Here is a 72,089-nt window from a genome sequence, read left to right as displayed (position 1 = left end):
TACAGCTCCAGGCCCACCATCAGAATAGGCCCACAGCCTTATGATGCGTGTGTGCGCTGCTGTTGAAAGGAATGTTTCATTCCGTCTGCAGCAGCCAGTTGGCCGACCACGCCCCCCCACCCCCTCGGCCGTGCATATAAACCCCCCCGCGCACGGCTTTGACAATGGACCTCCGTTGAATAAACATAATGGAGCGCTGTGAAGGGCTGGGCTTCTAATGCCCTCCCAGCCCTAGTAACAGCTATTTGGCAGCGGTGGAGCCTCCGCGTCATGTGACGTCACTGTGCATGACGTCACATAGATGCCGCCCACCGCTGCCACTGCACCGCGTCCTCCCACAGCCCGTCCTAGGCTGTGCACCGACCACCACCTCCGTCACATTCTCACAGCTCCTCCGTTTAAGCTGGTGACTCTGAGACTGCAGCAGCACTGGGTGTGATCTTTTAAGTCCCCCAAAAGGTGAGCTGCTTTTCAGTCCTTATGGCCAGGCTGCTGCTGTGTAGTAGTATATGTATTGATATGTATGCATATCAATTATATACATAATTAAAATATTATATATAAAAAAATATATGTTTATAAATATATTTAATGTGTGTGTATATATTGTAAATAAAAAGGCCATGTATGCAAATTGTGCATTTGTGTGTGTATATATATATACACACACAAACACTGTGTATATATTATAAACATATACACTATATATGTATTTATACTGTGTGTCTGTGTGTATATATATATATATATATATATTTATATACACTGAGCCGGGAGCCCGACACCCGGCTTACCGATTTAAGGTAAGCTGGGCACAGAGAGCTGGGGGCGGGGAGGGTTAGGTTTAGGGTTCTCGGGGGGACTTACGGTTTGGCACCCCCCTGGGAGGTTAGGTTTAGGCTAGTGGAAGGGGGGGTTAGGGTTAGGCACCCCCCTGGGGGATTTAGGTTTAGGCGGCGGGGAAGGGGGGGGTTAGGTTTAGGCACTTAGAGTGGGGAAAGGTGTTAGGCACTTGGGGGGGAGGTTAGGGTTAGTTACCCCTAATGGAGGGTTAGGGGGTAAAATTAGGTTAGGAAATGCTTACCTAGGACGATCAGGATTTTCACCCCTGCCGGGCTCACGCTGTCATATGTATTCCAGTGTGTGTATATATATATATATATATATATATATATATATGTATGTGTATATGTATATATATATATATGTATGTATGTGTATGTATATATATATATTATATATATATATAATTATATATATATATTATATCTATATATATATTATATCTATCTATATACACATACTGGAGTGCTGTCCTTTTTGTGCATGTGATTTAAGGGGTCATCTTGTGGGCTACCAGGATTTGCACCCGGGCCATATGGCTAATTCTTCATAGGAGTGCCGGCCAACAGTGTTTGTTTTATATATATATATATATATATATATATAGGACATGCAAATGGATGGGCACTCTCAATGCAAAAAATATTAATTTTTTATTTAGCTCACATGTTCAAAAGTCAATAGTCGATGTTTCGGTCCAGCAGGACCTTTGTCAAGACACAAGGCATCCAAACAGCACAACCACCACAGAAGTTGTTTGGATGACTTGTGTCTTGACAAAGGTCCTGCTGGAGCGAAACGTGGACTATTGACTTTTGAACATGTGAGCTAAATAAAAAATTTCTATTTTCATGTTCAACGCTTGGAGTTGATGTAATCTCCAATCGCCACTGAAGCCGGCCAAACAGCAAGCATGCGGCGCGCTCCAGGTCATCATGACCCAGATTGTGCCATTTACACTGCAGGGTTTCACGGGTCATTCCCGTGTAAAACCCTGCAAGTTTACCTGGGTTGGATTACCGGGTCACTCCACCCAGGAATCCAACCCTGTCCCCTTTTCACCAAGGAGCTACCCTGGTTAACCCTGCAATAACTCGGGTTTTAGCTCTGGTCTAAAAGGGGTATTAGTAACGCTATTGTCAGTATATATATATGTGTGGGTGTGCAATAATAAAAAAATAAATAAAGGTAGTGTATGCTTCATATAATCAAAGAGTGGAGGGAGATGAAGATGGTTTAATGTAGGTGGGTAGCTATGCACCATAGTGCTAGCCACACCTCATGACACAGACCACACCCCCACATCACTGGTCACACCCCCTGCATAGTACACAAAAGGCCCTTCATAGATTTCAGCTCCAGGCCCATGAGGACCTTATTCTGGCACTGCCAGCTGGCATGCATCGCAGATCCAACGACGTCACCACTGTGTCGTCAGCAGTTGCCACGGTAACCAGGGATGCTGTCTTGGGCTCCGGAACTGACTGAAAAAGCACCAAAGTGAATTGTAGAGGCATAACAGAAATGAGACTGAAAAGAATCACTGAAAAGAAAGGAAACTCAGGGAAAAAAAGACAAAAATTATAAACTAAAACAAGCAGTGTAAGAAATACAGAAGAGAGAAAAATACATGCAGCGATACAAAAAGAATATCAAGTAAAAAAATAAGTGATAGTATCAAACTGCAAATTCTCATATTGAAAGTATGGATAAATCCATAAGGGATATACAAAAAAAAAATATATGAAAAAAACAAGAAATAGAGATGTCAGCTAACACCTTAGAAAGAAAAAAGAAAAGAAAAGTACAGGTGAAAATATATATAAAAAAGTTGTCAAGATGAGGCAGAAAAAGATAAAAATACAAAATTTAAATAGAAAAATGCTATGCAGAAAAATACTGAGCGTTCCAATTAAGGATATTGCAGAAGTGTATTCAGGTCTGATAAGTATACTTAAAGAGCATTCCAATTAATCTTCTCATTCAGGCCATTTGGCTGCAAAGTGTCCAGTTTGTAAATCCATCGCGATTACAACTTTAAAAGGGCCGCATGTTTATCACCCCCTCTTGGCATCGAATGAAGGTGGTCAATTATTTGGTAGCGTAGTGTTGTCAAAGGATGGTTATGTTGTCGATAGTGTCTAGCCACACGTTGGTCAAATGTCGCTGCCAGCTAAGACTTTGGATATGGCAGAGCGGTGTAACGTCATTCTCTCCTTGAACATTCTGCTTGTCATCGCAACGTAAAATATGCCACATGGGCAAGTGATACAATAAACTACAAATTTCGAAGAGCAGTTCAAAACTTGCCATATCTCATAACTAACATCTTTACGTGGATGCTTGAAAGTTGCTCCCCAGTTATAAGGTAGCTGCAAGTAGTACAGGAAGGGCAGCGGTAGCAGCCAGGTTTCTTAATTTGCCCAAAGAGACCCACTTTAGGTTTATAATCAGTAATGTCAGCTCTGACAAGGTGGTCACGTAAGTTCCTCCCCCTTTTGTAACAAGTCATTGTTTTAGTGTGTCTAAGATCAGGCAAGCCAGGGTCTGTAGTAATAATGGGCCACAAGGCCTTGCTAGCTCGGGGAATAATCGGGCTTGCTGTGGAAAATCTGGTGGACCAAATGAACCTATTGTCATCAGGCTGCAATTTCCTTGGTTGAAGTAAAGATGATCTAGTGGCTGCAAGAACTCTTTCTTAAGTAGCAGTAAGATGTGGCCAACTGTAGCTGCATTCTTTACATTTGTTGACCACAATGTCCAGTGCGTCTGGTAGGTGATTGATATTGCTGGTAATGCGCGACACCCTCAGCATCTGTGAATAAGGTAGTCCAGTTTTTAACGCCTTCGGGTGGTGGCTGTTAGCCTCTAGCAGGGTATTCCTGTCTGTAGGTTTATAGAATACAGAGGTGAATAAGTTCCCTTCTTGAAGATGGACTCTAACATCCAAAAAGGCGATGGAATCCCGACTAGTTAGATATGTAAATTTGATGGGAGACGGTAGTTGGTTTATCTGTTCCATCATTTCACCAAATAATTTTTCACCCCCGCTCCACAGCATGAAACAGTTGTCAATGTTGCGGATGTACCAGACAATGTATTTACTAAAATTAGTATTAGTAAAGAAAAATTCTTGCTCTTGCTTGAACATAAAAATGTTCGCATAGGCTGGGGCAACACTACTGCCCATGGTGCATCCTGCTGTTTGGAGATAATAATCCCCATCAAATAAGAAACAGTTGCGTGTCAGTACTACATGCAAAAGTTGTAAAAATAATTCTTTGTCAAAGGAGAATGTTTCCTGTAGATTGTAAATGAACTGTTGCATGGTATTCAAGCCTTCTGTATGTGGGATGGAAGTGTACAATGAACTAACAATCATGGTACAAAGGAGAATGTTGTCATCTAAATTGGTAAACTGCGACAAGAAATTGAGAAATGCTATGGTATCCTTGCGGTAAGTGTGTTGTGCTGTAACATGTGGTTGTAAAAGTGCATCCAAAAGCTCTGCTACTAGTTGGAATATGCCTCCCCTGGCTGAGACAATAGGTGTCCCAGGGGGGTTACTGAGATCTTTGTTATAGTTATAAGACTCACAGTCAAGAGCGGAAGTGTGGTCATACAGGACCGAGTAAAATATAAAGCAGAAATTATACGCAAACTTTGAGCTGTTGACACCTATCAAAATGTAATGCTGATCCTACAGTGCGTTTCTATAAGGAAGTGCAAGAAATATTACATGCAGCCGTAAATAATTCTTTGATTGATTCTAAAACCAGCAAAGCCCTACTACCCCAGTTTCCTATAGTACCGGTGTTATACACCGTACCAAAAATCCACAAAGATCTCAGTAACCCCCCTGGGACACCTATTGTCTCAGCCAGGGGAGGCCTATTCCAGCCAGTAGCAGAGGTTTTGGATGCACTTTTACAACCGCATGTTACAGCCCAAAACCCTTACATCAAGGATACCATTTCATTTCTCAGTTTCTTGTCGCAGTTTACCGAATTAGATGACAACATTCTCCTTTGTACCATGGATGTTACACTTCCATCCCACATACAGAAGGCTTGAATACCATGCAACAGTTCATTTACACTCTACAGGAAACATTCTCCTTTGACAAATAATTATTTTTACAACTATTGCGTTTAGTACTGACACGCAACTATTTCTTATTTGATGGGTATTATTATCTACAAATAGCAAGATGCGCCATGGGCAGTAGTGTAGTCCCAGCCTAGGCCAAAATTTTTATGTTCAAGCAAGAGCAAGAATTTTTCTTTACTAATACTAATTTTAGTAAATACATTGTCTGGTACATCCGCAACATTGACAACTGTTTCATGCTGTGGAGTGGGAATGAAAAATTATTTGGTGAAATGATGGAACAGATAAACCAACTACCGTCTCCCATCAAATTTACATATCTAACTAGTCGGTATTCCATCGCCTTTTTGGATGTTAGAGTCCATCTTCGAGAAGGGAAGTTATTCACCTCTGTATTCTATAAACTGTCCAAGCTGGTTTAGTGGCTGAGACAGAATCAGTGTAAAATTAGCTTGGAGCGACGCCATCTTGCGAATGGCAACCAGAATCCATCTTAAAAATAAGAATCTGCAAGACGCCATTTTGCGACTGATCTCCCAGCGCCATTTTAAGTTACAACTCACGAGCTAAGTACAGATGGCAATGTTTTTGGTACTGGGGACAACCTTGCATAGAAAAAATACCAAAACAACTAGAAAAACAGCTTCCTGAGAAAAGTAATTAGAAAAGACAATACACCAGGAACTGTTGTTTTTTTTGCATGTAAATGGAGAGACCCCACATGTGGACAGGCGTAGCTGTGGCAATTGTAATATGGCCCAGACACTTGAATTTGACTGAATGAACAATGGTAAGAAATCTGCATGAAAAGAACTGTTTAAACTCACTGTCAGACAATATGGCACCAGCAATTGGCTGGGGGTCTCCACCCTGTTTGAGAGTGAATCTCATTACTAATAACACATTGCATTGCAGTTTAAAAATGTTAGTAAGGGATGATATATATGTGTATATATATATATATATATATTGTGATAGGATCACTGGTAAAGTGGTCTGTGGCAGGTACATTTGTCCCAGATTCCTGTCTTTTGTGTTTTAAACCCCCAGGAGAAAGTCTGCAGTGTAGCAGGCTTGAGTTTCGGCTTTTTGAAAAGCCGGTTTGGGACCTGGGGGTTGTGGGTGAGAGGAGAGGGAGGGCTCCACCCACGGCCACTCCAGGTTTTGGTTCTCGTAGCCTGGTAACAGGATTGTTAGTTTTCCACCTGAGAGTGGCCAATATAAGCCTAGTTTGTTTAGGGCTGATTGTCTCACCTGGGAGAGCAGGCAGGGAGTTTGCACAGAGACACTTGGAAACCTAACCATGAGTGTTGTGCTGTGCTTTTGTTGCTGGCGAGGGCATTAGGCCCTGCCAGGTTCTGGTAGTGAGGGAACTACCTGTGAAGTTAGTGCCCCGACAGGGCTAGGATTTATATTTATGTTTTCTTTATGTTTCTGACATTGTACAATAAAGACTGGCGCCGACCAGCTTGTACTTGCATCCAGACTGGTGTGCTGCTTCCCTGCTGCTGTGTGTGTGTGTGTGTGTGTAAGGAAGGAGTCCTCTACCCAGGAGAGGGACCCCTAACCTAACTGTGTCACAATATGGTGGAGAATGCGGGCACCCACACACACTGAAGTTGCAGCAAGAGGAGTCCCATAGAGGAGGCGTCAGCCAATGCTCAGAGAGGCAAGGTTCAGCTTCCAACCTACACCCCGGGATAAAATGGAGGACATTATTAAAGCCTTGCTCCAAGCTACAGCAGCTCAGCAGGAGACAAACAAACTTCAGCAGGAATCTGCCAGGGCTCAGCAGGAAGCTACAGCAGCTCAGCAGGAATCTACCAGGGCTCAGCAGGAATCCACCAGGGTGCAACTGTTGGCCTTGGAGACAGCCCAGAGGCAACAACAGGTCGCCATTGAGGAAACCCGCCAGGCCATAAGAGAGGTGGTACAGCACCTGGTCGCCCGGCCCAGAGATGTTAATACTGGTCCTCCCACCACCACTCACTCCATACGAGCCAGTCACTTCCTCCAAAAGATGACTTCGGGCGACGATGTGGAGGCCTATCTCGCCGCATTTGAAAGAACGGTCGAAAGGGAGAGTTGGCCCAAGGAGCAGTGGGCAAGTCTGGTGGCACCTTTTTTGTCTGGGGAGCCACAAAAAGCATATTTTGACTTATGCCTGGCTGATGCCAAGGACTATAAAAAACTAAAACAGGAGATCCTAACTCGCTTGGGAGTCACCACCTTTGTTCGTGTCCAACGGGTCCACCGCTGGGAGTTCCATAAGGACAAGCCTCCACGTTCACAGATGCATGACCTCGTCCATCTGTCCTCAAAATGGCTACAGCCCGAGACGCTGACGGGACCACAGATCGTGGAAAGGGTCGTGATGGACCGGTACCTGAGATCATTACCTGTGACTCTGCGCAAGTGGGTGAGCCATGCAGACCCTAAGTCCGCGGACCAGTTGGTCGAGCTGATGGAGAGGTACGTGGCGGCTGAGGAGCTGATGAGTATGCCCCCCCGAGCTCCGATGGCGCACCGGCGAACTCCCAGAGACACTGGTAAGACTGTTCCAGGGGAGAAGGGTGCTGGGCAGTGGAATGTACCTAAGACTGAGGGTGTAGAACCTGGAGACAGGCCTGCCAGGCCGGGAAGGTTCTTGCCCCGTAAACGACTAGACATTAATATGACTCAGTGTTTCCGATGTGGTGGCTTCGGCCATATTGCCGCTAATTGTGCACTTACAACTGAACCTATGCAATGTGATACTGCTCATGTCTACCGCAGGGGGTCTTTTTTTGCACAGATAGCCTGTACGGCTGACCGGCAGGCTGAGACTGATAAAGCACATGTGTGTACTCACTGTAGATGGCAACCGAGTAGAGGCACTGTTAGACTCTGGTAGCTTGGTGACACTTATAAAAGCTGAGCTGGTGAACCCCTTGAGGCATACAGGGAAAATTGTTGGTGTGACCTGCATACATGGGGATACTCGATATTATGTTACGGCCGAGGTGAACATCGAGACAGCATGTGGCTCTGCTATAGTTTCTGTGGGATTGGTGCATGGTCTGGTGTACGATGCAATATTGGGGAGAGACTTTGCTTACTTCTGGAAGTTGTGGGAAAGCCGTTTTGTTCCAGAGGTGAACAACCCCAATCCATTTGAGAAGGTTGTCGATGTAGTGGAGGAGGGAGTTTCTTCTGAGTCAGAGTTATTCCCTTTTTCTACTATGGTTGGCGAACTAGAGAATGCGGAACGTGACTGTGGCCCGCCAACTGATGTGCCTCCCATTGAGGTAGGAAGTGTTGTTGGGCCAGGTGATCATCTGCCTGATTTAGAGGTCAGAAGAGAGGTCTTTGCCGTCGAGCAGTTGAATGACCCTACTTTGGTAAAAGCCAGGGAGAATGTAAAAGTAGTTGATGGTAAACCCGTAGACCCTGATAGTCCTTTGTCCTATCCCCACATGGCAATGTGTCAGGATTTGTTATATCAGGTGACTAAGAAGGGGGAAGATGTTGTGGAACAACTAATAGTTCCCAAAGATTACAGAAGAACAGTGTTGGATCTGGCCCATGGTCATATAACGGCAGGCCATCTAGGGGTAGAGAAAACCACTGAGCGAATAATGCAGAGGTTTTTCTAGCCCGGGCTTCATAAAGAGGTATCTGACTTTTGCGCATCCTGCCCTGAGTGTCAGTATCATGCTCCCAGGCCACATTTTAAGGGTCCACTAGTTCCATTGCCTATCATAGAGGTGCCGTTTGAAAGAATAGCAATGGATTTGGTTGGACCCTTAATGAAGTCTGCCAGGGGACACCAGTATATTCTGGTCATAATGGATTACGCTACCAGGTACCCGGAAGCGATCCCGTTGCGCAATACGTCAACCAAGACCATTGCCAGAGAGCTAGTTCATGTCTTTAGCAGGCTGGGTATACCTAAGGAGATACTAACTGACCAGGGTACACCGTTTATGTCCAAAGTCATGAAAGAGTTATGCCGCCTGTTCAAAATCGAACAGTTAAGAACTTCGGTTTATCACCCCCAAACCGATGGGCTGGTCGAGAGGTTTAACAAGACGTTAAAACACATGCTTAGGAAAGTGGTCGACAAGGATGGTAGGGATTGGGACTACTTATTGCCATATTTATTGTTGGCCATAAGAGAAGTTCCCCAGTCCTCCACCGGGTTTTCACCCTTCGACTTGTTGTATGGGAGACACCTAAGGGGGTTACTAGACATTGCCAAAGAGACATGGGAGGGGCAGTCTAGTCCTTACAAAATGGTGATTGAGTATGTTTCTCAAATGCAGGAGAGAATTGCTGCGGTAGTGCCGATAGTGAGAGAGCACCTGGAACAGGCTCAACAGGCACAGCAGAGGGTATACAACCGCAATGCTCGGTTACGCAGCTTTGCTCCTGGGGACAGAGTGTTAGTATTGGTTCCCACTGTGGAAAATAAACTTTTGGCTAAATGGCAAGGGCCCTTTGAAATCTTAGAAAGAGTGGGGCAGGTCAATTACAAAGTTTACCAGCCGGGGAAAAGAAAGCCGGAACAGATATACCATATACATCTGTTAAAGCCCTGGAAAGATAGAACGGTACTGTCGGCCGTCCGAGACCCTCCAGTAAGTCCAGGGCCCTTAGTTCCCGAAGTGACAGTGGCAAAAACCCTGTCGGCAATTCAACAACAAGAGGTCAAGGAGTTTCTGATTAGAAATAGGGTGCTGTTCTCGGACGTACCTGGGAAAACCTCGGTCATTAAACATGACATCATCACTGACCCAGGGGTTAAAGTTAATCTAAAGCCCTATAGGTTACCAGAAGCACAAAGAGAATCGGTGTCGAAAGAAATTAAAAATATGCTAGAGTTAGGGGTTATTGAAGAATTACATAGTGAATGGTCAAGTCCCATTGTGTTGATTCCAAAGCCCGACGGGAGTGTGCGTTTCTGCAATGACTTCCGAAAGTTGAACAGTGTTTCAAAATTCGATGCCTACCCGATGCCAAGAGTGGATGAACTGATTGAGAGACTAGGGACGGCCAGGTATTTAACCACTCTTGACCTAACCAAAGGGTATTGGCAAGTACCGTTAACCGAGAGCGCCAAACAAAAAACAGCTTTTTCAGTGCCAGAGGGCTTGTTTCAGTACAAGATGTTGCCCTTCGGGCTACATGGGGCACCTGCTACCTTCCAAAGAATGATGGACAGGGTTCTAAGGCCCCATAGACGGTAAGCGGCTGCTTATCTGGATGACGTGGTCATTCATAGTCCTGATTGGCAGTCTCACTTACCCAGGGTGCAAGCAGTGTTGGACTCCATCTATAAGGCAGGTTTGACAGCCAACCCAAAAAAGTGTTGTCTAGGCATGGAGGAAGTAAAATATCTGGGATACACCATTGGCAGAGGCCTGATAAAGCCTCAGCTCAATAAAGTTGATGCCATACAAAACTGGCCACGGCCTCTGAATAAGAAGCAGGTGAGAGCCTTCTTGGGAATTACGGGGTACTACAGGAGGTTTATACCCAACTTTGCCACCATGGCAGTCCCACTGACTGACCTGACCAAAGGCAAACAAAAAGTCATTGTAGAATGGAGTCCCGAGGCAGAGAAAGCTTTTCAGGAGTTGAAAGTAGCGTTGTGTTCCCAACCAGTCCTGATGACTCCTAATTTTGAAAGGGAATTCATAGTACAAACCGATGCATCAGAAGTAGGTATAGGAGCGGTCCTGTCCCAGAACAAGGAGGGTGAGGAACACCCTATTTTCTATCTTAGCAGAAAGTTGAATGTACATGAGAGAAACTATGCCACAGTGGAGAAGGAGGCGTTGGCCATAAAGTGGGCGTTAGAGGCTCTCAGGTACTACTTGGTCGGAAGAAAGTTCAAATTGATCACTGACCATGCCCCTCTGAAGTGGATGTCTGAAAATAAGGACAGTAATGCGAGAATTACAAGATGGTTCTTGGCGTTACAAACTTTTACATTTTCAGTGGAACACAGGCCAGGAAGCCAGCTGGCCAATGCTGACACGTTGTCACGCGTTCATTGTTTGGGGGCTTCAGTTGTTCCGCCCCACAGGTCGAAACAAAGGGGGGGGATATGTGATAGGATCACTGGTAAAGTGGTCTGTGGCAGGTACATTTGTCCCAGATTCCTGTCTTTTGTGTTTTAAACCCCCAGGAGAAAGTCTGCAGTGTAGCAGGCTTGAGTTTCGGCTTTTTGAAAAGCCGGTTTGGGACCTGGGGGTTGTGGGTGAGAGGAGAGGGAGGGCTCCACCCACGGCCACTCCAGGTTTTGGTTCTCGTAGCCTGGTAACAGGATTGTTAGTTTTCCACCTGAGAGTGGCCAATATAAGCCTAGTTTGTTTAGGGCTGATTGTCTCACCTGGGAGAGCAGGCAGGGAGTTTGCACAGAGACACTTGGAAACCTAACCATGAGTGTTGTGCTGTGCTTTTGTTGCTGGCGAGGGCATTAGGCCCTGCCAGGTTCTGGTAGTGAGGGAACTACCTGTGAAGTTAGTGCCCCGACAGGGCTAGGATTTATATTTATGTTTTCTTTATGTTTCTGACATTGTACAATAAAGACTGGCGCCGACCAGCTTGTACTTGCATCCAGACTGGTGTGCTGCTTCCCTGCTGCTGTGTGTGTGTGTGTGTGTGTGTAAGGAAGGAGTCCTCTACCCAGGAGAGGGACCCCTAACCTAACTGTGTCACAATATGGTGGAGAATGCGGGCACCCACACACACTGAAGTTGCAGCAAGAGGAGTCCCATAGAGGAGGCGTCAGCCAATGCTCAGAGAGGCAAGGTTCAGCTTCCAACCTACACCCCGGGATAAAATGGAGGACATTATTAAAGCCTTGCTCCAAGCTACAGCAGCTCAGCAGGAGACAAACAAACTTCAGCAGGAATCTGCCAGGGCTCAGCAGGAAGCTACAGCAGCTCAGCAGGAATCTACCAGGGCTCAGCAGGAATCCACCAGGGTGCAACTGTTGGCCTTGGAGACAGCCCAGAGGCAACAACAGGTCGCCATTGAGGAAACCCGCCAGGCCATAAGAGAGGTGGTACAGCACCTGGTCGCCCGTCCCAGAGATGTTAATACTGGTCCTCCCACCACCACTCACTCCGTACGAGCCAGTCACTTCCTCCAAAAGATGACTTCGGGCGATGATGTGGAGGCCTATCTCGCCGCATTTGAAAGAACGGCCGAAAGGGAGAGTTGGCCCAAGGAGCAGTGGGCAAGTCTGGTGGCACCTTTTTTGTCTGGGGAGCCACAAAAAGCATATTTTGACTTATGCCTGGCTGATGCCAAGGACTATAAAAAACTAAAACAGGAGATCCTAACTCGCTTGGGAGTCACCACCTTTGTTCGTGTCCAACGGGTCCACCGCTGGGAGTTCCATAAGGACAAGCCTCCACGTTCACAGATGCATGACCTCGTCCATCTGTCCTCAAAATGGCTACAGCCCGAGACGCTGACGGGACCACAGATCGTGGAAAGGGTCGTGATGGACCGGTACCTGAGATCATTACCTGTGACTCTGCGCAAGTGGGTGAGCCATGCAGACCCTAAGTCCGCGGACCAGTTGGTCGAGCTGGTGGAGAGGTACGTGGCGGCTGAGGAGCTGATGAGTATGCCCCCCCGAGCTCCGATGGCGCACCGGCGAACTCCCAGAGACACTGGTAAGACTGTTCCAGGGGAGAAGGGTGCTGGGCGGTGGAATGTACCTAAGACTGAGGGTGTAGAACCTGGAGACAGGCCTGCCAGGCCGGGAAGGTTCTTGCCCCGTAAACGACTAGACATTAATATGACTCAGTGTTTCCGATGTGGTGGCTTCGGCCATATTGCCGCTAATTGTGCACTTACAACTGAACCTATGCAATGTGATACTGCTCATGTCTACCGCAGGGGGTCTTTTTTTGCACAGATGGCTGACCGGCAGGCTGAGACTGATAAAGCACATGTGTGTACTCACTGTAGATGGCAACCGAGTAGAGGCACTGTTAGACTCTGGTAGCTTGGTGACACTTATAAAAGCTGAGCTGGTGAACCCCTTGAGGCATACAGGGAAAATTGTTGGTGTGACCTGCATACATGGGGATACTCGATATTATGTTACGGCCGAGGTGAACATCGAGACAGCATGTGGCTCTGCTATAGTTTCTGTGGGATTGGTGCATGGTCTGGTGTACGATGCAATATTGGGGAGAGACTTTGCTTACTTCTGGAAGTTGTGGGAAAGCCGTTTTGTTCCAGAGGTGAACAACCCCAATCCATTTGAGAAGGTTGTCGATGTAGTGGAGGAGGGAGTTTCTTCTGAGTCAGAGTTATTCCCTTTTTCTACTATGGTTGGCGAACTAGAGAATGCGGAACGTGACGGTGGCCCGCCAACTGATGTGCCTCCCATTGAGGTAGGAAGTGTTGTTGGGCCAGGTGATCATCTGCCTGATTTAGAGGTCAGAAGAGAGGTCTTTGCCGTCGAGCAGTTGAATGACCCTACTTTGGTAAAAGCCAGGGAGAATGTAAAAGTAGTTGATGGTAAACCCGTAGACCCTGATAGTCCTTTGTCCTATCCCCACATGGCAATGTGTCAGGATTTGTTATATCAGGTGACTAAGAAGGGGGAAGATGTTGTGGAACAACTAATAGTTCCCAAAGATTACAGAAGAACAGTGTTGGATCTGGCCCATGGTCATATAACGGCAGGCCATCTAGGGGTAGAGAAAACCACTGAGCGAATAATGCAGAGGTTTTTCTAGCCCGGGCTTCATAAAGAGGTATCTGACTTTTGCGCATCCTGCCCTGAGTGTCAGTATCATGCTCCCAGGCCACATTTTAAGGGTCCACTAGTTCCATTGCCTATCATAGAGGTGCCGTTTGAAAGAATAGCAATGGATTTGGTTGGACCCTTAATGAAGTCTGCCAGGGGACACCAGTATATTCTGGTCATAATGGATTACGCTACCAGGTACCCGGAAGCGATCCCGTTGCGCAATACGTCAACCAAGACCATTGCCAGAGAGCTAGTTCATGTCTTTAGCAGGCTGGGTATACCTAAGGAGATACTAACTGACCAGGGTACACCGTTTATGTCCAAAGTCATGAAAGAGTTATGCCGCCTGTTCAAAATCGAACAGTTAAGAACTTCGGTTTATCACCCCCAAACTGATGGGCTGGTCGAGAGGTTTAACAAGACGTTAAAACACATGCTTAGGAAAGTGGTCGACAAGGATGGTAGGGATTGGGACTACTTATTGCCATATTTATTGTTGGCCATAAGAGAAGTTCCCCAGTCCTCCACCGGGTTTTCACCCTTCGACTTGTTGTATGGGAGACACCTAAGGGGGTTACTAGACATTGCCAAAGAGACATGGGAGGGGCAGTCTAGTCCTTACAAAATGGTGATTGAGTATGTTTCTCAAATGCAGGAGAGAATTGCTGCGGTAGTGCCGATAGTGAGAGAGCACCTGGAACAGGCTCAACAGGCACAGCAGAGGGTATACAACCGCAATGCTCGGTTACGCAGCTTTGCTCCTGGGGACAGAGTGTTAGTATTGGTTCCCACTGTGGAAAATAAACTTTTGGCTAAATGGCAAGGGCCCTTTGAAATCTTAGAAAGAGTGGGGCAGGTCAATTACAAAGTTTACCAGCCGGGGAAAAGAAAGCCGGAACAGATATACCATATACATCTGTTAAAGCCCTGGAAAGATAGAACGGTACTGTCGGCCGTCCGAGACCCTCCAGTAAGTCCAGGGCCCTTAGTTCCCGAAGTGACAGTGGCAAAAACCCTGTCGGCAATTCAACAACAAGAGGTCAAGGAGTTTCTGATTAGAAATAGGGTGCTGTTCTCGGACGTACCTGGGAAAACCTCGGTCATTAAACATGACATCATCACTGACCCAGGGGTTAAAGTTAATCTAAAGCCCTATAGGTTACCAGAAGCACAAAGAGAATCGGTGTCGAAAGAAATTAAAAATATGCTAGAGTTAGGGGTTATTGAAGAATTACATAGTGAATGGTCAAGTCCCATTGTGTTGATTCCAAAGCCCGACGGGAGTGTGCGTTTCTGCAATGACTTCCGAAAGTTGAACAGTGTTTCAAAATTCGATGCCTACCCGATGCCAAGAGTGGATGAACTGATTGAGAGACTAGGGACGGCCAGGTATTTAACCACTCTTGACCTAACCAAAGGGTATTGGCAAGTACCGTTAACCGAGAGCGCCAAACAAAAAACAGCTTTTTCAGTGCCAGAGGGCTTGTTTCAGTACAAGATGTTGCCCTTCGGGCTACATGGGGCACCTGCTACCTTCCAAAGAATGATGGACAGGGTTCTAAGGCCCCATAGACGGTAAGCGGCTGCTTATCTGGATGACGTGGTCATTCATAGTCCTGATTGGCAGTCTCACTTACCCAGGGTGCAAGCAGTGTTGGACTCCATCTATAAGGCAGGTTTGACAGCCAACCCAAAAAAGTGTTGTCTAGGCATGGAGGAAGTAAAATATCTGGGATACACCATTGGCAGAGGCCTGATAAAGCCTCAGCTCAATAAAGTTGATGCCATACAAAACTGGCCACGGCCTCTGAATAAGAAGCAGGTGAGAGCCTTCTTGGGAATTACGGGGTACTACAGGAGGTTTATACCCAACTTTGCCACCATGGCAGTCCCACTGACTGACCTGACCAAAGGCAAACAAAAAGTCATTGTAGAATGGAGTCCCGAGGCAGAGAAAGCTTTTCAGGAGTTGAAAGTAGCGTTGTGTTCCCAACCAGTCCTGATGACTCCTAATTTTGAAAGGGAATTCATAGTACAAACCGATGCATCAGAAGTAGGTATAGGAGCGGTCCTGTCCCAGAACAAGGAGGGTGAGGAACACCCTATTTTCTATCTTAGCAGAAAGTTGAATGTACATGAGAGAAACTATGCCACAGTGGAGAAGGAGGCGTTGGCCATAAAGTGGGCGTTAGAGGCTCTCAGGTACTACTTGGTCGGAAGAAAGTTCAAATTGATCACTGACCATGCCCCTCTGAAGTGGATGTCTGAAAATAAGGACAGTAATGCGAGAATTACAAGATGGTTCTTGGCGTTACAAACTTTTACATTTTCAGTGGAACACAGGCCAGGAAGCCAGCTGGCCAATGCTGACACGTTGTCACGCGTTCATTGTTTGGGGGCTTCAGTTGTTCCGCCCCACAGGTCGAAACAAAGGGGGGGGATATGTGATAGGATCACTGGTAAAGTGGTCTGTGGCAGGTACATTTGTCCCAGATTCCTGTCTTTTGTGTTTTAAACCCCCAGGAGAAAGTCTGCAGTGTAGCAGGCTTGAGTTTCGGCTTTTTGAAAAGCCGGTTTGGCACCTGGGGGTTGTGGGTGAGAGGAGAGGGAGGGCTCCACCCACGGTCACTCCAGGTTTTGGTTCTCGCAGCCTGGTAACAGGATTGTTCGTTTTCCACCTGAGAGTGGCCAATATAAGCCTAGTTTGTTTAGGGCTGATTGTCTCACCTGGGAGAGCAGGCAGGGAGTTTGCTCAGAGACACTTGGAAACCTAACCGTGAGTGTTGTGCTGTGCTTTTGTTGCTGGCGAGTGCATTAGGCCCTGCCAGGTTCTGGTAGTGAGGGAACTACCTGTGAAGTTAGTGCCCCGACAGGGCTAGGATTTATATTTATGTTTTCTTTATGTTTCTGACATTGTACAATAAAGACTGGCGCCGACCAGCTTGTACTTGCATCCAGACTGGTGTGCTGCTACCCTGCTGCTGTGTGTGTGTGTAAGGAAGGAGTCCTCTACCCAGGAGAGGGACCCCCTAACCTAACTGTGTCACAATATATTAAATCCATCATAAATAGACTCACATGCATAAACACCGCACATTACGTACAGTTGCGCTGTTAACATAACGCACGCTGTTTATTAGCTTAGTGCGCACGCATCTGCCCCAAGTTATCTAGCGTCTTTTCTCAAACCCCGAATACTTACACATTGCACATTCACATAAAAGGTTCCATAGCTTTAAAGCATAAGATTCAAGTTTTATTCATTTATTACAAATGCTGTGAAATAAAGGCTATTTGGTGTCTAAGGTTTAATACGTGATAAGTAAGCCGTGTTTGGTATTGTACTGATCTACTCTTTCTCAACAGCTTTCCGGTATCATCGGTGTGAACATCGCAACATGCATTCTCAACTTATGGACCGTAGAGAGTTAAAACACCAAAATGTACTTTGTAAAATTAACAGCCCAGATTTGCTTGCAGGGGGAAAACAGAGACAAAGGCTGTTGGAGGCTGGTCTGTGTCCATTTGAATCAACCTGTTAAATATCCTGTAACAGATGCACCCGCACTGGGAACCAATGAAACCATGTAAAACTTCTCTATTGTATTGTCTAGTTCTGTAAGGGTATATATATGTGTGTTCTGACCCCAATCTGGAGTCTTCATGCTGATGCTGTTGATGGAGGTTTCTTATGGATGCCGGTAACTGGTCCCAGTGCGTGTGCGTATGTATAACTGTATCTTGGGTCTGTATAATTTCTTTGTAAATTGTACTTAGATCACAGCGTGTAACTAATTGTACTTTACTTGAATAATACTTTGTGCTTTGGAAATACATGTTCAAGGTCTGAAGGCATTTATTTACTGTATGACTGCGTACGCAAATAGCGTCAAAACCTAGAAGGTAAAGGCAGGATTTATAAGGTATAGGCAGGTTTTAGAAGGTATAGGCAGGAGCGTATAGAGGTTTAAATTCAGTATCCTTAAAACCTACAGACAGGAATACCCTGCTAGAGGCTAACAGCCACCACCCGAAAGCGTTGAAAACTGGACTACCTTATTCACAGATGCTGAGGGTGGTGCACATTATCAGCGATATCAATCACCTACCAGAATCCATTGACTTTGTGGTCAACAAATTTAAAGAATTCGGCTACAGTTTCCACATCTTACCGCTACTAAAGAAAACGTTCTTGCAGCCACTAGATCATCTTTACTTCAACCAAGGAAATTGCAGCCTGATGACAATAGGTTCATTTGGTCCACCAGATTTTCCACAGCAAGCCCGATTATTCCCCGAGCTAGCAAGGCCTTGTGGCCCATTATTACTACAGACCCTAGCTTGCCTGATCTTAGACACACTAAAACAATGACTTGTTACAAACGGGGGAGAAACTTACGTGACCACTTTGTCAGAGCTGACATTACTGATTATAAACCTAAAGTGGGTCTTTTTGGGCAAATTAAGAAACCTGGCTGCTACCGCTGCCCTTCCTGTACTACTTGCAACTACCTTATCACTGGGGAGCAACTTTCAAGCATCCACGTAAAGATGTTAGTTATGAGATACGGCAAGTTTTGAACTGCTCTTCGAAATTTGTAGTTTATTATATCACTTGCCCATGTGGCATATTTTACGTTGCGATGACAAGCAGAATGTTCAAGGAGAGAATGGCGTTACACCGCTCTGCCATATCCAAAGCCCTAGCTGGCAGCGACATTGCCCAACCTGTGGCTAGACACTATCGACAACATAACCATCCTTTGACAACACTATGCTACCAAATAATTGACCACCTTCATTCGATGCCAAGAGGGGGTGATAAACATGCAGCCCTTTTAAAGGTGGATTCACAATGGATTTATAAACTGGACACTTTGCAGCCAAACGGCTTGAATGAGACGATTAATTGGAATGCTCTTTAAGCATACTTATCAGACCTGAATAATACACTTCTGCAGTATCCTTAATTGGAACGCTCAGTATTTTTCTGCAAAACACTTGAATTTTGTATTTTTATCTTTTTCAGCCTCATCTTGACAAAATTTTTTATATATATTTTTACATGTACTTTTCTTTTCTTTTTTCTTTCTTAGGTGTTAGCTGACATCTCTGTTTCTTGGTTTTTCATATATTTTTTTCAGCCTGTTTTACATTTATGTTATATCCCTGATGGATTTATCCATACTGTCAATGAGAATTTGTAGTTTTGATACTATCACTTATTTATTACTTGATATTCTTTTTGTGTTGCTGCATGTATTTTTCTCTCTTCTGTATTTCTTACACTGCTTCTTTTAGTCCATCATTATGGATTTTTTTCTGTTTCCTTTCTTTTCAGCGATTCTTTTCAGTCTCATTTCTGTTATGCCTCTACAATTCACTTTGGCGTTTTTTCAGTCAGTGCCGGAGCCCGAGACAGCGTCCTTGGTTACCGTGGCAAACGCTGACGACACAGTGGTGACGTCGTTAGATCTTCAATGCTTGCCAGCTGGATGCCTCCCCTCGTCTTCCGACACAGGCAGTTTCATTTCTACGATGGTGATTTAAGGTAAGCTTTCCACGGTGATTTTTGCTTTTTACCTGGGTGTTTCATGGTTTCTATACTTAAATCTCCTCAGTACTGATGACCGGGCCCAGTGAGGCCTGAAAACGTTGACTTAGCGAGGATTAGGATGTATCACTTATAAAATAAAAAAATTTATATTTTCATAAATTCCTGCAGTGCCATGCTTCTTATTTGGACACTAGTCTTCATGGGACAGATATATACAAATGTTGCAGTGGCACGCAGGTAGATAAACAATTGGGTTACATGAGTGTTGGATTATTGTGTTCCTATATATATATATATATATATATATATATATATTAGGGATGTGCAGGCTCGGTTCTACTCGGTTCCGTTCGGTTTTTATTGGGTATCAGTTGTCACGAGTTTTGGATAGCCAATAAGATTCGATAAAAAAACCGAACGGAACCGAGTAGAACCGAGCCTGCATATCCCTAATATATATATATACTGTATAAAACCAACAGTCCTGCACTCCAACGACCACTATACTGTCCACCGATGCCTTGTGGCAAAATGTAAAACACTTCTATACAAACAAGCAGCGGCACTTGGTGTAATTTCAATGTAGAAAAATTGTATTCATCACATCACTATGACATCCGACGTTTCGGGGCTTAGGCGCCCCTTTGTCAAGGTGAAGAGGTGAGAATATATATATATGCAAGTGCATTTACTGCATACATATATATATATATGCATATATATAGGTTGAGTCTCCCATATCCAAAATGCTTGGGACCATGGGTATTTTGGATATCAGAATATTCTGTATTTTGGAATAATTGCTTACCATATTGAAATGTCTTAGGAATAGGACCCAAATCTAAACACAGAATGCATTTATGGTTCATATACACCTTATAAACACATCCTGAAGCTCATTTTATACAATATTTTCAATAATTTTGTGGCTCAAACAAAGTTTGTGTTCATACATCAAATTTATTTATGTTTCATATACACCTTATACACACAGCCTATAGGTCATTTTATGTTTTATTTGTAATAATTTTGTGCCTTTAAACAAATTTGTGTACATTGAACCATCAAAAATCAAAGGTTTCACTATCTCAGTCAAGCTAAATATAATCCGTATTTCGGAATATTCCGTAATATTTGGATATGGGAGACTCAACCTGTATATATATATATATATATATATATATATACATATATATATACTAGAAACTTAAAAATCCTGCGTTTGCCCCTGTGTGCAATGGATATATAGGAGTGATATATAGTGTTTGAGTGTGCCCTCAGGCTGGAGGGGGGAGTGGGGGAGGGGGGGGGGAGAGAGGGGAGGAGGAAGTATCACACCAAGCGGCAGAGGCTGTGTACACATAGAGTTGTTTATACATAAGGGGGGATGCATTTGTTGGTTCTATAATAATAGTGCTATGGTAACTTATTACATCTAACCAAACAGTACTATGAGTGCTAGTAAAACTTTAATAGTTGTTGCTAATTTTTTTTTTTTTTTATCTGTTATTATGTTTTGATTTTTTTCTATGCACTAGCCCAATCTATGAATTAGAAAATGTTTTGCTCTTTCAAAAATTCATTTTTTATTTAAACAGTTATACACTGAATAAAAGTGCACCCAAACTTTCCAAACTAACCGTATACCAAGCTGCCACCCACTGCCTATCACCCTCTACCTCTCCCTTGCATCCACTGTCACCCTCTGCCTATCACTCTCTGCCTCTCCCCGTCATCTACTCACCATCACCTTCTTCCTTTTACCCAATCTCTGTCACCCTCTACCTCCCTCTGTCACCCACTGCTTCTACGTGTCACCCACTGCTTCTCCCTATCACCCTCTCCCCGGAGCCCTCTGCCCCTTCTTGTCATCTTCTCCCTATCAGCCACTGCCCTTTCCTGTTACCTTCTGCCTGTCACCCTCTACCACTCCCTGTCATCAACTGCTTTGTGGCATATTGTAATCTGTCTGAGGGGGATCTGCTGTACTAGGGTGTCAGGGGAGATGATGATCTATCTGGTGGGGGGTTATACTGTACTAGGAGGGACATGATAATCTGTCTGTGGGGGAGGGGAGCTATTCTGCACCAGGGCTGGAGGATGGTGCTGAGGAGATGCAGGATGATGGCGCTGGGGAGACACAGAAGGATGGTGCTGGAGAGTAGTAGGGGATGGCTCTGGAAAATCACATAGGGGGGATGGGCTAGAGACTCGCCAAGGCGATGGTGCTGGTGACACACACAGAGGATGGTAGGGCTGCTGGTACTATTAGAAGAAAAGACTGGGGGACAGTAATCATCAGTAAGACAACAATTCCAATGAAACCATATTACTGATGCAAATGGTACCAAATGAGCAAATATCGTTTATTAATATAAAATAGTTTGATACGGGAAACTCACATTTTGTCCTGCCCCAAAACTTCTGTTACTATCTCTGGTTGAACCTATGTTGCATGATAATGATATTGGTTTTATTGCGACACAAACAGGAGGCAGCTTCCAGACCATGTGATCTCCTCCATGAGTAGTGAATATCTTCTCAATATACTGCCTGTCCAGGGAGGATCAATTACTTCAGAGGTTCCCCATTGCAGAAATATCACATATAGATAAGAAAATACTCATTCACATGCTTGCTCACTGGAGAGAGGGACTTAGGGCACTAAACTGTCCATTTTGTACCTGTCGATCTTCATCCATGTCGTCCTTTTGTACCTGTCTACAAGTTTTTGTCTACACTGTCAACCTTTTTATTGTAGATCTATTAATTGGAACCCATTTATTATTACCCAGTCCGTGCACTTAAATTAAGGCTGACTTAAAAAAAACGGCATCCTCCCATAGAGAACTCCATAGAGAACTCCTGAGGGGGGGGGGGGGGGTGGGGGGGCATGGTGTTTATGGGGCTACACTTCAAAAACTATTGGAGGTACCAAGCTGAAATTTGGCATGGACAGGTAGAACTGTCGCTCGGTGCTGCATGCCAAAAAAATTAAAAATGAGGATTTGGGAGTAATTTAAAGTTCCAACTGTCAGTTTTTTCTGACACTCTCAATTTTCTGCTGTTCTCTGTGGGGGATATTTTGGAAGGCATAACTCAGGGTAGGGGGCGAATTTAGACTTGGGGTTTATTTTGTTAGGTAGCTATTGTTCCAGGGTAGGTGCTTTTGGGGTTCAGGAAAATTAGAAAGTTACAGTTTTTAAATTATTACCTCACAAATGCGCCATTATACAGATAGGGAGGTTCAACTTGTTGCGCAGCCTCAGTAGGTGTCTCCAGCAGGGAGGTGTAATCTGGCTTCACTTGGGTGCACCAAGATGGCTGTCCTTTGCGGGCGTTAGCGGCAGCGGAACCTGGCAATTGTAGCAGACATTAGTGGCGGCGGAGACACGGTGATGGTGTGGTAGTTAGCCAGGTGGAGACCAGCCGTGGTGCAGGCATCAGTAGCAGTGCGGGTGGTGCGGCGGTGAGGGTGTAGGTGGCAGGCCTGGATTTGAAAGAATCCAGTCCCTGCCAGCCATTCTGCAGAGTTCGACAGATGTGCCCATTTAAAAAATGGTGCCTCAGTGCCATTTTTGAAATTCAAGGATGGCCGCCGTGAGCCAATCACAGCTCACAATGTCCCGTCCCCTCAGCTGGCTTATATAAGCAGTCAAGAGCTCCCAAAAAAGAAGACGCCGGAAGTCCTAGTGGGCGGTGGCCATGCAAAAGAGCTGACACAGGCTGCCACCCACTAGGTGAAGAGGACACAAAGCCCTAGGGAGGTGGCAGCCACGCAAAAGAGCTAATTGGCTGCCACCTCCTAGGTGAAGATGTCGGGTTGGTGCCTGCGGGTTGGTGCCTGCCAGGCGAAGATGCCGAAGTGCTGGCAGGTTGGTGCCCTCCAGGCGAAGACGCCGAAGCCCTGGCGGGCAAAGACAATGAATCCCTGGGCTGGTGGTGGCCACGAAAAAGAGCTAAAAGGCTGCTGCCCCCCAGACGAAGACGCCGAAGCCCTGGTGGGTTGGTGCCCGCCAGGCGAAGACAGCAAAGTCCTGGGGTGATGGTGCAGCCAAATAAATTATTTTAAAAAAATTATTATAGTGTTTATTTTAATATTTCTTTTACAAGTGTACTACAGGTACCAGTGGGTCCTTAATGCCCCACTTGTTGGTACTTGTGGTTCTTATAAACAATGCATGGTTGATGCTAATACCCTAAAGGGTATAGTACAAATATACATGCTTTGCAATTTCTGATGACACTATATACAGTCAGGTCCATAAATATTGGGACATTGACAGAATTTTCATATTTTGGCCTCTATTCACCACCACAATGGTTTTGAAATGAAACAAACAAGATGTGCTTTAACTGCAGACTTTCAGATTTAATTTGAGGGTAATTACATCCAAATCGGGTGAACGATGTAGGAATTACAACAGTTTAAATATGTGCCTCCCACTTTTTAAGGTGCCAAAAGTAATGGGACTATCAACTCAAAAGCTATTTCATGGACAGGTGTGGGCTATTCCCTCGTTATTTCATTATCAATTAAGCAGGTAAAAGGTCTGGAGTTGATTCTAGGTGTGACATTTGCATTTGGAATCAGTTGCTGTCAACTCTCAATATGAGATCCAAAGAGCTGTCACTATCAGTGAAGCAAGCCATCATTAGGCTGCAAAATCAAAAGAACCCCATCAGAGAGATAGCAAAAACATTAGGTGTGGTCAAATCAACTGTTTGGAGCATTCTTAAAAATAAAGAACGCACCAGAGAGCTCAGCAACACCAAAAGACCCGGAAGACCACGGAAAACAACTGTGGTGGATGACAAAAGAAATATTTCCCTGGTGAAGAAAAACCCCTTCACAACAGTTGACCAAATCAAGAACACTCTCCAGGAGGTAGATGTATATGTGTCAAAGTCAACAATCAAGAGAAGACTTCACAAGAGTGAATATAGAGGGTTCACCACAAGATGCAAACCATTGGTGAGCCACAAAAACAGGAAGACCAGATTAGAGTTTGCCAAACAACATCCAAAAAAGCCATTACAGTTCTGGAACAAAATCCAATGGACAGATGAGACAAAGATCAACTTGAACCAGAGTGATGGGAAAAGAGAAGGAAAGGAACTGCTCATGATTCAAAACATACCACCTCATCAGTGAAGCATGGTGGTGGTAGTGTCATGGCGTGGGCATGTATGGCTGCCAATGGAACTGGTTCCCTTGTATTTATTGATGATGTGACTGCTGACAAAAGCAGCAGAATGAATTCTGAAGTGTTTCAGGCAATATTATATGCTCATATTCAGTCAAATGCTTCAGAACTCATTGGACGGCGCTTCACAGTGCAGATGGACAATGACCCGAAGCATACTGCAAAAGCAACAAAAGAGTTTTTTGAGGCTAAAACGTGGAATGTTATGCAATGACCAAGTCAATCCCCTGACCTGAATCCGATTGAGCATGCATTTCACTTTACGAAGACAAAACTTAAGGGAAAATGCCGTAAGAACAAGCAGGAACTGAAGACATTTGCAGTAGAGGCCTGGCAGAGCATCACCAGGGATGAAACCCAGCGTCTGTGATGTCTATGGGTTCCAGACTTCAGGCTGTAATTGCCTGCAAAGGATTTGCAACAAAGTATTAAAAAGTGAAAGTTAGATTTAGGATTGTTTAGTTTGTCCCATTACTTTTGGCCCCTTAAAAAGTGGCAGGCACATGTAGAAACCGTTGTAATTCCTACACCATTCACCTGATTTGGATGTAATTACCCTCAAATTAAATCTGAAAGTCTGCAGTTAAATCACATCTTGTTTGTTTCATTTCAAAGCCATTGTGATGGTGAATAGAGGCCAAAATATGAAAATTCTGTCAATATCCCAATATTTATGGACCTGACTGTACATGTGGCAATATTCAATTTTTTTGGTGTATATTCATAGCTTGCTGGTTTTCTTGGTTGTCCACAACATGATTTTAATATTTTAACATTTTAATTGATTATTCAACTTTTGTCTCCATTTGGTGTGTATTCTGCACATACTGTTTATATATCTGAGCCAGATTTATTAACATGCTTGTTGATGGCAAACATGTATATATTGTCATCAGAAATTGCATAGCATGTATATTTGTACTATACCCTTTAGGGTATTAGCATCAACTATGCATTGTTTATAAGGTTGTTATGTTACATAGCCAGCTTCTAGAGATGCTGGACGGCGCAGGTTGGTGACGTCACTGCTTCTGCGCGGCCTACATGCTGTGCACGGAGGGTGATCACACCAGACGGCATAGACAAGGTGAGTGCTGTGGGGATAATTATAGTTATTTAGTGGAGTATATAAAGGTCACTTAGGTGTTAGTACGATGTCTGTATATGTCCCTGAAGATGGGGGTTGAGTACCTGAAACGTCGGCAATAAAGAACTTTTATATTTCATAAGGACAAGCCTGCAGAGTGTCACCTTTTTGTTGTTTCCCTATATATATATTGTGTTAGAATCACTGGAGAAGTGTGGAATGGCTTCTATGTATGTCCTAGGATCCTGTCATATGTGTTCTGAAACCCCCAGGAAAAGTCTGTTTGGGAAAAACAGACTTGAAATGTCGGCTTTAGAGAAAATCCGGTTTGGGTCCAGGGGGTATGGATGTGAGGAGAGGGAGGGCTCCATCCACAGGCCACTCCAGGTTTTGGGCCTTTCAGCCTGGTAACAGGCTCATTAGGGCTTGCAGCTGGAAATGGCTACTATAAGCATGGTTTGTTTGTGGCTGAGTTTCTCACACCTGGGAGAGCAGGCAGACTAGCCTCTTCAGAGACACTTGGTGATAATCCTTGTAAGTACTGTGCACGTGTTTTGTTGGTGGTGAGGGCAATAGGCCCTACCATTATTATAGAGAGGGAATCTGCTGTGTAGCTAGGGCCTAGCCAGGCTACGACTTATGTTTATGTTTTGTTTATGTTTATATTCATTTGGCACAATAAAGACTGGCGCCGACCAGTTTGTACGAGAACCACAGACTTGTATCCTGTTTCTACGGCTGCTGTGTGTGTAAAGTGGGAGTCCATCTACCTGTGGAGAGGGGCCCCTATCCCGACTGTGTTACAATATATATATAATATATATATATACAAAAATACCAGGGTGCGCAATAAATAACCTCTAGGAGTCCTTTTGACAGTTCGTAAATAATGATTTGGAAAGTCTTTAATGTGCTTGCAGTCAAGATGATTCTTGACCCAATGGACTGGTTGGAGCCTTTAACTCTTAGGAAATGTATTCTTTCAACCAGAAGGACTTGATAACTTCATAGGTAATCCAAACGATAATCCTAGCGAATCTGGATGGAACTGTTCACCAAATGTACACCCAAAAAATGGCCAAATATGCCAAACAGTAATAAAAGGCCAATTGTCTTATCATAAATTTATTTAAAAATGATTTGCAATTAAAAATATTGCTTACAGTAAGAAACTGATAGATTCAAGATAGGACCTCCCCAACACCTCTTGGTGTTCAATCAATGGCTGGTCAAGGCCTTTATAATACCGCCCATTGATAAAGTATTATAAAGGCCTTGACCCGCCATTGATTGAACACCAAGAGGTGTTGGCAAGGTCCTATCTTGAATCAATCAGTTTCTTACTGTAAGCAATATTTTAATTGCAAATCATTTTTAAATAAATTTATGATAAGAGAATTGGCCTTTTAATAATGTTTGTTTATCTATGACATGCTGTTGCTAATTTACTTAGTTTTAGATCTATATGGCATTATCCTATTTGATTATAGCTTTGTTTTGCTAATTTGTTAACAAACAGTGCTACACAAACTAGTTTTTAAGTAATGTTGTATCCTGTTCGTTTTTTTATGTGTATTAAAGTTTTTTTAGATGTTTGGAGGTTGCTATGGTAACCGTTGTCTTTGGTGGGGGAAATGATGTCACTACCTGGTTCGGTGACTTCCGGTTTCGGAACCAGGAAGTGATGTTTCCGGGGCACTTGGTGTGTAGCTGCTATTTAAGTGTGGTAAGTATTGTATATGGTTGTACTTTGTTTGATAAAAGTGCATAATAAAGCGCTGAAACGTTGCATCTACAGCAGTGGTCTTTGAAGTTTTTTCTTTACGGAGTGCCGCCCTGTGGATACTATATTTGGTCCGTCCTGTGCCCAGGGCTGACTACGGAGGGCACCCGGCTTCCTATGACGAGTTCTCAGTGAGTGCCGGGTAATTAGCTCAGTAGAGTGTCAGTGGTGCATTGCCTAGGTGCATACTAAGGGGTCACACTCAACTTTTTAGGTTTAAATGAAATAAATGGAGCTTTACAGTCAGCATTCAGTAACAAAAATTTACAAAAAACTTAGCCCCCTTCAGGTCACTACCTCACTTCTTAAACCCTATTATGGGCAGCTAGCCTGTAAACGTAACAGTCTCTTGTAGTCCTGACCCTCACAGGTATAGACATGGCCCCTTAGCCTGACTTCCACAAACACAGTCTCTTTAGTGGTCCTCCCTGCCTCCTGCAGGTATGGATCCGGCCTGCAGCTTGTCTGCTACAGCGTCACACAGACTTTTTTAGTCCTCCCAGCCTTCTGCAGGTCTGGACACTGGCCTCCAGACACTCTAGGGCTCTATAGCTGCCACAGTCGCAATTAGGGGCACATTCAATTAGGTGCGAATAGTCCCGTACTTTTCGCATGCCGAACTTTTCGCCGACATTGTTGGTTTTCCATGCGGAAAAGTATTGCGCTCGTCCTCCATATTCAATTAGAAATCTGCGAAAACTGGCCCCGGCGAATTCAGACCTGGCAAAAAGTCGTCAGATTTGGGGAAATCAGCCTGACACCCCCCAAAAGATGAACTGACATTGGGGATCATTATAGATACCCCCGAATAGGCCTGCTGAAGGTATTTGGGGTACTTAAATAATCTCAATAGCTGCTAATTAGTGTTTTTGCAAAAGTTGTGAAGAATAGCATTTAGCAGTGTTTTTTGCAGAAAGTAAGTAGTCCCAGCAAATTTGGGGTATATGAAAATGGGTGCTAGCATATTTTAAAGTTGCTAAAGTGCAGTTTTAAAAAACAAAAAAAATCCACCTGCCGCAACCACCTGCAAACTTAAAAACACCTGGGGCATACTTGTGGACCCCCCCGAAGTCTATTTCGCTAGTTTTTAAGTTTGTCCCCCAAATTTGTACTTTTTCAAAGTAATTTTTTGGGGTGTTCTCAAGTATTTTTTTAACTTTTTTTGACAATTTACATTTGGGGGGCTGTCCAAAGGGTGCAAGGTGGTTCCCGAAAGTTTGCAACCCAAAACCACAATTCTGCACTTTTTTTTCGACAGCTTTCATAGGCGAATCTTTTTCGCCTATTCCAATGTATTGACTTTCCGCACCGGCGAAAGTGTTTGGAATTGAATACGGGGATAAGTTTTCGCCTGGCGAAATGATGTTGCCGGTGAAACTTTTCCGCAGAAACTGACTTTTCTCGGCTAATTGAATATGTCCCTTAAGACCCCCATACATCAGCAACTGATTGCAGCAATTCTGCAACTTGCAATCGATTGTGTAGAAAAATATTTCCCTTTTTCAATCGATTGCAGATTGTGTATATACATCTTTCCTTTTTTCAATCAATTGTGGCAATCGATTGAAAAAGGGAAAGATTTATATACACAATCGATTGCAAATTGCAGAATTGCTGCAATCAATTGCTGATGTATGGGGGCCTTTAGACTGTCTCCTCTGGCAGTCTGACTGGTCTTGCCTCATTAGCCTCACCTGAGCTTTGTCCACAAGGCAGTGTAAAAGAGGAAAGAATTGTCATTTAAAGATGAACTCGCAATAAATTATAACCTTTAATTGCTTCTAAAAGTCCATATGCAAATAGAGAAAACAGTGAAATATTAAGAATAAGTGTGTATAAAAAAGGAAATAAAGTGTAATAAAAACACAACCGAGCAGCTTGAGGCTCAAATAGTGACCTTACTGTATATCATATATATCTCATTATGATGTAATTGTTCATGTTTGTTCACAAAAAATATTGAATTAATACATATATTTCCTAAATTACAGTGTATGAGTCTTTATTATTTCACAGTATTTGTTCATGGGACCATGATACAAATTACATTGCTGAATGAACCATAAGATTCTCTGAAAAATGTCTTTCCATCCCTTAAAAGAGTTCTACACAGTGGTAAAAGTATCCTTTGTAAAAATAATGTGTTGAAAAAATAGTAACACGTTTTCAAACTTCTGAAAAAAAAATATAAAATGTATATATATATAAAGATCCTCCAACATGACCCATTCCATTAGGTACAAAATGCTCTGCTCCTGGACTTCCCTCTTAATTTATGATTGCAGACACCTGTGCTGAAACACCTGTCTAATCAATTACCTAGTCCAACACAGAAGACAGCAATCATACATTTGGTGGGAAGTCCAGGAGCAGAGCGTTTTGTACCTAATGGAATGGGTCATGTTGGAGGATCGTTGGAGGATCTTTGGAGGATAGGTATATATAAATAATCTTATATATAAAATGACTCTGTTTGTCCGGTTATGTATTCAAACACCCCTGCAGATTGGGATGAAACCAATGCAAGGTGGTCCAGTTGGATCATGGTCAGGTTTTAGGGGGGTTAGGGTCCCGGTCAGACGAAAACTTCACAGAGTGGTAACATTGGATCCCACAAGACACACTAGGGGGATGAGGTCCAGATTGGACCTCCCGTTGGTGTACGCTGGGCAGAACTTTGACCCAGGGAGCATGTTCTGGTCCTTCCACTGGATGGATTTGGATAAAAACTTCACAGAGGGGTGGCAATTGGTCTGGAATGCCTAATGGAGTGGTTGGGGTCCTGGTCGGACCTGTCGGCAGAGTGCACCGGGAAGAACTTTGACCCAGGGAGCCTGTTCTGGACCTTCCACTGAATGGTGTCACAATCCGGTGAAAGTGATCCTCTGTGGAGGATGGTGAGCCGGGGGGTTCAGGTGACTATCGGAGTGACTGTGGCTAGGTCTCCTATTTGCGGCCGAACCCAGGTTTGGCTAGACCTGCCCAGAGGCGCGGAGTCTAACTCACTTGGTGGTTTTCTCCAGTGACCCCTCCAATTGGGATTTGGTTTTCCACTGCACCAAGTGAGCAGGTCGCGGCCCTCTGGACAGGTACCTGGGAATGGCAGAAGACCGGAAACTATATTACGTTAAATTATTGCTAGAACACTGGAGATACACTGGAACACAATTAGAAATCCTGATCACCGGCTTGCATGAGATTACTGAGAATGTACTAAGAATCACTAAGAAATCCAGGAGCTGACTAGCTCAGCAGCTCAGGGAGATGTGGACACAGGCAGGTACTGGAGTTTGCTAAATATGCAGGAAAACATATACTAGGGATTGCACATACAAGAGTAGAGTGGACTCAAGGAATATATTGGGAATGCTAGAAATGTGGTACTGGACAAAGGCCAAATACTGGGAGAGCTAGAAATGCTGGTACTGGGCAAAGGCAAAATACTGGGAATAATTATATATGCAGGTGCAGATTGCACAGACAAGACATATAGAGAAGATAGGCATACACTGGGAGAGTGCTAACTGCAAGTGCAGATTTGCACTGACAAGACACAGAGCAGATTGACACAGACATGTGCTGGGAGGACCAGCTGTGAGCTAATTAATACCAGCAGGTAATCTGACACTTCAGTGATACAGGGTAATAGCCACAGGAAAGCTGAAATAGAATTAGCAGCACATATACAAAGACACACAGGGAAGGGACATGAAACAAGAAGTACTGTGAGAAAGCTAAAGTCTCAGAGTAAGGTTTAGCATGGAAGCTAATACAGGAAACTGTGAGCAGGCTGAAGCAACACGCTGAAGGATTTAGCACAGAGCAACAGTGGGATTAACACAGGCACTTGGAATAACGAAGTTGAACAGCATCTTCCTGGAGTTCTGGAGGCAGGTTTATACCCAGGGGTAGCAGATTACTGGAGCACAGCATCAGCTGACTGAAATCATGCTACCATAGGTTAGGAGTACTGTCACATGAGAGGAACTGTCATGGCGGCGCCCATGATGGGAACTCCGATCCCCAGCACACACAGCCGACCATGGAAGCTCGCAAAAAGCACCTAAGGCAGAATACTCAACCCCACATCCATCACTGCACCAGACGTCTGACCGCAAGGAAGTCAGGGGAAGCCGGCAAGGAGGTGAGAGAGGCTGATCCTAAGCTGAACCCTGACAAATGGATTTTGATGACATCACAAAATAAAACTTAATATCCTGAAGATAGATCCCTGCACCGACTGGAATGAAACCAACACGAGGTGGTCCAGTTGGATCATGGCTAGGTTTTGGGTTAGAGTCCCGGCCGGACCTCCCGTTGGTGTACGCTGGGCAGAACTTTGACCTGGGGAGTCTGTTCTGAGCCTTCCGCTGGATGGATTTTGATGAAAACTTCACATAGGGATGGCAATGGGATGCCTAATGGAGTGGTTGGGGTCCCGGCTGGACCTCACTGCAGAGTGCGCTGGGCAGAACTTTGACCCTGGGAGCCTGTTCTGGGCCTTCCACTGGATGGATGTGAATGACATCATATAATAATTCAGCTTATATATATATATATTCACTTATTGGGAGTTTTGACATATGATAATTATACTGCAACTACTGAGGAGTATATAGAACCCCATTTGCAGTTTCTCTTATAATATATTACGTATCATCATACTCCTATTTATCACACAGCGGGACACAGTTTTTTTATTGACACCTTTTCTATTGTCTAGTCTACATTATACGTTTGTTTATTGTCTTGAAACATTCTGTTTCCTTTTAATATTTCGCTGACCATTATCTGTGTAATATATTTATTGTATAACCAATTAAAAGTTACATTTTAATTATATTTGTGCGCCTGGTATAAGACATGCTCTTTTCTTTGTATATTTGGAGGTATCACGTGTATACCAGGAATACCTTGTGGAAGGAAATAACACCCACTGTAGATAGCGCAGAGGCTGACCACGGGTGCTTAGTGATCGTGACCAGCGGCGTCTGGCCTGAATAGTCAGTGGTAACAGACAAGCGCCACTTCAGAGAAAAAAAAAGGAAAAAGTAGCCACAGGCGCTATAAAATAAGAATAATTTACAATTATATTAAACAAATACACCCAGCTGCTGTAATGATTGGTTGCTAACCAAAAAAACTATAGTAGTTAACAGAGAAAAAATCAGCACTATGGGAGTGTAGAGACGCTTCTACACTCCCATAGCGCTGTTTTTTTCTCTGTTAATAGACAATTGTACTGGCTCAAATCACATCAAAATTCAATGCAGGAGGTACCAGGTACATATCCAGCAGGTCAATGCAGTGTTCTTTAGCTTCCATGGGATATGGGAGCAGAAGACCCACCAGAGTGCCCTTGTTAACTGTATGACACAGGACACAGCGCCTCACCTGGGCTTTTGATGTGGCCTATTGGACTCTTGAGGACTGGCAACATGTGGTGTGGTCCGATGAGTCACAGTTCCAGATGTTTTAGGCTGATGGTAGGGTTCAGGTGTGGCGCAGACCCCATGAGGCCAAGGACCCCAGTTGTCAACACAGCAGGCTGGTGGTGGTTCCATAATGGTGTGGGGTGTGTTCACGTGGCATGGGTTAGGTCCACTGGCCCGACTGAACATGTCATTGACCAGTAACCACTACATTGCATTGCTTGATGACCATTTGCAGCACTTCATGTACCCCCACGACGATAGAATATTCCAGCAGGATAATGCACTGTGTTATCTGATCAAAGTTGTCCAGAATTGGTTCGAGGAGCATTCTGGAGAGTTCCAATCAAAGGTGTGGCCACCACGTTCGCCTGACATGAGCCCAAAGAGTGACGTGGTGTAGAGGTCCATTCGCACCCAAAATCCTGCACCTACAAATATCAGGGTTTTGTGGGAAGCTATCTAGACTGCATGGGTCAACATCTCTCCAGAGGTCTTCCCTCCACTTGTGGAATCAATGCCACGTCGAGTTCCTGCACTTCACCGGGCTAGGGGGTCCTACACAATACTAGGCATCTATCCGATGACTTTTGGCACTTCAGTGCACAGAGAGAGCATATATGTTAATAGCTAATGAAGAACAGCATTAGTGTACTAGTTTTCCCTGCAAATTAAAACAGGCAGTAGTAATCTTAAACTGTTACACTTCAGGTAACATAAAAAATTCCCAAGGAAAAGAAAGTGGACAACCTATTTAATTGGGTCTAGATTTTTTTCAGGATAGGAATCTATAATAATTTTGGGAGCTGAATGGAAGATGTTCATGACTTTTCCTTTTTACATGGCCCTTGAGATGCAGCATTATTATTATTATCCTTTATTCATATGGCACCACAAGGGGTCTGCAGCGCCTTAAAAAGTACATCAACAGTATGAACAAAACAAGAAAAAAGTGACTAACTGTACAGAACATTGCAGGACATGGACAAAGTTTTTTCAGTCATAATAAGTAGTGGGGCAGCCGCACCCAAAGGTTTATTGCTGTTGTTGGCAGTGGGGAGAAGATGAAGGAATAAGTGAGGAAAGGAAAAGCACGAGGGAGGAGGGCCCTGCTTGTCAGAGCTTACAATCTAAAGATTTATCTGACTCAGACATATATGCCTGTCTCATTTAACAATATTAACATTGTAGTAAATAAAAGCAATAAAGAAAAATATAATTACATATAAAAGTCAAAACAAATTATCATAATGTTTCATTCAAACACTGCTCTCCTTTCATCTACATTGGATATAGCCAACATCTGTTAATAACTTTTCCATACAAGCCCTAAATACCTATGACCAGGGGTGCAAGTTCATACCAGTTGCCCGGAGGCAAGTTACAAGTTTGCCCTCCCCCCCCCACAAAAAAATAATAAGGGAAAACAAAAATGGTGTTTGTGTGTGTATATGTCTATGCATGATGCAAATTAGGACATATACAGTCTATTGTGTTGTATTATTATTATTGCCATTTATTATTGTGATTCACTGATGCCGCCGTGCATTACCAGTGTTTTTAACATTTGTTGTTTTGTGTTTACAGCTCCGGAGTTGCTTAGCAACAGTGAGCTTGAATCATATCCCTGTGCCGCGCTGCCGATGACGTCACTGAAACATGCGACGGACATACGTACCGGAGCGGGCAGCAGGTCTTCAGACGGCAGCGTGTCACAGGTGAGTATGATAATGATGTTTTAATGAAATGTGTTTGTTATATAAATGTGTATTTTATATGTCATTGTACATTGCTTGTCCCGGAAGATGGGGGGTTACCCCGAAACGCCGTAGGAATGGAATAAAGGACATTGTTGTATTATTGAATTAAGTCTGCTGAGTGCCACCTCGTTTTCTCTTTCTACATATGGGATTCATTCCCTTAGGAAGGCACCGCAGCAAGCTACCTTTTATTTATCCTTGAAGTGCCGGGCTATTTGTTGCTATATATACACACACACACACACACACACACACACACACAGCGGGTAAAATATGTATTGAACACATCAACATTTCTCGGTAACTATATTTGTAATGGGGCTATTGTAGTGAAAGTTTCATCAAATGTAAGCAACAACCCATGCAATTCACACATGCAAAGAAATCAAACCATAGATGTCCATAAGTGAAGTGTTGTGTAATAATGTGAAATGACACAGGGAAAAGTATTGAACACATGAAGAAAGGGAGGTGGAAAAAGGCATGGAAAACCAAGACACCAGCTGAAATCTATCAGTAATTAGAAAGTAATCCTGCCCATTATCAGTGCAAATTAATATAAGCTGGTTCAGTCCCAACTGATGGCCTATAAAAAGGTGTCTCATTACCAAGGTGTCACACAAGAAACATCTCATGATGGGTAAAAGCAAAGAGCTCTCTCAAGACCTTTGCAACTTTATTATGGCAAGCCATACTGATGACATTGGTTACAGAAAGATTTCTAAATTTCTGAATGTTCCAGTGAACACTGTTGGGGATATAATCCGGAAGAGGAAAGAACATCATTTCACCATAAACCGGTCACGACCAGGTGCTCCTCACAAGATTTCTGACAGAGGAGAGAAAAGACTTATCAGAAGAGATGTCCCAGAGCCAAGGACCACTTGTGAAGAGCTTCAGAAAGACCGGGAATTAGAAGTACAATTGTTTCAAAGAAAATAATAAGTAATCCACTCAACCACCATGGCCTGTATGCACCCTCACCACACAGGACTCCATTGCTGAGAAAAAAGCATGTTGAAGCTCGTTTAAAGTTTGCTGCACAACATTTGGACAAGCCTGTGAAATACTGGGAGAATATAGTCTGGTCAGATGAGACCAAAATAGAACTCTTTGGATGCCATAATACACACCATGTTTGGAGGAGAAATGGTACTGCACATCACTCCAAAAACACCATACCAACAGTGAAGTTTGGAGGTGGGAACATTATGGTGTGGGGCTGTTTTTCAGCATACGGTACTGGCATACTTCATATAGTTGAAGTAAGGATGAATGGAAAAATATGCATACTATATATAAAAGCGAAAATTTGTCCTTCTGTCATTCTATACAAATCCACAGTTTACAAGCCAAGATCATGAAATTTTACATACGAGCGTATTAAAACACGCGGAGGCAACTAAAAAAATTTGAAATCGAAATTAATTACCGTTCATGTTTAATTCAATCAAAAAACACAATTTTTGCATAGCATTCGCCCTCTACAGGTCAGGTAAGGATTTAGCTTATCTACTAGTTTTTCGTTTCTATCTCTACTATCTACTATATAAAAGTGAACATTTTTCCTTCTGTCTTTCTATACAAATCCACAGTGTACAAGCCAAGATCTCTCATGGTTCTACACCTAAAACACCAAAGAAGAATAAAAGAATTGTCCTGTTTGGTTTATTCCTTGTTAGATGCAGATTTGGACACCATTCTTCTTGGGCCATCTGCAAGGTCAATAATAAAAGTTATTTTTGTTTAATTTCATAATTTGATTTTAGAACATGCATTTTAATAGATACTAAGGAATTATGGAATTGTATTCTGTAGCATATAATCTAAGTCTCTGAACATCATTTACAATGGCTCTCGCGTGGAGTTTACAGTACCTTTTAAATGTTGTATGAATTTATAACCACTATTGATATTAAGCCAGGCTTATTATGAGTCTGAATATGGTACAAATTGATATCTGCATCCATGAGAAGATCCATCTGATTTAGAATCAGGCCCATAAAGACGGCAACTATAATGGGATGCAAAAACGCAGCTCTGCAACACAAATTTTTATTCATACTTGCTCATGCATCAGCTTACACAACTAGATGGTGTCAACAGTGGTGAGCAAACTTTTTTGTCTGGACCGCACTATGGAACACACAGAGGCTACTTCCGGTTCATTCCTTTGTCAGCCCCTGAAGGGTAAAACCATTGGATGAATCTTATACACCATGGAGACCCTGAATGCCAGAAACAGCTGCACAAGGAACTAGAAGTAGTTGCTGTGCATGTCATAGTGCGATCCAGCAACCAGGAAGTACACAGTCATCCTGGTATCAGAGCAACAGAAGCTCTTGGCCGTGTTTACACTGTACATCTGACAAATTTTGAATGCTTCTATCTCTGAAGTTTGCTTTAGGTCCTACTTCCTTAGAAGACCTTAGGACTGTGGATGGGGAAGTTTGTCACATTTGTCGTGAGACCTGCCTAAGGAGAGGTTTGTTGGAGGATGATGTGTAAACAAACATTCTTAAAATCCCGGGCAACGCCGGGTACTCCAGCTAGTTCTAGATAAAAATCTGCTGCCATCTCCCAGGATGCTGAAGATGACACAAAGGTGGGCATTTCAGCAAGATAATGATCCCAAACACACAGCCAAGGACACTCAATTGGTTCCAGAGAAAGAAAATAAAGCTGCTAGACTGGCCCAGCCAATCACCTGACTTGAATCCAATTGAAAATCTATAGAAAGAACTAAAGATCAGAGTTCATAGAAGAGGCCCACAGAACTTTCAAGATTTGAAGACTGTTTGTGTGAAAGAATGGGCCAAAATCACACCTGAGCAATGAATGCAACTAGTTTCTTCATACAGGAGGCGTCTTGAAGCTGTCATTACCAACAAAGGCTTTTGTATGAAGTATTAAATAAATTACAGTTAGCGTGTTCAATACTTTTTCCCTGTGTTATTTCACATAACTTAATTTAATGACATCTATGGTTCGAATTCTTTGCATGTGTGGATTGCATGGGTTGTTGCTGACATTTGGTGAACATTTCATTACAATAGCCCCATTACAATTATATTTACTGAGAAAAATGCTAATTTGTTCAATACTTATTTTACCCACTGTACATACCCACGCAATCACACTTAAATAGAATATATGATTCTATGGAGTCTAGAGGTGTATGATAATTTACATATTATGTATATTTGTTTATGAGCGTCTGTCCCTGATTCGGCACTACCAAACCCTGGGGTCCTGCAGTATCAAGACCTACAGATAATTCTCCTAAAATTAGTGCATAGGTACAAACATATATATGTAGTTTTCACAATTTGTATATGAGGCATCAAACACACAGAGGCTCAGAGTCAGACAGACTCACCGAGTTTCAGTCGACTCTGCAGCAGCATATGCTGGTGAGCCTCCATTTGTTGTAATGCAGAATCAGCGGTTACTGGTGGGTGGCTCTCTGTACTGGTGGTCCCTGGGATAGAAGATCACACAGGTGTCTCGGGTCCCAGTTCACTGTTCAGCAGCAGTGTCGGGGGTGATCGGATGGTAAACTGATTAATAAGTGATGTTGCATTCACTTATAAAGCCCAGGAAAGCACAAGCTGCATATACAGCCCTTACTGACACCTATAAGTCTATACCAGTGGTTCTCAAACTCGGTCCTCAGGCCCGCCAAGTCGCGCGAGGCCCGGGGAAAAGGGCCTATTTGTAGGAGGTGTGGTCATGCTCCCTTAGGTAAAACAAAAAAAAGTTTTGCAGTGCCGCTGGGCGTAGTGAGCCCCCTCAGCCGGCACATAACCAGTGGGGGGGGGCGCGATCAGCTTGATCGCTCCCCCCACAAGCATAGGAGACTGCATCTTAGCAGCCACGAGCAGTCTCATAGTGCAGCCCAGCACACAGCAGTGTGTGCTGGGCTGCTGTGATGTAAGAGGAGGGGGGGGGGGGGGGGGGAGAGAGCAATCATGGGCCCAGCTAATTAGTACCCGCTCTCCCCAGTCTCTCGGTGCCCCTGCTCAGGTGCACAGGTGTATTCATTACTCACTAACACATTTTACAAGATCCACACGTGGAGCTAATTATTTCATCTTAAAATAGGTAGACAATTTTTTTTTTTACATCTGAAACGATCCAGAGAACATCCAACTTCCTGTATACCCCAGGCGGCTCACATTTAGCAGTTGCACAGGTGTATTCATTACTCACTAACACATTTTAAAAGATGCACAGGTGGAGCTAATTATTTAACTTGTGATTCCAGGACACCTGGAAAACATGCACTGTTTGGGGTCCTGAGGATCGAGTTTGAGAACCCGTGGTCTATACTATCTATAGTGCGACCATGTTCAGCAAATACATATATACACTACACATATACTCTTTCATTTGGATTCAAGAGAGAGTCAGTTGGAGCTATGTCACATAATAAGCAGTAACGATTTAGAAAAGTGCCCTGTGATAATTAGCAATTAGGAGCCGTTGTTGTGCCCGGCCACGGTACAGACACGATGGCTCCAGCCTTCTGCTTGCTCGCTTGTGCGTTCCGGAATCCGGAGTGCTGGATCATTGTTTCCGGGGGAAGGTGTTCACAACGGACCGGCGCTGTCATGGCTGCCTGACAACCGCACTGTGGAGCCGGATTGAGAGTGGACCGTTCAGAGCAGTAAGGTCGCCAGGTACTGGGGGCTCAGGCTACGGTGTTATCAGGGAGGAGTGCGGGCTGTGGGTGCGATGTCACCCGTGGGGAGTATGTCACTGCGGCCCAGGCAATGGGCTGGGCCCGGTCCTACTCCGTCAAGGGTGACTGGGTGAGAAGTGCAGGGCCTGGTACTAGTGCGGGGCTGGGAGCCTCACGGGTATCGGTGCAATACAGTCAGTGAGCAGAAGGAATAGTGGCTGTGCTAAGCCATTTGATTATTAGAAATATATATATCACACACAGTCGTATCTATAACTGGGTGGACCTCATAGCAACATTTTGGAGGGGTCCCACCAAAGCACACCTAGTGGCCCATTATTAAAAATCGCATTTGCAATGCTATGCGGGCACGAATTGCAGGATGTGATCATACCGCCCAGTTGTATGAAAAAGCGATTTGCACAGAGTGAAGTGACCACATCAGCTGTCTAGTCACTCCTTTGTCGGGGATCCTGCGCATGTGCGGTCTACTGACCACGCGTGCGCAGCCGCCATAGCTGGTGGAGGGTTCCTATGGAAACCTCCCTGTAGTTTTTGCGATGTATAGCCCATAAGCTACAGAGGCTTACGCCATCTTCAGATAGCATGAGTTGCAGGGACCAAGTTCCTGGTAAATCTGACAGCATCGCATCAGCATTAGAATCCTATGGGGGTTGCGGTGCTGCTGGAAATGTAGGGACTGCAGCAGATATCAGAGATATCTGCAGCGATCCCTCCATAATACAGCTGGGTATCACCTGAAAATGTGTGCTTTCTGGGAATATGCTGCAAATATTTATTGATAAATAGACCCCCTAGAAAGGGGACATTTGTATACATGTAGTACATATAGGGCTCCTGGATGGTTTTCTTATATTTTTTTGATTATTGTGTAGAAGGATAATGACACAAAACTCCTTTACTGCTTAGCCTACAGTATGTGAATTAAATGAGTTACTTGTCATCAGCTAATTACATCATCTGAACCAATGCAACTGTTGGGACTTGTGGGGAACATGGTCAGTTTCCTAAAGGATAAGATTCTGTAGATACATTGACAGCTCCAATCATGGAGGAAGCGTGCTCTAGATTTTGTATGTTGTTTTAAACCATAATGTACTCGAACATCTTTTTTTTTTTTTTTTTTTTCTTTTGCAGATCTTAGATTTATAGCTGTAGTATGGCAGGAGAACAGAAGCCATCCAGTAGCCTTCTGGAGCAATTCATTTTACTAGCCAAAGGCACTAAAGGTTCAGCTCTTCCAGCTCTCATTAACCAAGTATTAGAAGCTCCTGGAGTTTATGTGTTTGGAGAACTATTAGATTTACAGACAGTACAGGAGGTAAGCAAACCTGAATAAAAATGGTTATACTGCACTGGTGTTAAACAACAATATTAGTTTTTCAAGGCTTTAATCTCTAGCAGTAGATAGTATGTTAACTAGTGAAACTTACTGATACAGACAATAAAGAACTTGTTTTGTACATTATGGGCTATAAACACAGAGGTGCTTGCTTTTGCAGGGTCACTATTACTACCTGCCTGCTCCTGCAGGACCCTCTTACCTCTCTGTCAACACCCAGTATATTTACTAATCAGCGGGTTGTTAGGCTTTGCCCGATAGATTTAAAATGGTTATAAAGTTAAGTAAGTCTCATTTAGCATTTAAAGTGTGTTGCCATTTGAAGACTGTCAAATACTTTGACAACTTGCTTGTTAGTAAATATACTCCCCCCAGGATACTCCCCAGAAATTTGGTTCAGCCGTGTGGCATCAAAAGTAGCTGGGTAGGGGGCTTTTGCAATAATGAAATGTTGAAATCCTGTCCTTATATTGATTTAAACCCTAGACTAACATTTTATATATTCTTCTCTTCTTCTTAGAGTCCCAGTTCTCTGCAGCTTTTTCTTACTCAAGTCTATAAGATCTGGTCCCTCTAGTGAAATCAGCATCAGATTATTTATACCCCTTTTACACTGGAGCTAAAACCCGGGTTTTTGAAGGGTTAACCCGGGCAGCTCCCTGGTGTAAAAGGGGAGAGAGTTGGATCGCCGGGTCGAGTGACCCGGCAATCCAACCCAGGCAACTAGCAGGGTTTAACACGGGGTCACGATGACCTGGAGTGCGCTGCTAGCCGGCCGATTGGTCCGGCTTCAGTGGCGCTTGGAGATGACGTCATCTCCAAGCGACCACTTTCACTCTGCAAAAGCCGGGTCTATGCAGACCCGACTGCGGTGTGAGCGGCGCTGACTCGGGAATATACCGAGTCGGCGCCGGCAAAATTCCGGGTATGATCCGGATAGGAACTTTGTTCCAACTCCCGGGTCAGACCCGGAATTTAGGTGGAAAAGGGGTATTAGTGTGCTCTGCTTCATGTGATTCCCAGGTTTTCATTTGTTTTAGCGTAGTGAATCCTTAGAGCGGCCCAGATTCTGCACACTTGCTTTTTTGACACAAATATATTTTTTAAGAGCTGAACAGATACTGCACCAGTTGCTATCTGGACACAGATAGCCAGCCCTAATTGCTGGCTGGACACAAATGAGATCATGCCCCACTTGCTGGCTGGACTTACAGCCAGTCCAGATACTGCCCCATTTTACATTACACTGGATGAGGGATATGCTATGCCCTCCAGTCTGATGACGTTTGTCAATGTGACAATGCCAAGAAGTCACACTGCGCTGAAGATTCTATATATGTAGCATTCCCGCTAGGCTGTTTCAGCGGGGCACCACGCCCTGCCCTATTTCTGAAGGGCAGAAAGCACCTTGACCTCCAGCACAGCGCCCCGCTGAGACAACCTGCAGGTTCTGTCTCCACCCGCGGGTCGCAGTGTCCCGCGGGTGGTCAAAACGGCGGCGTAGCGGTCACCGCTGGTGAATGCGCCCGGCATCCATTCACAGTGACCGCAGCGCTTGGGGGCTGCCCGAATGTCCGCAAGTGCCGGGCATGCCCCCAGCAGTGACGAAAAGGGAACGCGTCATAAAGACTCGCCCCCTTTTCTTTGGGCACGCCCCCTTCGGCGCGCGCAGAACTACCCTAGCTCTAGGTCCGGCGCCCTGCTTGCTGCCAGATCTAGAGTGAACACTAATACGAGTCACAGTGAATATGTTAGCGCTATATGAATAAATGTTAATAATACTCTGTGAAGATACACTATTAGACTTCCATTCATTGCAAATATGACTAGTCAGTGAACTTGCAAATCCTCTCTTGTCAGCAGCTATTTGAGATACTTGTGTAAACACATAAGGGGTAGACCTAGAACATTACTAAACAGATTACTAAACAGATGTTGCAAAGCACTTGACAATATGTGTGTGTGTGTGTGTGTGTGTGTGTGTGTATATATATATATAATATATATTTAGCCATATTCATTTACACTGTATTTCTTTGTTTCTGTGATAAGTTGGTTGATGGCCCACATTCTGGTTACCTGCAGCTACTGAATTTGTTTGCATATGGAACATATCCAGATTACATTGGTAAGCATCACTTTACGTTGTGTCAGAAAATCTCTGTAGACTGGGCAACACGCTCCTGTGTTTCACTCTTACAGATGAGCTAAGAAAGTGTATGCCTATTATAGGAATGTGCGATAGTAGAATATGCTTTTCCATGTACATGTAAGCATCATAAAAAGTTTAAACTGAAAATAATATGGTAGCTAAATAGCAAACAATATGATCCCCTTGGTATCTCTGCTGATTTATCTGCTCTTCGCCCCATCCCCCCCCCCCCCCCCCCACTTTTAATTTTTCTTTCTTTTCTCCTCTTTATCTATTCTATTTTGTTTTATTTTATTTCTACTTTAAAAGGCCATTGTATTTTTGTGGATGATATTTCTTAACTATATTCAGTTTTATTTTTTTAGCTTAAAACACACTGAATTATTTGTATTGAATGTTTCTCACAATTCAATATGATATTGGTATCTCTGTCGGTCGTCTTCAATAAAATATAAAAAATAAAAAAGTTTTAACTGTAGCTGAAATCTATATTAACCAGTACTTCACTAATGATTGTTTCTAGTTTTCCTATATTTAATGTTTTTTGTTTCCTCAGCAATAAAGGATAGCTTACCAGAGCTCTCCACTGCACAGAAAAACAAACTTAAACATCTGACAATTGTAAGCCTTGCATCCCGGATGAAGGTACAGTAATAGAGTATACACTGTACAAATGGATGGTCTATACCATAGTAGCTTAATCCTTTTAAACACAATCTTAAAGATTAATCCAATATTATGGATGGTGGGAAGGGGGGTAAAAGCGACTGTACAGGACATGTGTAGTAAGGTCTGTGTACAACCTGCATTTGTTTTCCGCAGCTTTTATGTTAGAAATATTTTGCGTATGGAACCGGTCACATTTCCCATCTCTTCCGTTAGCTAGATTCTTATTGGGCTTTTTCATTTCCCAACGTTAGTAAATTAGGTCATATACTCCAGCTAATAAAGTAACAGAGCGGTTGTCATAATTTACACAGATCACAAACTATTTACTCTTTGTTAATGAGGATTGCTTGTTCTTCAGTAACCTCATGCCTCCCTGGTTTACATGCAAATCTGATTCAAGTTCTTCCTCATCTTGCCAAGTGTTACTCCATTTATTACTCAAAGCGAAGTTCATGTGTAAAAATAGTCACACATTTGCTGATTAAAAAATAAAAATTGTATGTGATAATCTCATTGCAAAAACCCCATTAATGCTATGAAATGTAAACATTTTAAAAATATGGCTTGGCATATAATGGATTGGGTAATATGGGCTACAGCATTGTTCTACATTAGTAAATAATTGTTAATGTTTGACATCCTTTACTTAGTGCATTCCATACTCTGTGCTGCTGAAAGATTTGGAAATGAGGAATCTCAGAGAGCTGGAGGATCTTATTATAGAAGCAGTTTACACAGACATCATTCAGGGCAAACTGGATCAACGCAACCATGTGCTAGAAGTGGATTTCTGCATTGGACGGGACATTCCTAAGAAGGACATAAGTAGTATTGTGAAAACACTTCAGGAATGGTGAGGATGGTCTCTATAAACAAAAAACAACATATTACTACAGATGTGTCCTTGCTCATCTAGCCTCAGTACACCATGCAGTGCGATATGCCTGGCGTGAGTGAGCCGCCGAAGTCCCGTGCAACTCTGCTAGCGTTGTGTGTCTCTCTTTGCCAGAAAAGCACCGAAGTGGCAATGTGATGCAACTAGGACACACCAGGAGACTGTGCTGATTGATTTGATATGTGACACTTGTATATCTGTGTGCGACTCGGACTGTAAACGGAACTTGGTGTGGAGAAAAGCTGTGGCTGCTGCATTGTAACTTCACAAGCTGATTGAGAGACTCAGTCGCACACAGATATATATGAGTCACATATCAAATTAGTCAGCACAGCACCTGGTGTGTCTTGTCACATCACATTGCAACTTAGATGCATTTTCTGCAAAAAAAAAGAAGATGCCCGGCGCTAGAGTCTCACAGGACCAGGCAAATGGAGAGGGCCTGTTTGCTGCGACTGCAGCCAAGACGAGTGAGGACACATCTGTTCTTTTCCTGATCACTAAAGCACTTTAAGGAATTCTTTGTTGCCAGTTATTAGTGCAGGGTGACAAAGCTGTAAATTTGGACACAAACACGATGCTTGTGTACCCAATTTGGCCATAACGCAAATTCTGTCTTTAGGGGGCCTATGATTACTAATTTGATCTAACTATATATTGAGCATATAGGATGATTGTTATGGGGCCCACGCCGGTGCCCAGTTGTCTGACACATTTGATGGTAGTTTAATGCTTTTGTCAGTTTTTCTCATATAGTTTAGCACAGGGCTGGACAAAAAGTTTTGTAAAATCTAGGAGCCATCTTAAAAGTTTAGCAGCCAGACCATCGTCCATTACCAAAATATATGAAAGCTTGTATAGATCACCACACATGCCCTTTCAGTGCCCCTCGACCTCCCCACATGCCATCAAATGACCACACATGCCTCTTTAATAGTCATCAGATTCTGCAACATGCCCATACCAGCCCCTGTAATAGTGCCCCCAAAAGTAAGGCTTCCTGTAGTAGTGCCCCCAGTAGTAAGCCCGCTGTAAAATTGTCCCTTGTAAAAGTGCTCCCAGTAGTAAGCCCCTTGTAAATGTGCTCCCAGTAGTAAGCCCCTTGTAAATGTGCTCCCAGTAGTAAGCCCGCCCCCTGTAATAGTGCCGCACACACACTCTCTTACCTTAATCCCCGATCCTGCGTCCGTTGCCGTCCGCCGCTCCTCGTAACTATGGGAGAAATGTCATGACGTCTCTCCCATAGTGCCCATGGGGGGAGCTGGACGCCGGAGCTCAGGAGTGCCGCTGTGGGGAGTTGGGCATTGCCATGTTCGGGGATGATTGATCTGCATACACGCCTGAACATTCAGTGTATGCAGTTCACTCCGCGGGAGACGACGGCGTCGTAATCGTGCCGTCGTCCCCCGCATTGTTAAATGGATGGGCAGCATTAGTGTGATATGATGTGGGACTGGTGGGAATTGGCTATCTATTTCATTATGTGTAGTCCTGGCGTGATATGTTATGGGACTGGTGGTTGTGGGATGTCCCATTTATGCTGTGAAGCACTAGTATACTATGTTATTAGTGGGTACAGGCTGACCATTTCATGCTGTGAAGTCTGGCGTGATATGATGTGGGGCTGGTGAGTATTAGCTGTCCCATTTTATACTGTGAAGCCCTGGCGTAATATGTTATATGACTGGTGGATGTGGTCTGACCATTTCGTGCTGTGAAGCTCTGGCGTGATTTGTGATTGGTGGGTGTAGACTGTACATTTCATGCTGTGAATCCCTGGGTGATATGATGTAGGATTGGTGGGTATGGTCTGACCATTTCGTGCTGTGAAGCTCTGGCGTGAATACTGTTGACTGCTGAGTATGTTGAGTAAATCATTTGTATATTGCAGCCAGCTTTCAGACTCATTGTTCACTTATGTATTATTTTAATAACGTTACCCTTTAAATGGTTTACTGTTGTCCACAGAATGCAGATTTTTTTTTTTTTGTGAAATAACGATCTAATAAGTTGTAATGACAACAGTGGATTGTAGTCTTCCTTAGTACATCCACTGGCATTCATGTTGATTCTGTAGTGCTGTTTATTCGATGTGGCTCAGAATGTTGACATGGTCTCATTGTCGACATGTACATGTTGACATTGTGAATGTCGTCAGTCAGCATGCCATTTTAGCATTATTAGTGTGTATGAGCCTTAATCCTAACCCTAACTGCAGCCTAAACCTAACACACCAACATGGACTGACCGCACAATGACCACGTTGACATAATGAGGGGAATTCAATTAGAGTTGAAAAGCCAAATTCGCCTGTTTTTTTGTGAAAAATTTGCCTAAAAAAAAATCGCCAAATTCAATTCCAGGACAATTTCGCCTAAGTGGAAACCATTCTCCAAAAATGATTCTCCAATCAATAGCTGGTGAAAAGAAATGCTAAATCTTTATTTTGGGGTGCAAACGTGGGGAAACAACTCAGACCCCTTGGAACAGCCCCCAAAGGACAAATCTGCAAAAAAAACAGAAACAAAAACCTAAGAACACCCCCAAAAAGACATGTCATTTTTGGGGTGAAAATGTAAAAAGTGGGGGGATGAACACATAAAAGTAGCAAAATAGACTTCTTGGGGGTCCCCAAGTATGGGTCAGGTGTTTTTGGGATTGCTGGTGCATGTAGCAGGTGGATTTTTCACGTTTTTTTAAAAGTTCACTTTAGAGACATAATAATATGCTAGCACCCATTTTCAAACACCCCAAATTTGACAGGACTACTTATTTTCACCAAAAACTACTTCTTTATGCCATTCTTCACCACTTTTACAAAGACGCTAATAGCAAGCAATTTACACAACTTAAGTACCCAAAATAGTCTTATTAGGGCTATTAGTACACATCTATATTGATTCCCTATGTTAGTGCATCATTTTCTGGGGTACAGACTGATTTCCCCAATTCTTTCAGTACTTTTTGCCTGTTCCGCATTCGGCTATTTCCGTTTTCGCCTGTTTTGCAATTGAATTAGGCGAAAAGCGGGAACGAGCACGGAATAAATTCGCCTCTGAAACAGGCGACTGAAGCGAACAGTCAGACAGGCGAAAACTTCGCCTCTAATTGATTATGGCTCAATGGCTGCATATATATTTATCAAGTCTTGCTTAATGACTTGCAACTGAACCCATACAAGTTCCTTGGAAGTCAGTTTATCATTTGTATTGCCATATATTATTTTTAGTTTTCTGCAGTGTGCAAAGAAGCTTCTCAGGGAATTTTATGCAATAATAGGTACAAGCAAAAGTAATGTAAAGTACTGTACTGTGGCAGCAAAATGTAGACACAGTACATTATTAATAGTAAGACGCTTAAACTGGATGGGAAATCTCAGCAGATGGGCGATAAAAGGATCAACATTTATACCCTTCTAAGTGGCAACATATTCCAAATGAATGAAATGTGGTTAAAAAAGCAATTTTCTTTTCTTGGAGCCTTGAATGGATCTTCTGGTCCATGTTTATTCTCACAAGGCCATACTTAGCATTGCTGTAAATGAAGGAGCATTAATACCTTTCCTAGTGTCTGAACTTATGATCTTGGTCCTGTACATCCCAGAGTAAGGGGATTTTCGTGTTCTCTCCTTAGTAGTGGCCTGTTGTGTTCCATGTGGGTCGACAGTGAAACCAAATAAAGTGCAATAGTCTGTGATAAGTTATTCTTTATTGTAATGGGGCTGATTCAATTCAGCGCGCTATTGACAGCGCCGGGAGAGAGTCCTGGAGCTATTCAATTCCGGGCGCTAAAGGATTTCTTCATGCGCCCTCCTGAGAGTGTGATGAGAAATCCGACTAAAGTGCCGGCCGCGAGGCTGTTTTCCGGCTTAGCGCGGTGCTAACAGCCTAGCGACCGGCACTTTAGTCGGAGGATGCGGGTTCTCTCAACTAAACACCCAGCATTCTCCGACTTAAGTGATTGTAGTCAGACTAAACTGAATAGAATAGGACCAACTTCCCAGCGCTATTCACCTCTCTCCGAATTGAATCTCCCCCAGGATGAGAACATGACAAAAGGCAAGTTCTAATGGATGAGCGCTATTGTGATAATGTAGCACATCCTTAATGTACCGGAATTCATGCATTGTAATTTTACCAACCCCATATTTCAGGTGTGATGGCTGTGAAGCCGTTTTAATGGGAATTGAACAGCAAGTGCTGCGGGCTAACCAGTACAAGGAGAATCACATTCGTACACAGCTGCAGATAGAGACAGAAGTGAGTATAATCATGTACAAGGATTCAAATGGAGCCCAGTGGGTAAGTTTTAGCCAGAAATTTAAAACGGCAATGATAGTAAAAGCAAAACATGTCTTGTTTTACTTTTTAATATAAGCTGCCATTTTAAATTTCGGGATAAACATGCCGAGAACAAGCCATCATCAATGTACTCCCAGGTCTCAGACATTCCACATCATTATATGCTGAATATTAATACCTAGCAAGCATTTTGTGGTTACTCTATGGTGTTGGCTGTACTAGACTTAATTTATTGTTTGAGAACTACATTCTGTGAGCTTTGTTCCTATTTTATTATGCATGAGTTATGTAGTGATTTATGAACTGAAAAGGGTAACTGGTCTATAGCAGAGTGATATCTTATAAGAACACAAAATTCTCTTCTATTAATTGGTGCACACTGTAACAATGGAGTATAGAGGTGCTCGCAGGAGTTTCAGCACTTTAACAAAAAAAATATCAGTTAAGTCCAAGTTGTGTGACATGAAATGTCTTTCTTTTTATAGGAACAAGTTTCTGTCCATAACATGGCAAAATCGTTTCTTCATGTGAAAATGCATGCTGTAAATTTCCTACAGGCATACTTATAATATTATGTGCTTAATGGTGGATAGAAGTTTTTGCCCTACAAGCTATTGCTACCTATTAAGCAATGTACTATATCTGATAAGTGCCTGATCAATGTGTTCTTTAATAAAGCCACTAGAGGGTGCAACCTGCCAGCATTATTTTGTATTTTTATCTTTTAACTTAATTACCAAATTTTGCATTTAACTGTTCCGTTGAATAATTTATTTTACAGTTCCGAACCAGATATGTACGATTTGTCATCCAAAGTTATTTTACATATTTTGACAGTAAAGTCTGTTCATCTCCAACACATAGGAGGTGACTTGCACTGTAATCATCCAAATGGGCAAATTTGTTATCCGAGGTATTTCATTATGCATAGTGCAATTCATTTGTGTAGGGAAGCTCTAGCATGTTGTCAGTCCATTTTGATCTGGGTTTTTTTATGAAGGGGTTTGGGGGGATGTGTTGTCATTCCAAAACCGCCCCCCCCCCCCCCCCCCAACCCTTTGTTTTTCACTAAATACTTTATGGAAAATTATTTTGTTTTACTTAACATTAAAAATAAAGGGACACGGGTGACTTAAATATATTTTAGTTTTTCTTTAATCAGATAATGAATTTATAAAGGTGGCATGAATACTCGTTTCAATAATAAAGGTGCTCTCTCTCATCTTAATAAATACAACACTAGTAGATGACGATACATTTTATTACATAAGGTGGCACACAATAGTTCTAATAAACAATAGCAATAGGGGGGCCACAGTTTTATTTTTTTTTTAAACCCTGGTACCACCAAGCAGGAATACTAGGTAGGGGGTATCATTTGGTCAGTGGCCTCTTTGCATATAGCTAATTGTGGAAGGGGATTATATGTTTTGTGGTCTTAGCATTGGGCTTGCACTAATCAGTGGTGGACTAGCTCTTACAGTTGGTTGTTTTGTATTTGTGAATCTCTTTATTATTTGGCCATTCCGTTATAAAAATGCATGTAGTATGTTATTTTGATATTTAATTCATAATGGTCTTATAATGCAAAATACATATTTTATGTTTGGTCTACTAGGTCACAAATATAAAGAAAACTCTGAAAGCCACAGCTTCCTCCACTGCTCAGGACACTGACCAGCACCTTGCAGAGCGGGAAGGGCCACCCCTCGCTGAGCAGCGACAGCCAACCAAGAAGATGTCAAAGGTTAAAGGTCTAGTCTCCAGCCGCCACTAGTGGAGCTGAGGACAGGGAGGAGGCGCCAGGTGGTACACAATTGCTCCTGGATTGTTTACAGACTTAACCACACACCATCATTGTATCAGCCTCTTTCCATCCAAAACCTTTGGAGACCCTACCTGCTGGGAGGGACAATAAACCCATTAGCGCTAACAATGCTGTGATCCAGCTTGGTTTGCAAATTGTTGTCCTCTTGCAGATCAGGACACTTTGCATAAAAGATTGTGGGTCCATCTCCCTGCCGGAGAGGTCTGCTGTGGGAGTCACTGCAATACACAGTAGCCTTCTCTGTCAGAGAGAGGATTGTAGAAGTGGCTGCTTATCGCTGCGTGGTTATAAAATCCCAGGTGACTTTGGTCCTGTCATCTCTCTGGAGATTTAAAATGTGCAGTAGGGACAGACCTGTACAGTAAGTTTCCTATTTTCTTAAATACACCCCGTTAAAGCATTATTTTTTCAGGAGATTGTATTTTCTTTCCACCTATGTCAGACATTAAGCTTAATATGGTCATGTAATTTGTTGGAGGACAACAACTCATTTTGTCTTGCATAAGAGATGCGAGAATAGGTTATTTAGGGCATCTGAGCAACACAAGTATAAAGACTCTATTTTTGAAAGCACTTTTTTCCCATATGTTAAAAAAAGGTAAAGTGCAGTTGGTTAATGTTCTCTATCCTGATAAATGTCCAGTATGGGCAGAAGGGAGAGTCTGAAAACTCAGCATAAATAATTGTGGCTCTTATCTCTGTTTGCTGCTCTTTTGAGACGGGTCGTAAAAAGTTCCAGAGAAAGTTTAACATGACACTGGCAGATAGGAGCATACTCCCCGGTCACTCTCCCAACTAATCCCTTGTCATTAAGTGTTGTTTGGGGACGCCAGCCATGTGTCTCGCCTCTGAGGAACCACATCATTGCAGTGTCCCGTATCTGCCTTCCAGTTCGGGTGATGTGGAGCCAATATGTTGATGATACATTGTTTCCCTCTCTGTGCTTCTAAATCTCCACATTATTAAATAAGTTACAAATCTGCATGTTTTAGTTATTTTTATTGTAGAAATATTTCATACTCCCATATTAACCCTTGGAACTGGGGATTACCAGTATTTACATAGGAGTACCTATAATAGCTTTCATTGGATGTGCATACAAAAGGAAATACTATAGGTGCATCACAATCATATACTCCAAAATATAACTGGCTCTTACACTGTTACACTATTAAAGAGCAGCACTCTTACATTGGGTTACTCAAAATGGTTACGTTCACCCCCATGCCCAAAATATAGCACTATCTTATTACCTAAGGGCATGTTGACTATATCATGAAAACCTTCCAGAAATATGCAATAAAAGAAATAGTGAAGAAGGGTCCTGCTCCCTTGATCTAACTGAGAAAACAAGAACTGAAGCAAACTATGAATTCAAACAAAATTTTCTAAAGTCGTCCAGTTTAGTATATGCCGGTGTCTGGCGTGTGGTCTAGAATCATATTTTAGTACTATGGTGTACTAAAAATATATATATAGTGTGTGTGTGTGTGTGTAATCCAGAAACTAGTGTCCGTTTGCCCATTCCTGCATAAATTGGGGAGGCAGTCTCTCTCGACAGTTCATGGATGGGCGGTCTCCCTAACCTGTTTTCTAAGTGCTCTGTGAGTGGTATGCTGTTACGCTGGTCCCTCCGACTGTGAAGTTTGGAGTGTTATTCGATTCTTGAATGCGCCGAAAGTGAGACCTGCTGAAATGTTCCATATTTGTTTTCTCGGAGAACGGTCCTTACTTTCAGGATTACGTGTGTGTGTGTGTGTGTGTGTTGAGATAGATATATCTCGAGGTGGCTGTAAAATATCCCATTTTCCATTTATTATTAACAGTTACTTATACTGCAGAATATTCAGTTGCCCTTTACAATTGGGAAAAATCACTGAAATAGAGATTGACGTATTTGTGCTCAAGTGTGAAGCTTCTAGGAGATGAGGTCCGTGCCCTGTATTCGAGCCTGCCTGGCACAGAAGTTAATAATGTCCAAGTCCAGAGTAGCAAATAGGGAAAAAAACTAAAACCTGCTGCCCTATAACCCACCTGCGGCTTCCATCCCCCCATAAAGCCCATGTTCTGGCTGTGCATTTACCAGTCTGAGCATTCAACAGAAGCTTCTACTGTCCTGAGAGGTCATTGCTGCTTTTTCCCAGGTCTCTGAAGATGATGTAAATTATTGTGTTACATTATAAACAGTCTGCCAATGTCCATCACACTGCACTGCATTATGTAGAGCACTATTCTAACCTACACCATACATGTGCACACTACAGAAAGTGTTTCCCTTGTTACGTTACAGATCTCCTCTTTCAATTGGCTTCTTTTAACAGAACGTTGGTTAAAATCGCCCTATTTGCAGAGTCTCAATTAAGCACTTAGGGCCCCATTTATTGACATAACTTATTACCAGTGGCATATTTCATTTAATATTGCAGTGATACGAATATGCCACTGGTATTTATCATTACTTACCTCACCAGTGAGATCTAGCGACGATCTCCTACCTCGGCGACATCTTTTCTCTTGCTGGCATGCAAATCTGTGCCAGCGACAGGATTCTGTGCGCATGACACTTTCACCCAGTTGAGACCCTGCAGTGCCTGGAAGGCTTTGCTGAAGCCTGAAAGGCTGCCACCGGGTCCCTATTGCCGGCAATGGGGCCCTCATCGCTCTTGCCATCTAAAGATGGTGAAAGCGATGCAGCGACAAATAGCGATAATCTTGGATTACCACTGCTTGTTAAATAGTGAAAGGATGACAGAACCCCTTTAGCGAGTGCTTTAGGGGTTATGTATCGGTGATAAATGGGGCCCTTAGTTTTCTTAGTCCTGTAGTGACATAAGGGATGTGTCCTAGCTCAGTATAGGGGAAAGAGACCAAATGCTTTATTTACTCAGAACTGCAAATGGTAGATTCAACACTGATATGAAATTGGGGTCTCATTAATAAAAAGTTTGTGAATGTATTGTATGAGGACCAAACTGCTGACATTTTTCTTTGGTAACCCAGAAGTGGATATAACAGTGGTATTGTGAGTCTTTAAGAAATCAGTTGTTCTGCTCCTTTATGCTAGTTGGCTGCTTTCTACATCTCGTTATCCACCTGGCGCTGGTTGCTTGGAGGCTTGTCCCACTTTGACCTCCAAACAACCGGATCAAGCCATCTGTCTTTCTCATTGATTAGGTTCTTTGAAGGGACCTTCCTATACTTCTCTTGTTCGTGAACTTTGAGAATTTCCAACAAAAATGGCATTGGGCCACTCTGGCTTAGAGGGAAACAAACGTGTTAAGAACATCATCTGCTGGTTTATTTTTGGAAAAACATATGGTTTTGAGGCATTCTGTGCTTAGATTTGCTGAAACATAACTTCTACCCAGAAAGCTGTTTTTATGGACTTTTCCTAAGACTGCAGAAAACACAAGGAAGTTGTGACAGAGATTGCAGTTTCAAGCCTAGGTCCCAAAAGGAACCTTTAGGCAAATCTAATTATTGAGATGATTCACAGTTTGAAAAAATGTGTCCACAAAAGGAGGTTGATTCCTTCTCTTCTGTGATCAGACTGAATATACAATGTCACTGTCTCTTTTCCCATAACGCATCATCTTAGACTCCCTGAAATTGTTCTTTTGCGGCTGCCCCTCAATTTATGTTTCTCCAAGATGATGTACCCAGAGATTTGAACAGAATGGTAGTCTTGGTGAATGATTTTACAGGTAAAAGAACCTTACTTAATGGAACCAGCATGATAATATTAAGCTGGAGATGGCAGTAGTACTCTCTTCTTCTGGATCCATAGGGATACCATGGGGGGCTGTGTGTTTGGAGAGATCCAGGCACCAAACAGTCAAAGCATTTACTCCCAGGATGCAACTGTTCTTCTCCACATATACCTGCCCCCAGCTGCAGGCAGATTGTTTTACGTTTGGTGTCGGTGGGACCGGTCGCACCTTTAGACATTTAAACTTAGCCCTAAGCTTTATTTTTATGAGTTTGTTTATTTTATTGTTTTCAGAGCAGGCAGTGAGACGTCCTGATGGACATTTGCGCTACTGCTCCATATACCGCTGCCGCAACACCGATGATCGATCCGGTGATTATGGCGGGCACCAGCAGGGCTTGGCTAGCTGCTCCATTGGATCCAGGGCTGTAGCCGGACAAATGGGGAAGACAGGTAAGGCAATTCCCTGCTTGCAGGCAACCGCGTGTTTATGCAGTCCTTCCCTCCGGTTGTGGAGACCAACCGGAGGACGCTGTAATGGGGCGTCTGGGTCGTCCACACTCCCAATAGACCGCCGGTGCAGTTAAGTCTGGGGTATGGGACCATGCAAGGCCAGTGGCACCCCATGGTTGATGCAGTAGTGGAGGTAAGTTCTCCCCCGGCAGCCCCTCCCCCAGCCCAGAGCGCGATCCCTCACAAGAGGTTTCTCTTCTCTAGGCTGCTCCTCCTACCTATGAGACGCTTAGCAGCCATTAATCAGGGCTTTTCTGAAGCTACAGGTCTCAGAAGATTCAGGTCCAGTCTCCCTGTATACCTCTCCCTGGAGTCAGATTATACTGCGCACAAATCCTACCAGCCCTTTCAGACTTGAATAGTTGATTCAGTGCCCATTATAAGTATATTTATATGCATTGTATGTGACTTGTGCTAGCTTTGCTGTTGTGATATACTGTCTTTAAACTTTCTGTCAGTTATATCTATCCCTGCTGCTGTTGTTTAACCCTCAACATTATTACTTCACATTTATCTTTATTTGTGAAGGGTGTCACACTGCATTACTAGCTGTACTGCAGGCTGGTTATTACTATGTCTTCTAAGGGTAAACAGGAGCCTGCAGCCCCTGTGCTGGTTACTTGCAGATCCTGTTCAGCTGGCTTGTCCCCTCAGGATTCCGTGCAGAACGGTCTGTGTGCTATTCGTTATGTACCACCTCTCCAGTCCAGCGTACCAGCCCCTGTCCAGGAGCCACCTTGGGTGTCCTCATCCCAGGTTATGATGCAGCTAGTGGACAGTTTATCAGTCTAGACTCTGCCTCCCATCATGGCTTACCCACAGCTATTACAGCCTACTATGTCTGTACCCACTATGCATCCTCCTTGGGGGGATGTTTATGCCCACTCTGTGCAGAATATGGCTCAAACGTCTGCCGCATATCAGCAAATGTTACAGGCTAAAAGACCGTTGGCCACCAAAGCACATAGCGGACTGTATCATCCTCCCAGTCCACTCTGCTTTCTGATTCTGACGCATCATCTGAGGATGCAGATGATGCACAAGGTTCTCCGGATTGCACTCGGGCGAGGAAAACAGTCATTCAACAGTGGATGTCCCTTATTTAATGAGGGCAGTTAAATCTATGCTGAATATAGAGGATGATGAACCGGACCCTAAGTCTAAAACCCTGATGTTTAAACATCAAAAGGCGGTTAAGGCTGAATTCCCTCAATCAGAACAGCTCACTGAACTCATGGGGGAAACTTGGGGTACTCCTGGCAAATGGTTCCAGGTCCCAAAAGGATTGGCGTCTGTTTACCATCTCCCTACTAGTGAGTGTACTAAGTGGGAAGTCCCTCCTACTGGTAATTTGCATGTAGTACACTTAGTCAAAAGCTCCATGCTGCCTTTACTGTCTACATTCTCCCTTAAGGATGCCACGGATAGAAAACTTGTCTCAAGTCAGTCTACTCTCTTTCTGGCACGATCACTAGGCCGACTATGGCCGCACCCTGGGAGGCTAAGGCTATCGAAGGATGGACAGGGACACTGGAAAAGAGCCTGCCATCAGACGCTACCAGGGAACCACTGGAGTACATCTCCCATATTCCGGAAGCGTGCTCTTGTATGGGAGAAGCTGCATTGGATACTGGACTCTTTGTCTCTAAGGCATCTGCAACTTCGGTAGTCGCCCGCCTTGTCCTTTGGCTACGGTCCTGGAAGGCAGACACTGGATCCACAAAGGCACTCAAATTCTTACCCTTCTCTGGAGACAGGCTGTTCGGCGCAGAGTTGGACAATTGTGGCTACTGTGGCAGCCTCAAAATCTGCCTTTCTTCCACCAGCAGCTGCCCCTAAACCTAGGCTGTCCAAGAGGACAGTCTTTTTCCAGGCAGTCTAGTTCTTACAAGACAACCAAGCCACGATCCAAGCAGTTTCGGTCGGCCAGACGTCCAAGCCTGTCGACAAATCCTCCGACTGATGGGGCAGGCCTCCTCCTGGGGATCCCAGGATGGGAGGCCAACTTCTTCAATTTTCCGACTCTTGGCATCAAAGACTCCTGGATCCGAGAAGTGGCCCCTCAGGGTTACACCCTCACCTTCCTGAGGTGTCCTCCCCAGCAATTTTTTGCTGGGGAGGACACCTTTTTTGTACAGGTCCCCCATCCAAGGCCCTGACCCTCCAGGAAGCCATTCACTCCCTGCTGCATTTAGGTGTGATAATACCTGTTCGTTTGGCCAGGAACTTTATCCGAGTGCCCAACTTCCGCATGGAAACTCTACAATCAATTGTCCTGGCATTGGATCCTGGGGATTTCATGGTTTCTCTGGACATTCAGGATGCATACCTGCATGTGCCCATTACTCCAACCCACCAAAGGTTCCTACGGTTTGCTGTCCTGCAGCAACATTACTAGTTTTGGGTGCTGCCTTTTGGCATTACCTCTCATGGTGGCTACAGACGTCCTATCACCCCTTCTGGATTCCAAGTTGACAACTTCTCGCTACAAATGCCAGCCTTCACTGATGGGATGCGGTAACCGGTCATCATACCTTCCAGGGACGGTGGACAACCCATGAAAGTCGCCTGCCCATATATATCCCGGTGCTGCGAGCAGTGTTCAGATCACTCACCTCGGACGCAAGACCTTCTCCAGGGCAGGCTGGTCCAAATTCAGTCCGACAACGCGACTGCAGTAGCCTACCTCAACCATTAGGGAGGCATGCGAAGTCAGTCAGCCATGCAGGAAGTGGCAAACATCCTGATCTGGGCCGAATGTCATCTCCCGGCAATCTGTGCAGTGTTCATTTCCGGAATCCTCAATTGGGAAGCGGACTTCCTAAGCCATCAGGACATACACTCCGTAGAGTGGGCTCTCCACCCGGATGTCTTTCAACTCCTGATAGACAAATGGGGCCTGCCAGACGTAGACCTCATGGCCTCCCGTCACAACCACAGGACCAGAGACCCCTCAGATGCCTCCGTGGATGCTCTGGCAGTGAGATGGGACTTCAATCTTGCATAGCTCTTTCCTCCGATCTCCCTCCTCCCGAGGGTTCTCAGAAAGTTCAAGCAAGAAGGGCGGCACAGTGATACGAATAGCCCCAGCCTGACCCAGGTCACATTGGCTCACCGACCTACAGAGTCTCTCCAAACACTCCTTTTCCACTTCCTCTACGGCAGGAACTACTAGCACAGGGTCCTTGCCTGCACCCGGACCTACCCTGTCTATCTGACGGTGTGGTTCTTGCTTCATCCCTCTTAAGAGCCTAGGTTTTCTCGCCCTGTGGTCCAGACGATGTTCAGGGCACGTAAAGCTTCCTCAGCCCGCATCTATTACAGAGCTTGGCACTCTTGCTTTCAGTAGTGGTCCCCCAGAGGCTATGACCCTACAGCTTTTAGGGTCTCCTGGTTGCTTGCCTTTCTCCAGGCTGGGTTAGACCTCTGCCTCTGAGTTCAGGTTTCTGCACTGTCAGTCTGGTTCCAGCGAAGGATCGCTCCCCTGTCTGATGTTAGAACATTCTTGCAGGGTGTTCTCCGCCTTCAACCTCTTTTTGTCCCTCCGGTTGCTCCGTGGGATTTATCCGTTATTCTCCGGGCTCTACAGGCTTCTCCGTTTGAAGCTCTGAGGCCAAATGTAATAGAGTGAGAGTTTAGAAAATGTGAGAGAAAACTTCCACATTTTTAAACTCAGCCAATGTAATAAAGTCACAAAACATGCAAACGTGCATGTTTTTCAGACTCAAAAAACTCTCAAGTTTTAAACGCTCATCCCGGTGTTTCCTGTTTTGAATATACAAGTCTATCAATGTATTAGTGTGAGTTTTACTGGTAATCTATCACATTTTCTAAACTCTCTCCCTATTACATTTTGCACCTGGACTCCGTAGACCTCAAGTGGCTGACAGCAAAGACGCTCTTTCTCCTCGCTATCTCCTCTGCCCACAAGGTATTTGATTTGGCAGAGCTCTCCTGTCGCTTTGATACCTTTGCCTCTCAGGATGCTTCCTTTGGGCATTCTCCTTTCTGCTCAGGAGTGTCTCCACCCTTAGGGGAAACTGCTTTGGGACATCCCCATGTAATCCCTGTGGCTCCCCTATGGATCCTGAAGAAGAAATTAAGAGTTATGGTAGACTTCCCTTTTGTTAACTCTACTTCTTCGAAGGCCATAGGATCCACAGGGCACCTACTCTGAAATACCTGATTTCATTGATCACTGATTCCTTCATCTTCCTTATCCTCTTTCCTGCTCCTGTATTGGGCTTGTTTGCAAAACTGTGTGCCTGTGGCTGGGGGCAGGGTATATGTGGAGGAGGACCGGTGCATCCTGAGAGCTAAAGCTTTGACTGTTTGGTGCCCGGATCTCTCCAACCACACACAGCCCATGGTATCCCAGTGGTATTTCTATGGACTTCAAAGAAATAGAGTTAACAAAGGTAAGCCTACCATAACTCTTAATATTTCCCTAGGGGCACATTTTTTTTTAAAGTCTGAAACCAAAATATTTTTGCTGCAGTTTGATTCATTTAATTTCTCTCTATTAGCTGTAGCCATAAAGTGCCTGACTTTTTGGGTGTCTTCCTCCCTGTTTAATTAGAAAGTCAGAGTGCTGCATAATTTGTCACCTCTCTCGTCCTGCTCTGTGATTGTTTCCCCCTATCAGCACTAACAGATGCAATGCTAACTGGACTTAATAACAACTAACAAGTCAGCTACCAGTAGTTTGTGTTGTATATAAGGGAGATCTTACTAAAGCTTCTCTTGTGGCTTATTTCTTTTTAATGAAACGCCAAACCTTTCTAAATGTTTGTGATTTTTGAGAATCCCCACAGTTTAAATATTATTGATAGTTGGTACATGTAATATTTTTCAAATTGTTTACTTGTACTTCCCTAGAAAGGTGCAAAACACTTCTCTTGTTCAACTCTGAATATAATTGTTTTCTGTAATGTGTCACATATGTAGAAACTAGAACTGAGATGATAAAGTTGGAATTTATATTATGTTATTTAAGTCTTTATCTTAAACACTCCTGCAAACACTCATGCACAGGTATAACTGGCGCATGCTTTGCCAGTAGACCTAACAGTGCCAGAAAGGTGGTCACCTACAATACCCCTTGCATTATATGGCAATGAGGGATTCCCTGCACATACTGTCGGTAGGGGGCGAGCAGCAGGTGTCACTCAGCACTGTGCCACGGCATCTCTTTTCCTTGTCACCCAGCTGCATTTGGAGTATGAATGTATGTGCATTTATATGGAGGGAAATATACTTTTATTTATAAATGCTGACATACTACGCAGCGCTCTACATTTAGAGCATCATGCCACAAGCAAATTACATACAATCTTCTAAATAAAAGGGAAAGTTGATTCTTCCTATATGAGATAATTCAAAAGATGGAGATATAATTCATGGGGAAAGTGGAAGTGGTTATTATTTGGTGAAATACATTTCTGTGCAGCTATCTGTGGTGTAGTACCCGGTTGGAATGCGGATAGAAAACGAAAGGTGTAGACATGAGGCATGAACCAGTCATTGTAGAAATGTAAAAACCGTAAGCTTATGTAATCTGTAATGGCCCTTTTCCATTTATCATTACTGAACATCCTTCATCGGCTGGTTTTAGAGGAATACACATAAATGAGAGAGATACACTGTAATACAGTGAACATGCTTCCTCCCTTTTATTATTAAAGCTGCACACACAGTGGCCACTTTATGAGGCACACATTTCAAGTACTGGGTAGGACGCCCCTTTGCCCCCAGAACAGTCTGAATTATTTCAGGCTTTGAGTCAACAAGGTGCTGGACAACATTCCTTAGAGTTTCTGGTTCATGGTGCCTTGATAACATCATGTGGAATCGGTATGTAATGTCGGCTGTTGTCTAGCCGCCGGATCAAATATCGACAGCGGCAGCCCGGCGGGTCGAAATCCCGACAGGTAGAGGTAAATAACCTAAGCCTCCCTTAGGGGAGCCTAACCACCCCCTAGTGCCTAAACCCCCCCCCCCTTTCCCCTAGCCTAACCTTCCCTGGAGGGGTGCCTATCCCTAAGTCCCCCCGGGGGTCCCTTAACTTAACCCCCCAGATCCCAGGGCCATCCCAGGTAGTGTTATTCCTACCTGTCAGAGGACGATCGGGATGGCGGGGGTCGGTCTTCCGGTGTCAGGATTAAGGTAGGCATCTGCATTTTGATGCCTATTTTAAGTCCTTTGTCGGGCAGGACGTGTCGGGATTTAGGCCAGTGGCATCGTGTCTGCTGGTTTAACTACATCCCCATCATGCAGTTGGTGCAGACTCATGTACAGAGTTTCCTGTTCCTCCGCATCCCAAAGGTGCTCGCTTGTGAACATTGATCTCATGTGTGGGAGATCACTATCCGTGACATGTGCTTTGTGACATGACGCATCCTACTGAAAGTAGCTATTAGTAGATGAGAAGACATTGGTCATAAAGAGATGCACATGGTCAACAACAATACTTATGGTGGGTACATACTGGCAGATAAATTGGCCGATCAATTAATCACCCAATATATATTGTGTGCCCGTCGGCCAGTGTGTACCAGTGATATGTCTGTGAACGACGTCGTTCAGACATATTGCTTCGGTTGTGCTGCATAGCCAATGGCAGATCAGTCGATCTGCAGGTATATCTGTAAGGTGTACCCATCTTAAGGTAGGCTGTGGTATTTAAATCATGCTCAACAGCCTGAGCTGTTTAGGCAGGATGGATTCATAGATTAATTTTATGCTGAATTCTGACCAATGTGCATGTATCAGCAGAAATCAAGATTCATCAGACAGGTAATGTTTTACCAGTCTTCAACTGTGCCCACTGTACCCTCTAGTTTCTAGTATATAGCTGACCGGATTGGAACCCGGGGTGGTGTGCTACTGTAGCTTATGCACTTCAGAGGTGTTCTAACAGAGCCATAGCTAGGTATTTTAGTACCCTGGGTTAGGGAGAACAATGGCCTTTCCCCGCCCCCATCTTGGTGGAAATAAATGTTGCCACTTGCATAAACTGGGAATATTTGCTGCCCCTCCCCCTTCTTGGTGGAAATAAATGCTGCACCAAAAGCCCACATCTTGGGGGGGAATAAATGCTGCCCCAACCACCCCACCGCCCATTTTGGGAATAATGCTGCCCCAAATGCACCCATCTTGGTGGGTATAAATACTGCCCCAATCACCCTATTGCCCATCTTAGTGGGAATAAATGCTGCCCCATCCACTTCTTGATGGGAGTAAATGCTGCCTCCACCCAGCCCCCTCACCTGCTGTCCTCACATTTCTGATCTTCTTTCTTGCTTCTATGACTTTATGGGGTCAATGGTATCTGGGTGGGAAGAAAGCTATTTGCTGTGTGAAGTGACTGCCTGGGCGGCACAGAGGGGGGAGTGGAGAAAGTGAATAGGCCCATCACAGCCAGCTGCAGTGTGTGTGTGTGACCATGGCTGACGTGTGTGTGTGAGACAATTAGGGGCATATATAATTGGGAGCAAGGTTTTCTCTGCAAAAGATCCTGTGGACCTTGCGCCCAATTGTGGAATACTGTGGGTATGCGCGCTCCCAATACCTGCGGTATCCAATTTAGAAAGAAAAAAAAAAAAAAAGCTTTTTTTTTTTTTTTTTTTTTTTTTCATGCAGTGCTGAAAACTCTGCGGTGCATGAAAACCCCTCAAAATTTTACTTCCAGTCTGGTGGTCATGGCTCCTGGTCATCTCCCCTCCATCGTTGCACTGCGGAGGGGGCTAGGGGGTTGCTAGGAGGGGAGGTTGCTGCTGGTAGATGCACTTGGCTCCAGGGGGGAGCTCTCACACACATATTTACACACCTACTTAATACACTGACACAACATACTTACACACACCGCTGCAGCAGGAGACCGGATCCTGATGCTGGAGGAAGAAGACAGTGCTTCGGAATGTGAGTATATACTGGCTTATTGAGCTAGGAGGGGCGCACCCGGGTTCCAGAGAATTTACCGACCATCCACAGCGTATGTTTATTTATATATATATATATATATATATATATATATATATATATATATATATATGCATGCATGCATACAGTCAGGTGCATAACTATTGGGACATTGACTGAATTTTCATATTTTGGCCTCTATTCACCACCACAATGGCTTTGAAATGAAACAAACAAGATGTGCTTTAACTGCAGACTTTCAGATTTAATTTGAGGGTAATTACATCCAAAATACAGGTGCACAACTCCAAATTAACTGATTATATATAAATAAATACATTTTACAGTAAATACAATAGAGGTTTTTGGCATAATCTTGGCCAAGCTTATGGGCCTGCCCACCATATCCGGGTAACCTCTTGTCGGGCAGGTCCCTAACATACTAAGGCTCAAATCCAGAGTGCAGGACACCCCCAAACTAGCCCAGCCAAAGCACCGCTCTAATAAGAAAAGTGAAGTGTTAAGAGCAGCCGCTGGCCGCATATAAAGCATAAAAATAAAAAAGTGAAATACATATATATAAAGGAAACAGACAGTGAAGTATTAAAATGTGTTAAAGGAAAATGTGTTATACTGCGGTGCCCTGAAGCAGATCAGCAAAGCAATCTAGGGGGACCCACACCCCAAAAATGAACCAAAGCTGCACAACACAGTCTAAATATTATTATTATATTTATATGCGGCCAGCGGCTGCTCTTAACACTTCACTTTTCTTATTAGAGCGGTGTTTTGGGGTGGATTGGCTGGGCTAGTTTGGGGGTGTCCTGCGCTCTGGATTTGAGCCTTAGTATGTTAGGGACCTGCCCGACAAGAGGTTACCTGGATATGGTGGGCAGGCCCATAAGCTTGGCCAAGATTATGCCAAAAACCTCTATTGTATTTACTGTAAAATTTATTTATTTATATATAATCAGTTAATTTGGAGTTGTGCACCTGTATTTCTTCTTTGTGGATATATCAATGGCCTCCACAGGTAGCACCTCCAATTATATATATATATATATATATATATATATATATATATATATATATATATATATATATATACTGTCTGAGATCTCTTTTCTTGGTAATTACATCCAAATCAGGTGAACAGTGTAGGAATTACAACGGTTCCTATATGTGCCTCCCACTTTTTAAGGAGCCAAAAGTAATGGGACTATCAACTCAAAAGCTATTTCATGGACAGGTGTGGGCTATTCCCTCGTTATTTCATTATCAATTAAGCAGGTAAAAGGTCTGGAGTTGATTCTAGGTGTGACAATTGTGTTTGGAATCAGTTGCTGACGACTCTCAATATGAGATCCAAAGAGCTGTCACTATCAGTGAAGCAAGCCATCATTAGGCTGAAAAATCAAAACAAACCCATCAGAGAGAGAGCAAAAACATTAGGTGTGGCCAAATCAACTGTTTGGAACATTCTTAAATAGAAAGAATGCACCGGAGAGCTCAAGACCCAAAAGACCACGGAAAACAACTGTGGTGGATGACAAAATAATTATTTCCCTGGTGAAGAAAAACCCCTTCACAATAGTTGGCCAAATCAAGAACACTCTCCAGGAGGTAGGTGTATATGTGTCAAAGTCAACAATCAAGAGAAGACTTCACAAGAGTGAATATAGAGGGTTCACCACAAGATGCAAAACATTGGTGAGCCACAAAAACAGGAAGACCAGAGTAGAGTTTGCCAAACAACATCTAAAAAAGCCATTACAGTTCTGGAACAACATCCTATTGACAGCTGAGACAAAGATCAACTTGTACCAGAGTGATGAGAAGAGAAGGAAAGGAACTGCTCATGATCCAAAACATACCACCTCATCAGTGAAGCATGGTGGTGGTAGTGTCATGGCGTGGGCATGTATGGCTGCCAATGGAACTGGTTCCCTTGTATTTATTGATGATGTGACTGCTGACAAAAGCAACAGAATGAATTCTGAAGTGTTTTGGGCAATATTATATGCTCATATTCAGTCAAATGCTTCAGAACTCATTGGACAGCGCTTCACAGTGCAGATGGACAATGACCCGAAGCATACTGCAAAAGCAACCAGAGAGTTTTTTAAGGCTAAAAAGTGGAATGTTATGCAATGGCCAAGTCAATCCCCTGACCTGAATCCGATTGAGCATGCATTTCACTTGATAAAGACAAAACTGAAGGGAAAATGCCCCAAGAACAAGCAGGAACTGAAGACATTTGCAGTAGAGGCCTGGCAGAGCATCACCAGGGATGAAACCCAGCGTCTGGTGATGTCTATGCGTTCCAGACTTCAGGCTGTAATTGCCTGCAAAGGATTTGCAACAAAGTATTAAAAAGTGAAAGTTAGATTTAGGATTGTTTAGTTTGTCCCATTACTTTTGGCCCCTTAAAAAGTGGGAGGCACATATAGAAACCGTTGTAATTCCTACACCGTTCACCTGATTTGGATGTAATTACCCTCAAATTAAATCTGAAAGTCTGCAGTTAAATCACATCTTGTTTGTTTCATTTCAAAGCCATTGTGGTGGGAAATAGAGGCCAAAATATGAAAATTCTGTCAATGTCCCAATATTTATGGACCTGACTGTATATGTGTGTGTGTGTGTGTGTATATATATATATATATATATATATATATATATATATATATATATATAATAAGGCCACAGTTGTGCCCTTATATTAAGGCTGCATCTAAAAAAACTGATTTCTCCATAGAGAATTCTAAAGGCGGGGGGGGGGGGGGGGCAGGGTGTTCAAGGGGCTACACCTCAAAAGCTATTAGAGGTACGGATCTGAAATTTGGCATGGCCGGGTAGAACTGTCACTGGGTTCTGCTTGCCAAATTTCAGGGCAAAAACAAAAAAATGAGGATTTGGGAATACTCTAAAGCTCCAACTGTCACATTTTTCTGACATTCTCAATTAGGATCTTTTTTCTGCTATAGTCTATGGGGGATTTTGGTAGAGGTGGAATTTAGACTTGGGGTTTGTTTTATTAGGTAGCTATTGTGCCAGGGTACATGCTTTTGGGGTTCAGGTAAATTAGAAAGTAACAATTTTTAAACTATTACCTCAAGAATGCACCATTATAAAGATAGGACTTTTCAACTTGTTGCGCAGCTGCAGTAGGAGCCTCCAGCAGGTGTAGTAAATGTGGCTTCATTTGGGTGCACAAAGATGGCCATCATATGCGGGTGATAGCGGGCAATGGTAGCGGCGGGGATACGGATGTGGCGGCGGCGGGGACATCGGCGGTGGGTCGCGGGTGTCAGCGGAGGGTCCGGCAGCGGTGAGGGCATTGGCCCTAGATTTGAGAGGATCCAGTCCCCGACAGCCATTCTGCCGAATACGGCAGCGGCGCCCATTTCAAAAATAGCACCTCAGCGCCATTTTTGAAATTCAAAGATGGCCGCCGCGAGCCAATTACGGCTCGCGAAGTCATCATCCCGCCCCCTCGGCTGGCTTAAATACAGCCAGCAGTGCGAGCCCCGTCCATTCAGTAGAGGGCCGGCGAGCTGGAAAGACCAGCTGAAGCATGAAGATGCCGGGAATTCCTGGATGGGCGGCGGCCGCGCAAAAGATCTTAATGGCCATCGCCATCCAGGTGAAGACGCTGCAGAAGCCCTGGATGGGCGACGGCCACACAAAACAGCTTAATGGCCGTCGCCCTCCAGGTGAAGGTCCCATTAAATAAAAGATTTAAGACTCTGTTTTATTTGAATATTTCTTTTGCATGGGTACTATAGGTACCAGCAGGCCCATAGTGCCCCGCCTGCAGGTACTTGTGGTTCTCCAAGTGTCAGTATGCGGGGATGCCTGCTGGGTCCTCTAGTACTACTGCAAAAAGACAATATATACAGTATAAACATATGCACCACGCAACACACATCAACCCAGCACCCACCGCCCAGGGGTGCTGGGGTTAGCCCTGGGCTATCAGCCGGGGGTGTCCTGGAGAGGGGGGACCCCTTTATTGGGGGGGTCCCCAACTCCCCTGGGATCCCCGGCCTGGGCTGACTAGCGGTCAGGGGTGATGCTGCTGCTGGGGGGCCCGCTGAAAGGGCTCCCCTGGCTGTGGCATCACCCTCCTGCTAGAAATGGTCCAGTGCTGGCTCCGGGAAATATAGGGGGGGGTCCTATGCATTTTTTCCCCCTGTATTTCCAGAACCGACTCAGAGCCCAGTGCTGGTTGCGCTAAATGTATTTTGGCAACCAGGACTAGTTCTCAAAAGCCTGGTGCTGGTTGTGCTTCATACGGGGGGCCCCTATGTCGTTTGTCCCCTGTGTGTAGCACAACCAGTACTGGGGCTCCAAAGCTCGGTGCTGGTCCTTCCTTTTTTTTTTTTTACACATTCAATTTTTAACAGATGCATAGATGGATCTCACTGCTGCATCTGTGACTTATTGATTTGATTATCTGAGGTGCATACGCACTACCAGTGAGCCCTCTGTCGCCTACTGATGCCCCCTTTGCACTGCACCGCTGCCACTGCTCTGCATTGCTGCTACCCCACACGCCTGTAGCCGTCTTGCACTCTACACCTCCCAAACCAACCTCCTGTGTGCTGTCCCCTCTTCCACTTGTGTTAGTGTACCATTTTGTTGCCCTTCTCCCCTGCAGGTGGCCTGGTTTGCTCATCCAAACCCTGATAGTTAATAAATTTTATAAAAGCTATGAAGTTCCATAGACAAAAAAACCTTACGGTTTCACATGTCTCATTAAGGCTGCTTAGACATGATCTGAAAATTCACAAAACCTATTGATTTTCTGCCACTCAAACTCCAAAAAGCAATGAAATTCCGATCATCAAGGCTGACGCCTTAATGGACGTGTTCCTTGCACAATACAGATATGGTATGCCATCACACCCTGTGTGTATTCCAATGAGCACACAATTCTGTGAATTTGCAGCTCCACCATTTTGTGAGTGACAGCAATCTCATTCTTTGAGAGTGCCTAATCTGCAGTTAACCACAGTGTGGCATACCATATCTGTAGTGCGCAAGGAACATGTCCATTAAGCCGTCAGCACTGGTTGATACATTATACTTTTTTTTTATAACCGCCCATTAATTCACTTTGATTTAATTGTTTGGGACCCAGGGGCCCCAAAAGACCTTAATCCGGCCTGTCTATAGGTACATTTATAAAATGGCTCTGGGAGCATGGCACCAAATATACACATTTAGCAATGCAAAATTCATGAAACAAAGGACCTGATTCAGAGCTGCTTGCTAGATGTGATCGCTCGCTGGCAAAAAGGGGCCGGATATTTAAATGAAGCGCTCGCACTGTGTCGCGTAAGGTCGCCCACTATATTTTAGCGAGCTATGGCAAAGTGCGCTCGCAAATGTCTGAAGACGCCCCCTTGCCACTCGCAACACACGTCATCTCCAGGAAATGAAGGATTAATCTAGGCCATCGGAGCTGCTCGCAGCCCTTGGGGTTGCCTTAGCCTTCCGCAAGCACAGTGATCAGCGCTGGCTGAAATACATGCAGGTGACGTGTACAATGACGCTACTTTGCTAATTATGCACGCCCTTTAAATGCTGTTTTGGCAGTCAGACACGCCTGCATTCGCACATCCACTCCCCCGTTTACAAGCACCTTCCCGTTACCACCCACAAACGGCACTATCTATCACTCAAAGTAGCGAGCTGATAGTGGCTTAGGAGCCAACAAAATCAGATCGCAACTAATGGCTTGCGCATGCGCACTGCAAATTATACGCATGCGCAGATAGGAGAATATCGCTCAGAGCGAGCGGGTCTGAATCAGGTCCAAAGTGTAGAACCATCACCCAAATAAAACAAAAACAAAATATATTATGCAAATAATGCAATGGGCATCTGAGAAAACCAAAAACCCAAAAAATATAAAATAAAAAATCTTGTTTTTATATGAAGTGATTCAGATGATTATATTCATTTAACCCCTTTGAGCCATTGTCTCTAACCTGTGGATCCAATAAGATTCCTTACTAAGAGCAAGAGGCTACGGTCTCCGCCTCTTCTAGGTGGAGGGATCCAATCTATCATCATGTATTTTAATGCCGAAACGTGATATGTATAGGCAGAATGGGGAGAATTTCCGCGACAATCGCGGGTCCCCTTGTAGGGACGGGGCTTACTTCTTGCAGAATCATGTCATTTGACTCCACCCCTATTTAAATCTGCACAAATGGCTGCAATTTACTGTTAGGGACGGGGCTTAATGACACAGACCGTCATGCCTCCGCCCCCAATTGCCACCTAGCAAAATAGTCGGCAAGTATGTCCTAGGATGAGATGTCCAAAATATGTGTACTGTTGGGATTTTAAGTTTTCCAAAGTCCTTCTGCGGGACGCTCCTCCTCAGAAAGATGGGAACAATCCACATGTACTAATAAAAGAAAGTAAAGCTTATTGAGACAAATTTCTTCTTAGTCATGTTCTCTGAAATTCTATCCATGTTTTAGCAGCTATGAAAAAGATTGAGGAGCATGTCCTGATACCAGCTATTAGTGAGTACAGAACAAGAGTAGGAGAGCGTTTAAGATAAAAAAAAGGTATGTAATATGTAAAATATTATATGGTTTCCTGTATTATCCTCTAGTAATGCTAATGGGATTTATGTTGCCTGACCCAGATGTTTCCGTATTGGAAGAAATAAAAGTCTATTAGTATGCATTAGGAAGTGACAAGAGCGCTATAGCTGCATACACACACAACGATGTTATTAACCAACGATGTTAGTGAACGATTTTCGTTCAGATTTTCCATTGAAAAAGTGAACGAAAATCGTTCACTAAAAATCGTTGGTTACTAAATTACTGAACGATTTTCATGAACGATGAACGATTTTTTAATCATGCATACAGTGAATGGAAATCGTTCATCATTTATCAGTCATTCTGTACAACATGAACAATTTTCTGAACTAAAATCGTTTGTTGGACAGTCAGAATGGACGATCATCGTTCACCTAAAATGATGAACGATTGTACAAACGATTTAACGATAACGACGTCGTTATAGTTATATCGTTCAAAAAATCGTTATGTGTAGGCACCTTAAGTAATTATGTGTGTGTTTTTGAAAGATTGAGTGCTGAATTCTGATATCTGAGTACTAGGAGGAGATCTCTTTGTATTAGGGATCAGTTTCAAACGCAGGATGAGAGTTTTCATATATATATATATATATATATATATACACACACACACACACAAGTGTGCATGCATACACACACACATAGCACACATACAGTACACAAGCAGCATACACATAGCACACACACACATAGCATATAGTATTCGCAAAAGGGCTGAGGAGGCTCACTGCCGCAGCTAGGGTCCCATACCAGTTGGCATGTGAGCGGACTTGGAGCTGCTGCTGCTGTGCATGCACCTCAGCTCCCTCGTTTGTCTGTATCTAGTCCAGAGAGCTCCTCCGATCAGAGCTCTCTGCCTGAGGAACTGATGCACATGTGCGGCAGCTCCAATCGCGGCCGCAGGTTGCCTGCTAACACTGCAGAGACAGAGACAAGATTGCCTCCCCCCGCATGCACTACAGGGGATGGGATAAACGTATCTAATTGTAAAAGAGAACTTCTAGTTTATTTTTGCATGATTATTTACATAAAGACTAGAACATACAGCATTTATATCAGATTTTGCTATGGATGCTATATTTATTATTCACATGAAAACTGTATGGATATTTTCAGGGTCGCAATCAGAAGGGACAAGGATGAGCTGAGTGTAGGAAAGGGCAATCAGTTGTAGAAGCATGGCTCATCGGTCCCATGCTTTGTACCGATAGGAGCTCTGCTATTCACTAGCCAACAAATTGAAGTACTACTATTCGCTAGCCACTAAATTTTAGGCTTACTAAACAATAGCTTGGAGGTCTGCTTTACATACCAACTACAAGGTTTAAAATACTATAATGTATATACAATACAACACAGATTTATCTTATTTTGTGTCCTGAAGGATACTATATACTAGCCACCACATTGGGTGCTTGCCTTATATACTAGCTACTATATTTAAGGTCATACAACCTAACATATAAGAAATCTACTATACACTAGCCACTAGATTGGAGGTCTACTAGCTACACAGTTGCAAAGTCTCTAATATATATATATTAGGGATGTGCAGGCTCAGATAGGTTCGAATTTTCCCGCCAAGTTCATTCCTTGACAAAACTCCATGGACGATGATGTTTGTCCAAGAAAGATGATGTTTTGCCTCTTTCTAAGACCCGATTTTTGGAGGGAAAAATCCGAACTTGGCGTGCCAATTCGAACCTATCCGAGCCTGCACATCCCTAATATATATGTACAATATATATATGCAAGTGCCGCGGCGGGTCCGGGTAACGGGGCGCGCCCTAATTGCGGGAGGCGTGGCCACACCCCTTTCCCGAAAAAAAAAAAAAAGCTTTACAGTGCCGCGAAGCAGGCAGGGGAGGGGGGCGCTCTGAGCCCCCTCAGCCCTGCTCAAAGCCAGGGGGGGCGCGATCAGTGTGATCTCTCCCCCCCACAGGCATAGGAGACTGCAGTCTCCCACTGCAGCTGGGCTGCTGTGAGGGAGGGAGGGAGGGGTGGCCGCCAGACCTGGGCCACCGCCGGGCCCCTCAGGAAGCCCGGGCAATCTGTACCCACTCCCCCCCTATATATATATATATATATATATATATATATATATAGCAAATGGAACCCGGCACTCACCAGTCCTTTCATTTCCAAACTGCTCTGGTGCCCTCCAACGGGGTATTGCTCCCCACAAATAGTCCAAAACTTGCAAAAAGGCGGCACTCAAAGACTTCAATATATCGTAAGTAAGACCCTCTCCGGGGTAACTTTATTATGTCATAGTCGATGTTTCGGGGAACTTGTCCCCTTTTTCATGTTGTCTTGAGAAGTTTTGCCAGTTTTGGACTATATATATATATATATATATATATAATCCACCAAATGTAGCTCCATTGTGTTTTTATGCCTCCATAGTGCAATGTACATAGTAAATTGGTCCACATAAATGGACTCCTTATTATAGTCACCTCACAGGGGATTTGTTTATGAGGTTGTAGATTTTATACAGTGACCCTGAAAGATTTGGTGACAAAGATGGAATGATTCCTATGAAAGTCATGTCTTGCCTATCATCTGTGGTGTTTTTGTCTGTCTATCTGTGTATAAAGAGCACTTCTTGATACCTGTGTAATAGAAAGTGATGAGAGATATGTGTCCCAGAGGCAAATAGTTTGGGATGGTTTCCAAAGACAGGTTCTAACAAACGAAGTTTAAAAAACTGTCTCACTAAGCATTCCACACAGCTGAAGACTTCCCCAACATGCTCATCCTCATATACACACATAATATGTTAATCCAGTAACAGCAGTGACTAAACAAAAGTACTGCTGCACTGATAACTCTATATTGCTACAAATGTTTGAGTCATACACTTTAAAACTTCAGG

General features: G+C 43.8%; 1 protein-coding gene across 2 annotated transcripts; it reads left to right on the top strand.

Annotated features, from left to right (window-relative positions):
* Positions 1-39,010: 39,010 nt before the first annotated feature.
* On the top strand, positions 39,011-51,417 carry COPS7B (COP9 signalosome subunit 7B). 2 transcript variants are annotated; one of them, XM_088467471.1, is made up of 7 exons: positions 39,011-39,212; positions 40,386-40,569; positions 42,643-42,718; positions 43,299-43,387; positions 44,062-44,264; positions 48,460-48,565; positions 50,226-51,417. In XM_088467471.1, exons 2-7 carry the CDS (start codon positions 40,408-40,410, stop codon positions 50,382-50,384), a joined length of 795 nt encoding a protein of 264 aa, XP_088323597.1. In that variant the 5' UTR covers positions 39,011-39,212; positions 40,386-40,407; the 3' UTR covers positions 50,385-51,417. The 2 variants fall into 2 exon arrangements, with proteins under 2 accessions (XP_088323597.1, XP_088323596.1); XM_088467470.1 differs by having other exon boundaries at positions 39,011-39,225.
* Positions 51,418-72,089: the final 20,672 nt, after the last annotated feature.

This window comes from Taudactylus pleione, unplaced genomic scaffold (assembly GCF_031769625.1).
Source record: "Taudactylus pleione unplaced genomic scaffold, aTauple2 ptg000010l, whole genome shotgun sequence".
NCBI lineage: Eukaryota > Metazoa > Chordata > Amphibia > Anura > Myobatrachidae > Taudactylus > Taudactylus pleione.
The sequence above is the reverse complement of the archived record's forward strand: the minus strand, read 5'-3'. Positions and strand labels throughout refer to the sequence as shown.

Bases quoted from the DNA above. Each gene is read 5' to 3' on its own strand.
- COPS7B (XM_088467471.1), top strand. From the start codon at position 40,408: ATGGCAGGAGAACAGAAGCCATCCAGTAGCCTTCTGGAGCAATTCATT. The intron at 43,388-44,061 runs GTACAGTAATAG...TCCTTTACTTAG, and splicing joins GCCTTGCATCCCGGATGAAG to TGCATTCCATACTCTGTGCT. The intron at 44,265-48,459 runs GTGAGGATGGTC...CCCATATTTCAG, and splicing joins GTGAAAACACTTCAGGAATG to GTGTGATGGCTGTGAAGCCG.